At 42.0% G+C, this 71,554-nt stretch overlaps 2 protein-coding genes and 1 long non-coding RNA gene across 6 annotated transcripts in view; all 3 read left to right on the top strand.

Annotated features, from left to right (window-relative positions):
• HBS1L (HBS1 like translational GTPase) overlaps window positions 1–25,936 on the top strand; it is an 86,266-nt gene extending 60,330 nt beyond the window's left edge. For all 4 annotated transcript variants that reach the window (XM_081829050.1, XM_081829049.1, XM_081829048.1 and 1 more), the window contains 10 exons: window positions 3,036–3,182; window positions 5,029–5,103; window positions 5,661–5,778; window positions 6,414–6,482; window positions 9,282–9,386; window positions 13,660–13,750; window positions 14,173–14,281; window positions 21,326–21,426; window positions 24,041–24,185; window positions 25,275–25,936. In XM_081829050.1, the coding sequence (XP_081685176.1) occupies window positions 3,036–3,182; window positions 5,029–5,103; window positions 5,661–5,778; window positions 6,414–6,482; window positions 9,282–9,386; window positions 13,660–13,750; window positions 14,173–14,281; window positions 21,326–21,426; window positions 24,041–24,185; window positions 25,275–25,286 (972 nt within the window). In that variant the 3' untranslated portion in view covers window positions 25,287–25,936. The remainder of the gene's footprint in view (window positions 1–3,035; window positions 3,183–5,028; window positions 5,104–5,660; window positions 5,779–6,413; window positions 6,483–9,281; window positions 9,387–13,659; window positions 13,751–14,172; window positions 14,282–21,325; window positions 21,427–24,040; window positions 24,186–25,274) is intronic.
• A 7,663-nt stretch (window positions 25,937–33,599) lies between these two features.
• On the top strand, window positions 33,600–57,672 carry ALDH8A1 (aldehyde dehydrogenase 8 family member A1). Its single transcript, XM_081829052.1, has 7 exons — window positions 33,600–35,883; window positions 39,967–40,114; window positions 41,636–41,791; window positions 43,375–43,524; window positions 47,643–47,899; window positions 51,570–51,731; window positions 56,614–57,672. The coding sequence occupies exons 1-7, from the start codon at window positions 35,650–35,652 to the stop codon at window positions 57,064–57,066; spliced, it is 1,560 nt and encodes a 519-aa protein (XP_081685178.1). The 5' UTR covers window positions 33,600–35,649; the 3' UTR covers window positions 57,067–57,672.
• Window positions 57,673–59,491: 1,819 nt separating this feature from the next.
• LOC115942617 (uncharacterized) lies at window positions 59,492–60,135 on the top strand. The gene is made up of 2 exons (XR_004077254.2): window positions 59,492–59,692; window positions 59,907–60,135. It is a non-coding gene; the product is annotated as an uncharacterized LOC115942617 (long non-coding RNA).
• The last annotated feature ends 11,419 nt before the right edge of the window (window positions 60,136–71,554 follow it).

The raw sequence follows: 71,554 nt of genomic DNA, 5'->3' as shown, positions 1-71,554 counted from the left end.
TGCAAAATACTGGGGTAGGCTTTTAGGGATACAAAGAAAAATGTGGGGTATGCTGCTTCTCCTCAAGGAAATCATGTAGGAAGGTAAAACATGTAAAGACGAAAGGCTAACACAAATGTACTACAAGAAGAATATACACAGTATATGTGATAAGGAATATACACAGTATATGTGATAAGGAAAGATCTCTTTGTAGTGCCGAAGAGGCTTCCTTAAAAATGTGTAGGCATTTGAGCTCCCAAAGACAAGCTGCTGCATGAAAAAATAGAGAAATTGCCCCGGAATTTTTTAGAGATGATAATAGGAAAAGAGAATTAGGAAGAATACTTACTGCCTTCGATATCTTAATGTCAATTCAGTGAATTTCAAAAAGATTTTTTTTTTATTTTAGATTTTGTTTATATGACAGAGAGAGAGAGCACAAACGGGGGTGCAGCAGAGGGAGAACAAGAAGCAGGCTCTCTGCTGAGCAGGGAGCCCGATGCGGAACTCGACCCCAGGACCCTGGAATCATGACCTGAGCCGAAGGCAGATGCTTAACCGATTGAGCCACCCAGGCATCCCAATGAATTTCAAATTTTTACCTAAGAAAATAAATATAATTTGACAGTTATCAGCAAAACCTGATTAGAAGGAGATTTACAGTTATTGAGTCTAGGATTTGGAAGGTCAGGGCTAGGTGCTTTATATAAACTACATTTACTCTTCGTTGTTTCTGTGAAGTGAGCAAATTTTTTTTCTTCTTCTTTTAAGTTTTCATTTAAATTCCAGTTAGTTAAGATACAGTGTAATATTATTTTCAGGTCTACAATATTGTCATTCCACACTTCCATAAAACACCTGGCGCTCCTCACAACCAAGTGCTCTCTTTTTCTTTTTAAAGTTTTTATTTAAATTCTAGTTCGTTAACATACAGTGTAATATTAGTTTCAGGTGTACAATTTAGTGATTCAGCACTTACATACAAGTAAAATGATACCCAGCAAGATTAAGCAGTTTGCCTGAAGTGAGGTGTAAGGCCTGTTAGTGAGTACTCGTGAGTGAAACAGAGTCAGTTTTCAAATGGATTGCTCCAATTTGTGCTCTTAACCAAAAATTCTTGTTCAAAGAACTGGATCTCATTGAAGAAGTTAGGGTTCAACGTTTCAAGTCATGAAGGATTGGAAATGAATGCTGAGCTCTTAAGACGAGAAGAAAGGCAGGGATATTTGGGTAAGAATAAAAGGAAAAAAGAACAGAAATCATAGTGTAAATTGCCCCACCAAAGTATGTGGTTGATACTTCTAATGTAAAGTTCTGTTCAGAGCAAAGTATCTAATAAATTCTTTACTTACTTTATGACCGTTTTATTTCTCATTATGGTAAACATTATATGGCAAAGTCTGTGCAATTCTTTAAAGACTGGATAGCACAAACTTAAAATGTCATTGAGGAAACAAGGAAGAGGAAAGCTATTATGGACTCTGTTCAGACCACAAGGCCAGAGCGCTTCCTGTGGATGGAATGTAAGAGGACCCTCCAGAGAGCGATTATCCAGTACCAGTCTGAACTAGCTCAGGAGGGGACTGCTGGAGTTCATTATTACATCCTGGATTAGAGAAAACAAATTTCTGTAAAAACAGGTAGGCCTGCGAGGCAAAAACTGCAAAAGGGGAAAATGCAAGAGTGCTCCTTTCAAGAATGTCCTGACAGTGCATCAACAGAAATAGTTGATGAGGATGAAAGTGCACAAACCATTCTCTGCAAATTTTCAAAGACTGCATCCACATGATGCAAGTGGAGTCACATAAAGAAGTATCAACACGGGCGCATGGGTGGTTCAGTCAGTTAAGCGGTTAAGTGTCTGCCTTTCGGCTCAGGTCATGATCTCGTGGTCCTGGGATCGAGTCCCGTATCGGGCTCCCTGCTCAGTGGGAAGCCTGCTTCTCCCTCTGCCTGCTGCTACCCCCTGCTTCTGCTCTCTCTCTCTCTCTTTCAAACAAATAAATAAATAAAATTTAAAAAAAAAAAAGCATCAACACAAAAGAATAGTGGGAACCCGTAAAACTAGTGTCAATAAGGCTAAAGAGGAAAAGGACCCAAGGCTAAGGTTAGCTTTTTTCCTTCCCTTTTTTGTGTGTAAATGGAGTGTGAGAGGAAAAATGTCTTTCACCTGATTCTCAAAATGCTCCAGAAAGATTAGGAGCCCTTGTTAAGTCAAGATTCTTTTTCTCTGCCATAAGGGGTGAATGTGCTCTTTTTGCATAACTCATTTATTCACAGTTTTTCTTCCTTATTAATAGTACTCTGGAAAACATCTTTGTTGATTTATAATTCTCTAGGATAAATTCCAGGAAGTCGAAGTGATGGGAAGCAAAATATAAGTATAATTTTAAGGCTCTTGATACTTACTGTGAAAATGCCCTCCAGAAAGCTTCCTCCCTTAAACAGGCGGTGCAGAAGAATGCTGGTCTCACTACACTCTTGCCTGTAGTAAATCATTCTGTCTTTTAAGTCTGGCTTATGTGATTTCTAAAAGTGGGAGAAGGAAAGAGTATGTTCATGTGCTTTTAATGCCTTTTTTTTTTTTTTTTTGGTTTCTGGTGAATTTGAATTTTTTCATGGTTCTCGGCCATTTGTATTTCTTTAGCAAATTGTTTGCTTGTACCCCTTAACTATTTTTCCACAGAGCTGTGTCTTTTTTCCCTGTTTTAGTAAAATTCATATTAAGATTATAACTTTTACAAATATCTGTCCCTGTTTACTTATGTTTTAACTGTGTTTATGTATTTCCTCCTTTGCCTAGATATTTTGTTATGTAATCAAATATGGGAATTTTTTTATTCTTTATGTCATTATTTTTGGCCACATGCTAGTATTTTTTTTATATTTAAATTTAATTCATCTGTGTAAGTCTTTTGTTTGATTTGCTTTGGGGTTTGGTGTTCAGGTTAGAGTCTGCCTTTAAAATCTGACCACAATTAATCGACTAATCTGTTCTTTGAATTAAAATGTTGTGATGTTATTCCTAGTTTTGATTATTTCTTCTTTCTTAGGCGGATGTAGCCGTTTTAGTTGTAGACGCCAGCAGGGGAGAGTTTGAAGCTGGATTTGAGACTGGGGGACAAACACGGGAACATGGCCTTTTGGTTCGTTCTCTTGGAGTCACACAGCTTGCGGTTGCGGTCAATAAGATGGATCAGGTATTTGAAGGCGAATGAGCATTCATTTCATTTCAGATGTTAAGATGTTATCCTGCCATATCGATGACCTCAGAGGTGACTAGTGTACATCTTATTAGTCTGGTGGCCATATTTAAAAGAATTAATTCATGATCCTCATATTAAATGAGATACAAGTAATTTTTAAGCAAAAAAGATGTCTTCTCTCACTTTCAACATTAATTTTAAAAATCTTACCCAAAAACTAATGATGTACTATATGTTGGCTGATTGGATTTAAATAAAAAAAAAGAAAAAATCTTTTAGTTATAAAATAATACACAATTTGATTTAGTATAAAGAAATCTGAAATAACTTATATTTCCAACTCCCCTTTTTCCCCCGAAATCTTAACTTTTCGTTTTGTGCATCCATCCTGTTTATTTTTTTTATAGGTGAAAATATTTTTCTTCATAACGATGTGTTATAATTTGTTATCTCCTTTTTAAAAAAATGATAATGTTCTTGTGCATGTTTCCAAGTAATTAACTTTTGTATGAACAGGTTGTTTTTACAGCTTTTTTCTAGTCTGTTTTAAAGATATATGTAACTTACTCAAATAATCCCCTATTTGTGAATATTTCCAGGTGTGTGTGTGTGTGTATGTGTGTGTGTGTGTGTATTTAGAAATAGCTTATTCTTTGGAAATTTCTGGGCCTAAGGGCATATGCATTTTTAAGACTTGCTATATATATGGTCAAAATGCCTTCAAGAAAAGTTCTAGTTATTTACTCTGAGCACATAGAGTATATGCATTTTCCCAAACACTTATCAACACTGCTGTTATTAAATGATTATTTTCTAATTTGATATGCAGAACATGTTTCTTTTTTTGTTAACTTTTCAACAAATCTTAAATATTTAAATACACTTTGTATATTTATTAATCATTTATGTTTTTAATTTTGGAATTATTTATATAATTTGCTCATTTTCAAAACTTTTCTTACCAATTTTTAAGTATAATTTATTTATTAAAGATATTAATCCTTTATCTTGTCTTATATATTTTTCCCAATTTGTTATTTTGCTTTTCATTTTGTTTACTTTTCATTTTGTGTGTTTTTGACATATATTCAAATTTATAAATATTTCCTTTTGATTGTTTTTTTATGCTTAGGTATTTGCTTACCCTGAGATCAGATACTTATTCACCTACATTTTTCTACATAGTTCTTTTACAGTATCATTATTACACCTACCTTTTATTTTTCCCTAGTATTTTAGTATGAAAAAATTAAAATACAGAGAATAGAAAAAAGAAAAGAATAGTAGAAAGAATTTTACAAAAAATACCATATTATACCCACTACTTAAGATTCTCCTACGTACTTGATTGCATCTTTTTCTATCTACCCTGTGTCCATCCATTAATTCATCTTATTTTGACAAGAATTTCCAAGTAAGTTACACGTTGTTACACTTACCCCTGAATACTACAGCATGCAGAGTTCATATCACATACACATTTTTAATCTATTTGGCTTGGGGGGGTGTATCAATAATTTTATTTTACTTACAGTAGTTGGTCTGAGCGCAGTTTAATAAATTATTTACTCTGCTTACATTTGAAATCACTTATAGCATATACAAAAAGTTCTATCTATATTGGAGTTTGTTTCTAGGCTTTCTATTGTAGGAAAAGTTATTTTTAGATCATATTAAAGTAAGGTTTCATATTCTGAGTTTAAATTTTAATAGATATCATATTGAATAGATTTTATATTTATATTTTATAGTCTTGATTTTTTTATATTTTATTGCAGAAATTTAAATTTTACATATAGCATGGTCTGAAGCATAGTTTTAAAAATTGAATCTTTATCAGGTTAATTGGCAACAAGAAAGGTTTCAAGAGATTACTGGAAAGCTTGGGCACTTTCTTAAGCAAGCAGGTTTTAAGGTAAGATAATTTTAAATTTATTTAGTTATCTTAAGTCTCATCTTACTGATATGGGAGAAAAACCTAATACTTTGGTGTTCTTGTCTTAAGTATGTTTATTTTCGTTTGTTTTTATTTCTACCTGGTATCATGTATATCTTAGGTTCTTTGGGTTACTTCACCATAAGAAAATTGCATATTTTATAAATCGGCTTGGATTTAACAAAAATAAAAGACTTTTCTGCAGCTATTAAATTAGGTGGATAAGTTTAGGGAGGTTATAGAGGAATGGAAACTACACTTCCACTGCAGTGGAAACTAGTGGAGAGGAATTTCTCTAGCAAAATGTAAATGAAATATGCCTATGTTACCAGGTAAAAATGCTTGAGTGTTTTGGAACAAATTTGTAAGTTTCCCACAAAATCAAAACAGTTGAAAACTGTTGGTTCTATGATTTCTACTGCTTTTAAAAAAGTACATTGTCGCATTTGCACACTTGGTGCAGCATGGTAGTGAGCCTTTTAACTTTTTGAAAGCAGCGTTGTATTAAGTTTCATATATTCAATCCTTTTTAATAGGAAAGTGATGTAGCTTTTATCCCTACAAGTGGTCTCAGTGGTGAAAATCTAATCACAAGATCTCAATCGAGTGAACTCACAAAATGGTATAAAGGACTATGTTTATTAGAACAAATTGGTAAGTATACTGCCATACTGATTTTGATGCATTGTAAGCTTGATGTTATTTAGAGTTCTTTTTTTTTTTTTAATTTTATTTATTTATTTTCACAGAGAGAGACACAGCGAGAGAGGGAACACAGGCAGGGGGAGTGGGAGAGGGAGAAGCAGGCTTCCCGCGGAGCAGGGAGCCCGATGCGGGGCTCGATCCCAGGACCCAGGGATCATGACCTGAGCCGAAGGCAGACGCTTAACGACTGAGCCACCCAGGCGCCCCCTTATTTAGAGTTCTTGATGGGAGACAGTGATGTGTGTGAAAAAGCATAGGATTTATAATCAGAAGAGGTAGTGTAGTAGTTTTGAAATCACCTACAGTATTTAAAATAATACTCAATTTTCTTTATTTAATTAATGAGGCTTGTGCCTATCCTACCTAACCCACAGACTGTTGTTGATCTTAAATGAGATAACATGTATGAAAACATTTTATAAACTACCAAGTGTTATATGAATGAGAGTCAATTTGCTATTAGTAATTATAAAAGAAAATTATTTTCTAGGAGAGTTGGGACTATAATGGGCCGATTGGACCTGAGTCAAAAATTACTTTTAAATTAAACCTTGTTTTTTTTTTTTTTTTGCCATTTTTTCCAGATTCCTTCAAGCCTCCTCAGAGATCTATTGATAAACCTTTTAGATTATGTGTGGCTGATGTTTTCAAAGGTAAGTCCTCCTTCTACGGTGCTGTTCATTCTGGCCCTGGTTTTTCATTTTCTCCTTAGACGAAATTATTACACTGTCTTCATGTGCCAGTGTAAGGATCGTTGCCAAATTAATCTTGAAGTGCATAGTTCTAGTTCTTTAGCTCCCCTGCCCAGGAAACTCTTCAGTTTGCTTCAGTTTATGTCATTTCCCCAGCTCATGCTCCTCCTCCAGGTGTGGAGCCCCTTATCCTTTCTCTTCCTAGCCTCCTGTGTTTTTCCTCTCATCGGATCTCTTTAGTTTCTGTATCCTTCAGCCAAACTGGATTGTTAACTATTTCTTAACCACATGGAGTCTTTGTTGCCACTCTGGCTACCCAGTATTCTGCTCTTCTTTTTCTTCACTTGTCCATCTCCTACCCATCTGTAGTGGTCTGGGTCCAGTCAAGAGGTAGATACCATACATTGGTAAAAAGAGAAGTTTAATATAAAGAAATATGAATATGATAAAAGAGTGACTGTAAGATGAAAGGAAACTCTGTCTGGTACCGGAGGGCAAACTGTATGCAAAGAAAGAAAAACTTAGGAGGCCGTGCTGGAGAAGGTGTTGTATTAAATCCCTAAGGGTACATCCAATTTAATGTGTACAGGACCCTCTTTAGAAAACTATAAAATAGAAATGGAATAAAGATCTTAATAAATAAAAGGGTATAGCATATATGTTGGAATAATCAGTACAGTATAGATGTCTGTGGTCTCCCAAATCTCCATTATCACTGAGCAATCAGTGCAGAGTGGGTTCAGAACGGAGCAGCAATAAATTGGTACCTGATGGGCTCACCCATGCACGTACCCTATGGTGCCCCGCTGTGTTCTCTGTATCCTCTGTCATTGCATTGTTTGTGTGGCATTATAATTGTTTCTGTACCTTTTATTTAACTTAGATTGTGAAGTCCTTAAGAGCGAGTACTGTCTCTTCTGTCTTTATCTGCGGGACCTAGCTCAGTGCCTGGCACGTAGTACATGCTTAATAAATGTTTAATAAATGGATGAATGAAGATGCTTCCCAAAAAATCATTCAATGAAATTGAAATGAATCATCACTATTATTAGCTTCCCAATTCTAGTAGTAGAAGAAATATGGTAATGCTTTTTAAAATGCCTGTTACCTATTTAAAATACAAAATACAAAAATAATGCTTTGATTAACAATATTTGCTGACTCTGCTTTTTCACCTTCTGTTCTCTCTCTCGTTGGCTGCTTCCTGGCTTCTGCTTACACTCCTCCCTGTCAGCATTGACTTTGGCTACCAAAGTTGGTAACTCAGGTTACCAAATGACCCTTTGGTTGCCAAAGTCAATACACATTTTTCAGTTCTGTCTTACTTGCACCTTACTTGAATTTGGCATTGCTTCTGAGACTGATAGCCATATCCACCTTGAAACTTTTCTCCCTTGGTTTCTGTGACCCACCATCTCCTGCTATCCTATTTCTCTGACTTCTCTGTGTCTTCTTTGTGGGCTCCTCTTTTTCTGTCTCCTAACTGGTGTTCTGTTGCTTCAGTCTTTTTCTCAATCTACATGCTGTTTTCAGACAGACATCCATGGCTCATCTACCTCCTGCATCCTGATGCTTCCCAAATCTGTATCTCCAGCTCAGGCCTGTTCTCACTCTCTGGATACACGTGCTAACTACTGCTGGACATCTCCACAGGGAGTGTGCTCCCGGGGTCCCATTCTCATGGAATTTGATGTGATTGGTGTCCCCTGGGATGCATCTTCTCCCACCTGTATGTCTTGTAGACACTTCACATTCACCAAGCCTACACGGCTCTTGTTCCTTAATTTCCTGTCTCACATTTAATGCACCATCATCTTAGACTTCTCCCTTTTTGCCATCTCCCTTTTTGCCGTTATCTGTCATCTGCCTTATCACCCAAATATCTACTTTATTCCCAAATTCTTGAGTTTACTTCCTGTCTGCAGTGTGTGCATTTCAGTCCACCTCCCCTCCTCTCTGACACAGAGATACCATCATGTCACTTCTCTGTTCACTATTCTTTACTGGCTTCCTTTTCTTTAACTGAGGATGAAATTCCAGCTCTGACCATGATTTATGAGGCCCCTTTATCATTTGTCCCTTCCTGTTCCTGTTGCCTCATGTCTTGCCTTTTCCTCCTTACTCCATGTGGTCCCATAAACATGTCATATAAATGACACATTGGTCTTAGCACATCTCAGATGCAGTTACGACTCTGTGCCTTTGCACAAACAGTATCCTGGGTCAGCAGTGTTTTCCTTCTTCCCACTACCCATATACACAAGTACCTGGTAAACCCCTGTTCTTTCTCCTTCTGAGTGCCCAGCTAAAGTGTAGTCATTCCCCCTCATCATGGATTCTTTGGTGTACCTTTTTCTATTTTCATTGTACACTCTAAATAATATTTGTCTCTGGACAGTATAATTGTTTTTGTCTCTCTCTTCACTGGGGTAAACCCCTTTACGGGTAGGGGCTTATATTTCATCTTTTTATCCCTAGAGGTTAGCACATGACTTGGTACTTAGTAAGCACTCAGTAAATATTTGAAAAAGGAATGAATTTCACTTTTTATAACATGAATATTTTTATTTATAAGAAAGTCTAGAGTGGAATGTGGTACGCTATATTTAGTAGGTGTGTTAAAAATTATGAAATGATCACTGCTTAATGTGCTTTGCACTACCAGTTTTATGTAACTCCTAGGGAACTAACTGTAGCTGACAGCAGCGATCCTCAGATAACATTGCTATATGAATTGTAAGATTTGGGCATGTTTTGCAGATCAAGGATCTGGATTTTGTGTAACTGGTAAAATTGAAGCTGGTTATATCCAGACCGGTGACCGACTACTAGCAATGCCTCCTAATGAAACTTGTACTGCAAAAGGTATTCCTCTGCAAGATTCTTTTGCTAAAAACCTTTAAGTTGAGACAGCAGATTTTTAAAAGTAGTTTGGTTATTAACTCCTGAGTAAATAACCTCTTAGTGAAATTGTAACTGACTGTCAAAGTGATACTAACTGTTGAAGATAAAAATGTGAAAACATTAAACGATTTTTTCTGTTGTGACTGTGTGTATATAAATGTACATAGAACATTCTAACTGTGGTAGCATTTCTTCTTTTTATTTTTTCTGACACTGATTCTAAAAGCTTGGTTAGGATTTAACCAGATGTATAGACACCTGACAGATACATTTAAAATAGTATGCAGTAGCAGAAATTAAATCTGGCCCCATCCTGGCACTAAACAGGCAATAACAAAGCAGACTGCTTGCTGCACCGTGTTGTTTTGAAATGTGTATTTCAAAATTACTATAAGTTAACAGCTTTGATCGTGTTTATACCAAAAAAGTTTTTTTGCACAAAGACCTAAGAAAATAAGATGCAAATGCAGAGAATCCTAATGTTGAAAAGAGAAATTGAGCTAATGTGCCACAATTACTGCTTTCCCACCTGTAATATATGGCCTTTCATAATGACCAGTAACTATTTCTCTCTTCGAATCCTTTGACCTTGCAAGTGTATGCATTCTTTCCTAATTCTGCTTAAAAGTTTATAATTCTGTACTTATCTTTTTTGTTTTTATTTTTTTTAATTTTTTTTAATTCTGTACTTATCTTAATCTAGCTTCCAACTTCAACATAAAATTGATGATCTATTTTATACTATAGAGTAATAATTTATAACAATTTTAAGCTAAAGTATACTGAGAATGTTAAAAAGTTTAAGATGTCAGTACTTTTCCTCTGTAACTCTTTTTTTTAAAATATTTATTTATTTTGAGAGAGAGAGAGAGAATGAGTGGGAGTGGCAGACGGAAAGGGAAAGAGAATACCAAGCTGACTCCCTGCTGAGCATGGAGCCCAGTGCAGGTCTCGATCTCACAACCCTGAGATCACAACCTGAGCTGAAACCAAGAGTCAGGTGCTTAACCGACTGAGCCACCCAGGCACCCCTCCTCTGTTACTCTTATTTATAGTTTATATCCAGAGTTGGTACCTGACTGGTTTATAAGTTTGAATGTACATTTTGTTTGAATTAATTTGCTTACTTTATAAGCTGATTTCTTAAAGATTATAAGAAATTAATGAGTATCTGTTTAGGTAACAGAGTTTAAACTAAATTTAAAGATGAATAAGGGAATGAAAGCCAAAGTTACTTCCACTTTAACTTTTTTCTTTCTTGCCAGCCTAGGGATCATGAAAATTCTGTTTAGATAAAAAGCAATGCACATGTTTTTTTTGTTTTTTTTTTTAAGATTTATTTATTTTAGAGAGAGCACGAGAGCATGAGCAGGGGGAGTGGCAGAGGGAGAGATAATCTCAAGCAGACTCCTCACTGAATGCGTAGCCCCACAGGAGGCTTGATCTCACAACCGTGAGATCATGACCTGAGTCGAAACCAAGAGTCGGACGCTCAGCTGACTGAGGCACCCGGGCGCCCCAGTAATGTGTGCTTTTTATAAAAGAATCATTTTCCATTGACCTATTGTTTGCAAGTTCAGATCTCTGTTTTTGTTTTTTAAAGTGATCAAGAGCTACAACACTTTTGAAGTACTAATTTATTTGTACATTAATGAGCTTTCTTGAGAATAGGAATTTTTATTTTTTTTTATTTTTATTTTTTTTAAAGATTTTATTTATTTATTTGACAGAGAGAGGCACAGCGAGAGAGGGAACACAAGCAGGGGGAGTGGGAGAGGGAGAAGCAGGCTTCCCGCCGAGCAGGGAGCCCGATGTGGGGCTTGATCCCAGGACCCTGAGATCATGACCTGAGCCGAAGTCAGACGCTTAACGACTGAGCCACCCAGGCACCCCAAGAATAGGAATTTTTTTTTTTTTTTAAGATTTTATTTATTTATTTGACAGAGAGAGAGAGACAGCGAGAGAGGGAACACAAGCAGGGGGAGTGGGAGAGGGAGAAGCAGGCTTCCCACTGAGCAGGGAGCCCGATGCGGGGCTCGATCCCAGGACCCTGGGATCGTGACCTGAGCCGAAGGCAGACGCTTAACGACTGAGCCACCCAGGCGCCCCAAGAATAGGAATTTTTAAAATAATCAATAGACATGAATTAAAACCATGATCCTAAAATTATCATGGACCTTACAGATTGGCTCTTTTGTAACCTCCAAAATCATAATTTACCTCTGGAAGTACTACATTGTTTTCCTCTCTCCATCCTGTCCCTTCCTCACCAGAAAAACTCTAACCATTTGTCTTTAATCTTAAGGGGAAGCTGTATCAGAAGCACCTGAGATCATACCCAACTCCTTGACAGCCGCTCTTATAACCCAACTTGGAGGTTCTCAGTCCTCAATTTCTAACTCTTGCTTTTGCTTGATTTACTTGATTTTTCAGTGCACCTTTCTATTTCAACAATTCTGTCACTAACCAGTAGTATCCTCAAAGAGAGAAGTAACTAAATCTACCAACAAATGGAAATTCTAAATTAAGTTTTCATTTTATTAACATATCAGGTTCATGGATTGTTATAAAAGAACTTCTTTGTGTGATGTCTGTCCAATGAAGAAGGTCCTTAAGAAGATGAATATCATATATAGAACATTGTAACATCTTTGGAGGGAGAAAATCAGGTGATAGATTGCCTCTAAAAAATTTTATATTGCTAATTGAACTCCTAGTATGAAAGCTCTTGAGAATCTTAAGCTAAAGGCAGTCTCTGTTGTATATAAGTAGCTAGCCCCTGGCTTCAGACAATGTTCCACATTTCAGAGCAAAAATCAGATATGGTCACTTTAAGTTTACATTTTAAAACTAAATTTAATTAGTTGAAAATTTAACAAACATTTCTTAATATCATAATTGTTACATTTTTTGGAGTCAGGAACCTCTCTGATGCCTTGGTGAAAGTTATGGCCCCTTTTAGATTAATGCAGATGTGTACATACATAAAATTTTAAATAAAACTGTAGGTTGTCTCAGAGCTCTTAAAGTTTTCCTTGAACTCATAAAAAGTCTAAAAGAAACTTGCTTAAGAGTTTCCTAAAAGTGGGGCGCCTGGGTGGCTCAGTCGTTAGGCGTCTGCCTTCAGCTCAGGTCATGGTCTCAGGGTCTTGGGATCAAGCCCCGCATCAGGCTCCCTGCTCAGCTGGAAGCCTGCTTCTCCCTCTCCCACTCCCCCTGCTTGTGTTTCCTCTCTCACTGTGTCTCTCTCTGTCAAATAAATAAAATCTTCAAAAAAAAAAAAAAGTTTGTTAAGAGTATGCTACATGGGAAAAGTATTTTGAGAAAGATATGGATGAGTTATAATTTACTAAAAACATCTCAATCCAGAACTATTTGACAGTGGTGAAATGAATAGAAAATTCATTTTCTGGCCTGTGTACTGTATTGGCCTGTGTACTGTCTTCATCAAAGTTCTAGTGGAAAGGAACTTGCCCCATTAATTGCCCCTTAGAATCAGAAAATATCAGAAAATATGAGATACCTTTTAAAAGCTTTTGAATAAGGGAGCTGCGTAATGTCCTTTGTAATTGTTCTTCAGGATTATCCCTAGGTAATAAAGGTATATAGCAACACCTGGGACCATTTTTAAATTAAATTTCCTACACTTTTCATGTAATTAGTTATCATTGTTCATCTCTCTGGGAAGCATTTCTTTTGAGCCAGGAGTAGTGAAGGGGCCTGTGAAGAGCCCATCTGACTGAGCACTGATGCCCTGAGGGTTACTCAGAGAACTCAGGTGACTGTTCAGGTGGTTGTCTAATTAAAAGCAAAGTTCAAGAGAATAAAATACTACTGGACACCTTCCTTAGTCCCGTATTTTATGTTATCAAGTCATTTGAACTGCATTGTTATACATGCAGCTATTAATATAAGTGAACTATTTGAATGGGGTGCGTTTAATGAATATACTGGTTGTATAAATGAGTTTTAAAATTTTGATTAATTAAGCTGAAATCGGCCTTTTTTGGAATAATAGGAATTACTTTATTTTTAGGGTGGTGTTCTAGAAGAGTCAAGTTTAGAGGAAGTGTGTTTTCCTCAACGCTCACAGTTACACTTCTCATTCTCAATCCATTCATATTGAAAATGATGAGTAGTGACTGATGAGGCATAAATAAGCCAAACTCTCTTGGTTGTTATGGTTTGATATTGAGGTGTTTCACTGTATGCTTTGGTTCTTACTCATTTCCAGGAATCACTCTGCACGATGAACCCGTCGACTGGGCGGCAGCAGGTGATCATGTTAGTCTTACGTTGGTTGGGATGGATATCATCAAGATCAAGTGAGTGAGAAAATGAGTTTAAGCGACCATTGTTTTAGATATAGGACCTCAAAACATAGATTTTGCTGTTCACGCGCTAAACTGAAAGAATGAATATAATTTCGAATTTCATTTCGCCAGAAATAGGCACTTGTAGAAGCATAAGAATGATGAGCAAAACCTATTTAAAACTGAAATTAATACATATCAGCACGTGTACTTGACACCAAGTCCTTTGAATGAAAGCTATAATGTTAAAAGTGGTGTAAGGTTAATAGTGGTATAAAGCTATGCTTTAACCCAAAAGGAAGTATTTAGAAAAACTCCCCAATTTACTTGATTGTTTCTTTGTAAACGGTTTTGGAGGTACTGCTATTGAATGTATGTTTATCTTTCCTCCAACTACCTTCTCTCTCTCTCTCTTTTGTTTTGTTTTGTTGCAGTGTTGGCTGCATATTTTGTGGCCCCAAAGAACCCATTAAAGCTTGCACTCGTTTCAGAGCTCGAATCCTCATCTTTAATATTGAAATTCCTATCACTAAAGGATTTCCTGTAAGTTTTGAAATGTTTGTTATTGTCACTTCAAAGTAACTTCATCCTAAAAAGTAGTAACTTACTTTACAAGTGAGAATGCTGTAGTTATTTTCAACTAACATCTTAATATTCTGATCTCACTGATATGAGGAATTCTTAATCTCAGGGAACAAACTGAGGGTTGCTGGAGTGGTGGGGGTGGGAGGGATGGGGTGGCTGGGTGACAGACACTGGGGACGGTATGTGCTATGGTGAGCGCTGTGAACTGTGTAAGACTGTTGAATCACAGACCTGTACCTCTGAAACAAATAATACATTATATGTTAAAAAAATAAAAAGAAGATAGTAGGAAGGGAAAAATGAAGAGGGTGAAATCAGAGGGGGAGACGAACCATGAGACTGTGGACTCTGAGAAACAAACTGAGGGTTCTAGAGGGGAGGGAGGTGGGGGGATGGGTTAGCCTGGTGATGGGTATTAAAGAGGGCACGTACTGCATGGAGCCCTGGGTGTTATACGCAAACACTGAATCATGGAACACTACATCAAAAACTAATGATGTATGGTGATTAACATAACATAATAAAAAAAAAACAAAAAAAATCCTTAATATTCTAATCCAGAAAAACATGAGATTAGACTTTGAAAGTCATTTTTATTTTTTTATTTTGGTCATTGAGCCTAGGGATTTTTCTCAAAGAGGCATTAAGAAGAAATAATCAATAGGATACAAACTAATGGTAATAGTCAAACTCATCTAGGGAAAATGGTAGATACTTTATTGTGTTCTAGAGGGTATCTGACTAATCGCAGATTGTGTCTTTCTGTTCTTGCTTTAATACGCTTATTTATAGTGCTTTCCTATCATAAAAGTAATAAATTATTATATAAAACTTTCGAAACACACAAATAAAAGATAAGAATATAATTACATAATACATAACTGTCTCTACACTTTACATTTTAGTGATTTTTTACGTGTGCATGTTTGGTATTTATGAGTATATTCTAGGGATGCTTGCCATAGAATTAACTTTAATTGGGCTGAAGCAATACATTCAAACCCTGCAAGCTGTGAGGTTAGTTTGGTAGATTATTATTTCCCAGCATCATTTGAACATACACATTTATGGGAAGGAGGGGGATTTTATACTGTAATGTTACTTAGCCAGAAGACATACTACTTGTGAATTGCATGAATTCCTTCTCTTAGGTGTAATTTTTTTCCAGATGTTTGGGGGCCATACTCTGCTTATAGTTTAATACTTTGTTTTTGCCGCTTAACAGATGACGTTTTCCCCATTAGGCTTTTCTTTTCTTGATCAGCCTATATAGTACAGATTTGCACGACAAAAAATGTTTCTCAGTGGAATTAAATAGCTTGCCTTTGAAAATACAAACAGGTTGTTTTCATCATTTGATGCATTATTGCAATAAAAAATAAGACAATAATAGTAATTGACCTTTAAACTTAATTTAGTTAGTGATAATGTTTTAGAGGTTGGGAATAAATTTATTTAGCTCATTTAAATTCATTTTATACTTATACACCTTTATTTGAGATAACCATGTGCTTTGATTATAATCCTTTATAATTATTTCTATGTAAATTTGATCAGATAAAAATTATAAGATACTGTTGAAGTATTATAGTTTTATAATCCATTTCCATTTCCCCCACATGCTAAAAAAGGAGTATAAGTTTCTCTCCCAAAAAAATGGTTATAGTTGAAAATATTTAATTTTTTTTTTTAATGTTTTATTTATTTATTCATGAGAATCAGAGAGAGAGAGAGAGAGGCAGAGGCAGAGGGAGAAGCAGGCTCCCCACCTAGCAGGGAGCCCGATGCGGGACTCGATCCAGGACCCTGGGATCATGACCTGAGCTGAAGGCAGACACTTAACCATCTGAGCCACCCAGGCGCCCCAAAAATATTTAATTTTTAAATATCTAGAATTCATGTTTGATAAGCAAGAAACTACAGCTAATTTGCTATGAATGAATGGCCCTCGTTCTTAGAAAGCAGTATGTCCAATGGGGAGAAGCCAGAGAGGTTGGTTACTGCATGTTTTTACTCATGCAGCGATAATTTTTTTGCCATTGGAGAGGCAGAGAGGTCAAGAGGTCGTTACTTTCAATAGTAATATTGTCTTCCTGTGTACTGTAGTTTCTTAAAAATATGTATGAATTGAAAGTTTGTCAGTGCTGCTTTTATGCAATTCCACCTGCGTATATTGATTCACGAATACCCGGATGAAATTTGTTTCAGAAAAAACAGTTGTGTTTTGTCATTTAATCTACCTCTTGTGGGAAGAAACCTTCAGTTTTTGTTTGTTTTGTTTTTAAACCAAGAAAAGGCTCCCTAAGCAATTAAAATTTACTATTTAGGGACTGTTTTTTTTTTTTTAAGATTTTATTTATTTATTTGACAGAGAGAGAGACAGTGAGACAGGGAACACAGGCAGGGGGAGCGGGAGAGGGAGAAGCAGGCTTCCCACTGAGCAGGGAGCTCCATCCCAGGACCCTGGGATCATGACCGGAGCCAAAGGCAGACGCTTAATAACCGAGCCACCCAGGCGCTCCAAGGGACTAATTTCTTAACACTACAGAAATATGTGTCTCTTGGTTTATATGGTAAACTCGATTTAAGAAGAAAAAAATAGAAGAATGGGTTAGACTTTAAATTCATGTGTTTTTTATTGTGGTAAAATATTTTGTAACATAAAATTTACTATTTTAATGATTTTTAAGTGTCCAGGTCAGTGGCATTAAGTACACTCACATTGTGGGGCCATCAACACCATCCATCTTCAGAGCTTTTTCCTCATCCCCTACTGAGGCTCTGTACCCTATTATCCCTTCTCCTTTTCCCCTGGTAACCACTATTTTGTTTTCTCTATGAGTTTGCGTATTCCAGGTGCCTCCTTTAAGTGGAATCATACAATTTTGCCCTTTTGGGTCTGACTTACTTCACTTAGCATAGCATAATGTTGTCAGAGTTCATCAGTGTTGTAGCATGTATCAGAATTTCATTTCTTTTTAAGGTTGAATGCTATTCCTTTGTATGTATACGCCACCTGTTTATCCATTCATCTGTTGATGGACATTTGGCTTGTTTACATCTTAGGGCAGTTGAACATTGGCATACAAGTATCTGTTTGAGCCCCCAGGTTCCATTCTTTCGGGTGTATACCTAGGAGTGGAATTGTTGGATCATATGGTCATTCCGTGTTGAACTTTTTGTGGAACCACCAAACTGTTTTCTGCAGTAGCTGCGCCAGTTTATGTTCCTGCCAGCACTGCACAGCTGTTCTGATTTCTCCACTTCCTCATCAACACTTGTTAGTGTTGGGTGGGGGGTGATTTTTGTTGTTTGTTTGTTTATAATAGGCAAACTCAGCGTGAAATGGTATCTCGTTGTGCTTTTGATTTGCACTTCCCTAATAGCTAGTGATGTTGAGCATCTTTTCACTTCTTTATGTATTTTGGGTATTAATCCCTTGTCGGATACATGATTTGCAGATATTTTCTTCATTCTATGGGTTGTCTTCTTGATCGCTTAATAGTGCTGTTTGATGTACAGAAGTTTTTAATTTTGATGAGGTCCTGTCATCATTGCCAGATTCAACATCAAGGACACTTCCCCCTCTATTTTCTTCTATGAGTTTCATAGTTTTAGTTCTTTTGTTTGGGTCTTTGATCCATTTTGAGTCAATTTTTTGTACATGGGTAAAGTAAGGCTTCATCTTCATTCTTTTGCATGTGGATATCCAGCTTTCCCAGCACCATTTGTTGTAAAGACTGTCCTTTCTCTATTGAGTGGTCTTGGCATCCTTGTTGTAAACTAATTGACTGTATATGCATTAATAATTTTATAATAAGGGTTACCTGGAGGTGTAAGGAAAATAATAATTTGGCTTATTTTGCCACCTAACAGATTATGTAGCTCATTACAGTTTATAATTTTATTTTCACAACTGCACATGAAGTAGAGTCCCAACCCTTATCTGCAACTCTTCAAGCTGGTGTGTTTCAGAATGCAGAAATATTCAGATAATAGAAAGGTGATGTGGTGCATGTATGTTATGTAAAATCCCTGACAGAGAGTGGGGCAACACCCTGTAATCAAACATACTAATCATTCTGTACCACAGCTTATGAATACTAATGCTAAGTGAAAAAAATAAGGACTGTAAATTGCCTTACTTCAAGTGCTGTTTTACTACTTAAATAGGTTTAGAGCAGAATTAGGAAAAACTTGGGTTTTCAGTCCTTAGGATTTTGGAATTGCAGATAAGATTGTGCACTTGTGTTAGTGTTGTCTGCACTTAAGGATGAGGAATAGGAGACTTGGGGGTGGTGGCTATCTGGACAAGAAGTGATTAAGCCACGACTCGTACTCACTACTTTCCACTTTGAAATTGAGTACTTTCTTTTCCTTTTACGTTATGCTGTAGACTGCTTTGAATTATAGGTGACTTTGGTTATATATAATATGAATTAAATGTTAAGATAATATATAATTACTTTCCACTTATTTGTATGTAGATTTTTTTCACTCGTGTGTTCCACAGGGGTTTTTTGTTTTTGAGCTACTACCTGTAAGATGGTGTAGAGATAAAAAACAAAACTTACTCCATACTGGCACAACCCATTCTTCATCCACTTCATTGGATGGAACCTACACAAAGCTCACAAATAGGGTAGGAAACTTAACTAGGTTCATGTGCCTCTATTCTTTCAAATTTGGCAAGCCATGGATGGAGACCAGTACCTACTTCTTAGTTACACTCGAGCCAAGTAAGGGACTTCTGCTTACTTACCTATTCGTTGCAAAAGAAATGTTTCTTAGATATGTAGACCTACATTTATGTTATACATTGGTGCTATTTGACCCCTGAATCCTTTGGACACACAAATGTGACTTTACCATGCATTATGGAAGGTTTTTTTCCCCCTAGGAGTTGGTTGTTAAATTTTTCTGGAATGTTTCCAGTTTATAATGGTTAAATGCCATTGATAAAAACAACAAAAACAATATAAAACAAAAACAAAAAACAAAACCCAAAAACCAAAAACCCAAAACTAATTTGCCTTTGCAGAGTAATGGAGGTTCGGTTGTGCCTTAAAAAAACAAAGGAACACCACCTGACTGATTTCCTCCATATGTTTTAGGTGTTCTTATTTCTTTATTCTTTTATTTATTTCACAAGTATTTACTGAGCGCTGATTAAATATCTGGCACCGGTCTTACAAAGTTTATATTTACATGGGATGACAGACACTTAAAACAGCAGTTACAATAAAGGTGAGATGTTATGGTGTGGGATTACAGAACACAAAGGAAGGGATCTAGCTCAGACTAGGGGTTCAAGCTTCTTGTAAGAAGTGATGCTTTACTCTAAGAGAGGTAGAGTAGGATGAGTAAGAATTAGCCAAATGCAGCTGGTGTGTTCTGGCCAGAAGCATAAGATGTGTAAAAGCCTAAAGGTTAGAAAGGACTTGGTTCATGTAGGGAGTGGAAGCTCTGTGTGTCTGGAGCAGAGAATGCGAGAGGGATGGAGAGAGATGAGGCTGGAGAAGTAAGTGACAGTCAGGTTGAGAAGAGTCTTGGTGCCTTGTAGTGGAATTAAAGTTTCTGTGGTTTTAAAAAGCAAGGATATACCATTAAATCTGTCTTTTAGAAAATCAGTCGGGTAGACATAGGAAGAATGGGTGGGAGGGGACAAGAGTGGTGGCAGAGAGATCAGGAAGGAGCCTGCATTTTAACTCGGATAAGAGAGGATGGTCCTGGACTGGGGGCAGCATTGTTCTGGAGAGAGAAGTAGACAGAATTAACCAAGTGCTGATTGAAAGACTTGGTTTTTAGAAAGTTACAGAGTCCAGGATTGTGCATCCACAAGTCCCCCTGGTATTTCTATTTTCTGAACGTGCAAATTGTTTCAGCCAGGAAATTTCATAGTAGAAGTGTCAGTGTTTTTCTTCAAGCAAAGAGCATAAAATGGTATTTCAAACGAGTTATACTTTAGCTTTGCCACTTCCTTAGTATTTGGTCTTCCCACTATACCCTCCTGTAGACATGTTGCACACTTGGTGCTTATTTGCATGAGAATAGCCAGTCTGACTCAGACTCCAGTTGACCTCAGCATAAAATTCACCTCTGAAATATGTCACCATGGCCACATTAAGTTACTTAGACTTTTTTTTTTTAAAGATTTTATTTATTTATTTGACAGAGAGAGTATACAAGCAGGGGGAGTGGGAGAGGGAGAAGTAGGCCCCTCGCCGAGCAGGGAATCCAATGCAGGCCTCGATCCCAGGACCCTGGGATCATGACCTGAGCCGAAGGCAGACGCTTAACAACTGAGCCACCCAGGCACCCCTTACTTAGTCTTTTTGATATTAAACTTCCTTACACATAAAACATGAACAGTAATAGCAAATATCCAAGGTCATCAATTAACTGAATATTTACCTTGTGCTAGGCACCACTTCGACATAACATCATCTGATTTTCCTCAGTGGTAAGGAACCTGAGGCTGGAGGTGTTGGGGGTAAAGGGCTTTTCAAGGACTTGCCCCAAATCATACACCTGGAAAGGGTAGAGTCAGGCCTGGCTTCAAAGCCTGTCTACACTGTCACATAATCTCTTATTCTCATTATCCAACAATGAATACATTAAGTACTGCTGAATATGACATGATCCACCTTCCCTCATTTTTATGATGGAGTAATTTGCATCTGTTGAGCATCTCGTCTCCCGGGCAGTGTCTCTGATCCTGTTCAGTTCTCTTCACAGTCCTGTAAGGAACGTTGTATGATCTACTAAGGTTCACACAGTAAGGTGGTGGAGGAGAAACTTGAACTGGCTCCATGACCTTTTTCCCTTAGTAAATTAGAGAATACCCTGATCAGAGTGTGGGACTTAGAGGAAGCAGCTGGAGACCCTGGAAGGTCCAGGCGGGAGTGCTGGCTGTCAAAATGTGATGAGATGTGACTGTCAGAATAAAAGGCCACAGATGTACGGTAAAGTATTTTTTGACATGACAATTTTTTGTTTTAGGTGCTGTTACACTACCAGACTGTCAGTGAACCTGCCGTTATTAAACGACTGATTAGTGTCTTAAACAAAAGCACAGGTGAAGTCACAAAGAAGAAGCCAAAGTGAGTGTTTTAATGCACAAATAGTGAATACAAGCAATTTAGCAGATTTTTTTACTGATTAATTCATTTTTGTAATATTTCTGTTTGTGATAAGTAAAGTCTATTTTTACTTGGGCCAGAAATCTTTTTTTTCAAAAACTAGATTAAAAGAAACACAAAACACATGTTTAAGCTCCCGTCTAGGTATGAATGCTAGATATAATTTCTGTTGTGGGTGGGGGCAGTAGGGTGTGAACTGTATATAAAAATTAAGTATATAGATATAGATATAGATATAGATATCAAGCCCTAGATGCTGATGATGTAAAAATAAAGGGCACTTAAAAAAAATCAGTTCTACATTTTAAAGAATGAGTTTGAATTATGCCTAGCCACTAGTTCCAAATTCCAGCTGAGTGGTCCTCTTAACTATCTTGTCACCCCCTTAATGAGAATCATTCTTTATGCTAAGAACACTCCAGGAAGAAAGTGAATTACATAGTACTGTGTAGCTTCTAGAAATTATTTTCTTTCTGCTCAGAATCCACTTGGAGCTTTAAGCTGAGGTGATCACCACCATGTTGTTTCCCTCTGATTACCATTAATATCCAGGCTTAAATGTGGACAGTTTCCTTTGGTTGGGACAAGGTTGGGATTTTTCAGAAGGAAGTGCTTCCTGAGAAACTTAAGTTTCTTACCCTACTTCAATAAAGGCTGACCACAGTTTGGCTTGGCTGCTTCAGCTTTGGGGTTTTCCTCACTTCAACCCTATGGGGAATCCCACCCAAAATCCCCTTTTTTCAGTCTTTGGGTGTTCCTCTTCATTTGCACCTGTGTAAGAGGCCAGAGTTGGTTAGTGGATTAATAGGTCGGCTGCGAGTAGGAGAGAGGGTCTTCACACTTCTCTGAACCCATGCCTGTTTCTCCATTAGTTAGGAAGAAAGGGCTACTTAATCTCTCTCTGAAAGATAGTTCTTTTTTTTATTTTTTAAGATAAGTTTTAAGAACTGACTGAACTATGGTTGACATACAGTGTTCTATTAATTTCAGGTGTGCAGCATAGTGACTCAACAGTTCTGTGCATTTTTCAGTGTAGTCACTGATAGTTCTTCATTTTTAACCTGAGTCTTTAGCTTCTGGCATGAGTGTGGCATCATGTTCTGAGAACTGTAACTAATGGCTAACACTTCTTGAGGAGCACTATTTCCTAGACTGCTTTCGCATGATTTATATTCTCAGCAACCCTATGAAGCATGTACTCTTGTCCCCATTTTTCAGATAAGGAAACTGAGGTGTAGAGAGGTTATATAACATGTTCAGGTTCACGGAGCTAGCAAGGGGCAGTCAGGATTTTAACCTAGTCCGTTGGTTCACATACATTATTATTTTTGGCAGGAGCCAGGTTATTGGACCCACACAAGTGATTCGGAGAATTCTCAATCTAGAATTGACTCATCATGTCTAATCCTGAATTGTCCCCTCCCTGCTTCTGCTACAAAGTCCTTGCTCAGTGATGCTAGGTTTTAATATATTCTCATGTTAATTTTCCCTGGCCCCTTATTTGTAGCTTTTCTCTTATTTTGCACCAACACCATTTGGTCTCTCTGCTTCATTTCCACTTCAGGTATATTGTAGATTCAGTTGTTTTATGTGGAATGGAATCGAGCTTTCTAAAAACAAAATTAAGTGCAAATAATGAATATATTAGATGCTCTCCTTTCTTAGGAATGGGGCTTTGGACTGAAATTGTCCAAAACCAGTATTTGGAAATTTTGGAATACTCTTTTAGAAACTTGTTTGGCTTATTCTTACCTGTCTGTCCCTGAACTAATTTTTCAGGAGAGTCTATAATTGCTATCTTCTATCCTTCTAGAGCACATCAAAATTAAGTTAGAGAACCTTTTCAGAGTGCCCCCTTTTGGGTTCTAGTCTTTCAGTAAGTTTAGATGAGCCCACACACAAGGATTTTTATGTATTTGTATGAAACTGCTTACAGTCAGGCTCATGTCCCCAGTCCCCCCACCTTCATTTCCTACAAACATCATATTGTGGAAAACTCTTACGTGATTTTATTCTGAACCCCTGTTCGAAAATCACTATTCCTGTGTGTGAGAGAGAGGAGGGAGGGAAAGAGAGAAATTTAGAGTAGTCTTTTGGCACTAGGAGATTGTCCTAGATAACTTCTAACACATAATCCACCAGTTAGCATTTTACATTGTATCCCTCTTTTAAAATGAAAATTCTTTACTTTCCTTATTAATTGAACCTCTCAACTGCATGAGGAAAAAAGGGAAGGCTTTGGTGGAGGGTCCTTGAACATTTTAGGTTATAAGGTCCTTCAAGAGTTGTATTTGGAAGATTGGTTTAAAAAATACATATATACATACATATATATATAAAATGAACCAGTTAATATTTCTTCTATCCAGAATCATTCCTCTCATTTCTTTCAGCTAACCCAGAAAAATACAAAGGCATATATTTTCATTTTTAAAAACTTTTTTTTTTTTCTTTTTAAAAAGTTTTTGAAGGTTGATTTGTTGATCGAATGTGAAGTATTTATTTTTCAGTCTGTTACTGCCTTTATTCACCTGTATGGTCCATCCCTGTTCCCCACCCACCTTTTGTGTGCTAGGCTGTTGACTAAAGGCCAGAGTGCCTTGGTGGAGCTGCAGACACAGCGCCCGGTGGCTCTGGAGCTGTACAGAGACTTTAAAGAGCTGGGGAGGTTCATGCTGCGCTACGGGGGCTCCACGATCGCGGGGGGCGTGGTCACGGAGGTACTGTGGAGGGCGTTGCCTTGTGTGCACGTGTCTTGTCTTTACTGCTCTGTAGGAAGAATTCCTGAGGGCTCATGCCTGAAGGGGAGCACAGATTTTAAAATTTATATTAACATTTCTTTTAAATGATGGCAAGAAAATATTTGGTTTTAGAACTTTTCATGGTGAGACTTCTGAACTGTCCTCTCCATGAAAAATGTTTCTCAGAATTAAAGTAAGCTCGTTGAAAAATAGATGTGTAAGTAAGCAATCCACATTATGCGAACACAGTCTTTAGGAGTCAAACAGTTGGGGGAGCTGATTCCATTTACTAGAAGAGCCCGCCTTACTTTTTTTTTTTTTTTTTTAAATAACTGGTTCTCCGTGCATTTGAAATGATCCACTCAGAAAGTTCAATTAATTTTTCTGAAAGGGACCTGTTGTATAATGTAAGGTGCAGTTGAGTTTGGCGAAAATAGCCAGAGGCAAACCAGCAAACTTCAGTAATTTAAATGTTCTTCCACATAATCACTATTAATATAAATCTTAGAAATATTATATTTTTAACGAATACTTCATATGATTGTTTTCTGCATACAAATTATTCAGTTCATTTAATGGGATGTCTACTTTGAATGTAGAGCTTTATGTTGCATCAAAATTCAGTTATGCGTGCATCCTGCCAAAAGGCTGTGGCGCTCAGCTACCCACTGATTCCTAGCAGCACAAGTACATTCAGTTCATTCGCCTGTAAAAACAGGGTAATAGAACCTCCCTCCCATAGCTGTGAAGTGAAAGGCTCTCACAAAGCACTTGGCACAGTAATTGGCATTCAGTGACTGTTACCTAATGCACTGTCATCAACATCACAGTCTGCCAAGGCATTCTTTCTGAAAGAGCATTCTAGAAATAAGATGAGTTTCTTGTGGAAAATAATGGAGAGATTGTAGTAAATCTCAGAAATAGCATGACTGGGGAAGGGGAAAAGTAACAGGAAAAAAGAAAAGTTTCATCTTGACATAATGATTATATCGCTGCCATTTTCCTTTTTGTTTTTCTTAAAATGTGACAGATTAAGTTATAGCACCTTTTCTTTTTTTTCTTTTACAGATAAAAGAATGATGAGTCAGAATTTCTACCATGTTTCCAAATGCAATGAAATAGCTAACCTCTGTTTTTAAAGAATCCAGTTGTTCAGTTAAAGGAACAATGTGCAATTGGTTATTTTTTTAAATGAGAGAGAAACTTAAAACGATATAATCAGCTGCAAAGAAGTATTAATCATCACTCCTGCAAAAATTTCAAGTTGCCAAATGGCAAAGAAAGGCTAATATTACACTTTCATTTAAAAAACCGGCTTTCCCTTTGAAATGTTAGTGAATGGATTTACTTTGCTGAGGTTTATGGAAACTATCAGAAATATGTATTAGAAGACATTCAGTCATCATGAAATGAACTCTACTTCCAGCCAAACCACAAAATGTTTACAGTGTTCAACTCTACTGCACACATTTTAAGGAAAAGTAACTAAATTGGGTTGTTGAGGCAGTTAATATTTAACCTGAGCAATTTTTTTTTTTTTAGTTAACTAAGAAAAGATTTCCTGAAGGTTATAGGAAAAGTATTTTGTGTTGAGCATAAGAATATTCTTCCTCCAACAAATGAACTTTTGAAAGCTTAATTTGGAATTAGTGGAAACTGTCCTTTTGGTAACCAAGATATTATTTAAGGTGTGTAAAGCCAGCTAATAAAATACCTTAGTTTGAGCATAACAGCAGACTGTGTTTTGTTTCTTAGATTCTGTTTATGAGATTCTCTACCACCATTGCTAAGAATGACTTGGGGATTTTATGGGATCTGTTTCACCTAAGTTTCTCGGCTCTTTCACATGAATTCTTGTTTTTTTTTTTCCCCTTAGTAGCAGATCAAATTTCACCTCCTCCATTTCTTTTTTTTTTTTTTTAAAGATTTTTTATTTATTTATTTGACAGAGAGAGACAGCGAGAGCAGGAACACAAGCAGGGGTGTGGGAGAGGGAGAAGCAGACTCCCTGCTGAGCAGGGAGCCCAATGCAGGGCTCGATCCCAGGACCCTGGCATCATGACCTGAGCCGAGGGCAGACACTTAACAACTGAGCCACCCAGGCGACCCCATCTCCTCCATTTCTAATCATAATTTTATTTCTCTTATTCTCTTATTTATTTATTTAGAGGAGGGGAAGGGCAGAGGGAGAGAGAATCTTAAGCAGACTCCATGGCCAGCATGGAGCCCAGCACAGGGCTCGATCTCATCAGCCTGAGGTGATGACCTGAGTCGAAGTCAAGAGTCGGACGCTTAACCGACTGAGCCAGTCAGGCACCCCTCCTGTTACATATGGGATGACTTCATCTTGCATACCTTATAGACTGCAAGTCCCCTGTGAGTAAAAGTCATGTTTTTCTTTGAAGTTTCAACAGCAAACTCCAAGGTGTGCTTAGTTAACAGGTACTCGTTGAGCTGCCTCCTGAGTACAAGTTGCTTTAGAGTAGAATTCGTGCTGAGCTGAGCCTGGGACTCTGATCTGATAGACTGTATGATAAGCTTTTTTTGTTGGGAAATGGTGTGATTTGTATGTTGATATACAACAGCATTTCTTTTATTATTCTGTGGAACAATATACATCCATATTCTAAAACACACAGAGCGTAAATGTGCTGCTTGGTGAATGATCACAAAGGGAACACACCCCTATAATACATTTCTTTACTGAGAAGTATTTGAGTAGTTGTTACTTCAGAGTAAACTTGCTAAGGTAAGAAAGTGTTTTATTTATGTATTATGTTAATCAGGAATTTAACTGGTAAGTCTGACAAAACTTGAAGTGACTTAAGCAAAAAAGAAAGACTAGCAGTAGACTTGCTTTGACTCTGCCTAGATTGAGCAGCTCACAGTGTGAGCAAAGACTCATCTCTACTTTGCCTTCCCCGGTGTTGGTTTCGCCCCTCAGACTCCGTACAAAACCCCCTGCAGTTCCACACCTAGATCTTCAGAGCCTTCATCAAGGGTCAAGGGCAGGTTTAAAGAACATGTGTTTTCGAGAAGTTTTAGAAACATCTTATCATTGATTATAATTGAGTTTAATTTCTTTGCTTGGGGCATCCTTGTAGTTGAGTGTGAAGTGAATCACCCACAGCACATAGCTGAGATTCCTGGGAAGGAAATTCAGGGTGTTTTTAGGAAGGGGAAGTGGATTGAGACCTGGTAGGGCTGGGGGCAAGAACAAGAAACCTCCACCGTGTGTACAAGGTCATGATAGAATTAACTTTAAATAAGGATATAGCATAAGACAAATGGTAGTAGCAGTAGTAGAAATGAGTTTATTTCTTCCTTCTTAAATTGTGATAAAGTGCGGTCTTTTTATTTACGTTATGTTTACAACTGGTTGTTGCTGAAGGGGGTGGTGACATTAAGGGGACCACCTGTGAGACAGGTGTGCTGGCAGTGGGAGATTGGGGTTAAGGGACAAGACATACAGCAAGCATGCCCAGGGTTGGCTTTGGTGGAAATCCTCCCCTTGAAACTTCCACCCATACTAATAATAGTACGTCCATTTGGGGTTACTTTGCTGCCCATACTGTGTTTCTTCTTCCTATGTGTGGTTTTACTGTTTGTTCACACGAGTGGCTCTGTTCTCTGATTTCAAGTCTTTGTAAGTCTCTACTGCTCAGTTGCCTCTAGAGTAACTGGGCTTAAAAAACATAGATCCATGTTTTTTCTTGTTAGTGTTTTTTTCCACATGTTCATTATTTATGACAGTATTTGGGCCCCTCTGTGATCTTTTTATTTTATAATGTAACAAGATTTTTCAAAAAAATATTAGTAGCTTTTAAAAAATGATGTTAAAATGCAAAATTATTTGAATGTCCCTAGCACATTCCTGATCTATAGGAGTTCATCAAGATTATACAGCTGAAACACACGCATACACACACACACACACACACACACACACAAAACCCCTTCCAGAAGAAGACCCAATAAAAATTACTGGGTCGTCACTTTCTAGTTTTCCTCTAAAATATCCACAGAGATATATTAATGGAAAAACATTTCTTCCTTCCTCAACATGAGCTTGCCATGTTCTTAGGCACAGAAGGGAGCTTCATTGGGCTGACATCCCAGCCGGGAGCAGGGGTGGGGTTCTCAGTACCATAAACTACGAAGGACAATTAATGATGTGAAAGCATCCAGCAAGAATGTACCCTAAGGACAACGCAGAAGAGTCTAGATGAGGAGGGAGAGCCATTAGTGCTCAAGTAAAATTTTACTTCCATAAAAAATTCTCTTGAGTCAAAGTAATTGAGCCTGTAAATCACAGTCTCCCTCCTCCCCATTTAGAAATTAGTGGGGGAAGAGGGGAGGCAGGTTTTGCTTTGGCAAAATCATCCAAGAGGGCAGCTTATAAGGCCTCCAAACTAGCAACATTTAAAATCCCACCAACAGTGAGAACCATTCTTAAGAAGCCACCCGCCTCCAGGAAGAAGAGGCACACGAATGAGAAGCTTCGCAGTAGGACCAGAGTTGACACAAGCCAGCAGCGTCCCGCTGACATGAGGGATGGGTCCAAGTGGCAAGGTGAGCCCAACGGTAACCCTTGTTTGAGCTGTCAAAAGCCCTTCTATATCAGAGGTCTTAGAAGAAGGGGAATGGCTGAATAATTTACAGTCTGGTTCTTTGAAAATGCCAAAGCTATTCAAGGTTTTAGAAAACCCTGGGGATGAGATGAAGCATATAACTGCATATAAGGATTAATTGGAATACCAGGTGAAGCGTGAGGCTCAGCTCTTGTGTACCAGTTCTTCCTCACTTTCCCAGGGAGCCCCTGGGCTCTGCTCGCAGTCACAGAGGATGGGTTACTGTGTGCTTTCAGAGGACCCCTTTCCTCTCCCTGGAACACTTTCAGGCCTGCAATTTCACATTTATTTGTACAATTCACTATTTTCTCCTACTGAAATATAGGCCCCGTGAGGAAAGAGACCTTTTGTGTTTATTATTTCATTATCAGTATTAGTCCCTAGCACATATGATTGTTCAGTGAGTGAAAAAATTAATGCTGGTGGTAGCAACACGAATGATTTTAATTTCCTGATGGCCTGCATTGTCCGAAAATTACAAGTTTTTATTTGTATTCTAATGCTGAATGTGCAGGGGCTGTTTATATAGTGAAGGAAAAAGAAAACTTAGGGAAGCAAACTTTAGCACTGCTTCTGTCTGTCCTCTTGTCTGTGAAACTACAGCCCCACTTTGGAGTCTTTCCTGAGCTGGGGCAAGCCTTGTGAGCCTCGTGATTCAGATGTGCTTACATTTCAGAATCGGGGCAAGAAATCAACTGGCTGCCAGGGATTCTAGCAGCACCCATGTGGACTGTGAGATGGCCGAGGGAACTTGATGCATTCTTGCTCGCTGACACTGGGCTTACATAGAATTCTTTTAAAGATGACTATGAAACATGGTAACAGGCCTGTGGAAAAATCGGAAGTACACGTAGGGTTCTGAGCAGGTGGAGGCAAAAACCTTTCTTTCCTGTGCGTTGTAGGTCACAGAAGTTTTCTTTAACTGCACATGGTATCTGTGACATAGGAGATTGGCTGGGTTGAGAAGAGAACCAGGATAGGTTAGACGAGATGGCACGGGAACCCAAATCATAATAGCAACATCCAAATGCTCACCGAAGCCTGTAAAAATAGATACTAATTGCAGACAGTGAATTGATGATCTGGAAGTTGTCCTTGGACTCCACTCCTAGAGTACAGATAGATGAAAATGATAAACAGACCCCAAGATTGCACATGAAGAGAGTATAACGTTTTTATGCAAAACATTACAAAGGGATTACAACGACATTTTTTCTGTTAAAGCTTTTACATTCTAAGATTAAAACAAATCTTGGGAACAAAACAAAGTTCCCCAAAAAGTCATCTTCAAACAAAAAATGAACCCCAGTCTTTTCTGCAGAACTAAATTTTATTTTCTTTATTATTTATAGATTTTATTTACTTGTTTATTGGGGTGGGGGGAGTGGCAGGCAGAGGGAGAAGCAGACTTCCCACTGAGAAAGGAGTCCAATGCGGGACTCGATTCCAGGACCCTGGGATCATGACCTGAGCTGAAGGCAGACACTCACTGACTGAGCCACCCAGGCTTCCCTGCAGCACTGAATTTTAAAAGGCACAGGGACACAGGAGCTAAATATATAAAACTTTAAGTAAGAGGGATTGCAACCCATGAACTCATTATTCAGCTGTGTGTTGTTCACAGGTGAGGGTAAGATGGCCTCGTGGGAGAGGGCTAAGGAAGTGGGGAGGCAGGATACAAAATGCTCAGATCATGGAAGTAGTTCAAACCTTTAAGATTAGGGAAGTCATGGTAGAATATTCTGCAGCAAGCATATGTTGGTGCCCATCATTTGTGGATGTCATCAAAGACCACCAGGGCACATATTTCTATTGATGCTTGCTGCAGCAAGAGAGACCACACGCCATAGAGGACTCGGTGCTCAGTAAGAAGGTATAAGGAGAGCTTGTTAAAGGATTTGGCATGTGGAGGGGGAGGTAATTTTGAGGAGGGCTCAAGTGAGCAAGGGTTTCTTCCGGATTGGGTGCTGTCAGAAAGGGAGTAATTCTGCAGCTGGGGGACCCACGTTTATCTAAGAGGTAGGGGGCAATGGAACAAGGCAGAGTGGTGGCAGTCACCCAAGTTAGCCACAAGAGGGGGTAGTTTCATCATTTTTAAGGTTTACACAGTACTTGGGTTTTCATTCAGGTGTGATTATAGGATCCCACTTCATCGGGATCACAGAGTGCGACCTGGTCTGATGTCAGAGACTTAGGAATTGTTAATGTTTGATAGAAGAACACCGTGGCCTGCCTATGAGGGCCAGGCCAGCTTCTAGCTCTCAGAAGCAACTTTTTCGCACACAGAAATCACTTAAATAGATAGAAATAATAGTGTAAAACAACATAAATAGGTCATTTAAATCATACCTATATATGGGGACGCAAAATAGCTTGTGGCCTTTCTAATATCAATTCGGCACCCCATTAACTGGGTTTAATTTTGTGATTGTCGGAGCAATGTTCTCCTGTTGGAGAAGGTACACGCCTTCACTGCCAGGCTTCTGCTTTCCTCCACACTGGTCACATGATCCGATATTATAGTGGACAGACTGGCTCATTGAAAGGCTGCAGAACCAGGAGAGTGGAGGACAAAGGGTCAGATAGGAGATAGTCTGCTGGTCAAGGTTCTTGTGGAGACAGAAGGGAGGTGGGGTCCTGAATAGGTATTCTCTCTGCCTGGAATTACCCACTTCTTGTCTGCCTGGTAACTTCCTTCCCATCCTTCCTTATCCATCTCCCAAGTTCCATCCTCTGATTCCTTCAGTGAACTCGGGCGGAGCTCTCCATTCCCTCTCTGGAGTTTCTGCTGAGCATAGTGCACACCCCTGGGGTGCCCACAGGCTACTACACTGTGGCTTGTTTAGCGCGCTGTCTCCCTGAGTTGAAGGTGACTTCTCCTGGCATCAAGTGCCTCTATGTTTGGCTGTGGCTTCTGGCATATGGCAGGTGCTCACGTGACAAACACCCTGTGCTTCCCGGTACTGCAGCCGCCCTGGGTAGTTCAGAGCTCCAAAAACACGTGAGAGCTCTCTAAATCAGCGAATGCCTACCCCTTCCAAAAGGAGTAATTTTTGTCAATGAGGTGAAAACACCCTATCCTCTTCCGACATATTCCAGAACTATTAGTTCTTCAGAATATGAGTATGCTCCGTTTATCATGTTTATAATTTTTGTCAGTTGAGCTTACAGTCTTGAGTCCTCTATTCTCACTGTGCAGGACTGGCACTAATCCATCCACTGGGGTGTATGTGTGGTGGGGGCAGATGTGGTTGCTGCTAATGGAAACACACTTGAATGCTACTCCAGGGGCATGACAAGAATAGATCAGCGCTCGGCGGAACACGCCCTGGAGAGCAGGTGAACCAGTCCAGAGAATTCATCCAAAGGTACAGTGAGGCAGGTGGAACCACAAGGGAGTAGGGTCTCTATTCTGAGGCCTGGATATAGGATTTTATGTCTCCTTAAGGGAAACAAGGCAAGAGATGACTGGTCCCACGTTTTGAGGGAAGGGCGTGAAGGCAGGTTAGGGCTCAGGTCAAAGTGAGGCTGGATGCTATGTCCTCAGGAAGTGTCTCCCACTTCAACTGAGTTCTGGTTCCAGAGTCAGATCTGTGGTTGGCCTGCATGCGGGGGTCAGTGGTTGCAATATGGACAGAAAAGGCCTGGGAGGACAGAGGGAGAAGGAAGGTGAAGGGCCATTGAATTACGCCAAAATGGACCAGGTCAAGCTTGAACGGCAAGTGGCACAAAGATGCAACTATGACTAATACCCATGTCAGCTCAGAGGCTGGGCCTATTCCTGTGTGGGGAAGTTTTGAGAAGCATGAAGCACTTTTTAGAAGTACTAGGTCCAGGGGCGCCTGGGTGGCTCAGTCGTTAAGCGTCTGCCTTGGGCTCAGGTCATGATCCCAGGGTCCTGGGATTGAGCCCCGCATCGGGCTCCCTGCTCAGCGGGAAGCCTGCTTCTCCCTCTCCCACTCCCCCTGCTTGTGTTCTCTAGCTGTCTTTCTCTCTTTCAAATAAATAAAACCTTTAAAAAAAAAAAGTACTGGGTCCAGTTTCTCACACTATTCTGCTATTATGTGGCAGAGAACTCCACCGCCATGGTGTCCTTAGAAAGTCCCTTTCTTTAAAAAACTCTCCCTTAGGGACTCCTCTGCTTGGAATCTTTTGGATTATTATGAACTATACAAAAAGACAAAGAAATCTGATTAATCAACCCGCATTAGTCTCAGTTGCTTCTGTCACATAATCAGATTTTCTTTCTCAATAGCTTGGGTGAGAGAAATTTCAGTGAAGTGGGTGAGGGAAAGAGAGGGTGATGCTTATCTCTGAGCATGGGTGCTTGGGATAAGAGTGGGCTTCTGGGAGATTCAGAAGGAGCAAAGAAGACACTAGAAGCTGAGAGTGAGAGAACCAGGGACACAAGCTGGGGAAAGTCTGTCTGTCTGGGCTGGGTATTTCCCCGAGGTCTCTCTGCTCTAGGCTGCCCGCTACTTTGTTCTGTGCGGCCAGGGCTGGGGTCTGCAAACCGTATTGCTCACATCTCTTGTCAGCGGGCTTTCTGCCAATGGGAGGCACTAGGAAGAGCCTGGGGTGGGGGGTGGAGATGCTACCTTCTGTCTCCAGTCCCTGTCAGCGTCTCTGCAGCCACAGCGGATAGCTCCTGCAGCAGCCCCCCACCCCTTCCCCGCCCTGCCAGTAACAGCATCCCCACAGGCCCGCCAGAGCTGCTGTTACCCACCGCTCCTCTGTGCGCCCGCCCCGTCTCAGACATGGCGGCCTCTCTTCCCTGGTACTAGGTGTTACTGTTGCCTGGGTCCCTCAGCTGGACCCGCCCCTCTCTCAGCCTTCTAACCCAATGTAACCATTTCCTTGTATGAGACTTTGAAACACCCACATAGTTTCTGTGTTCTGGAACAGACCCTTGGCTGTGTGCAGTGTTGTATTTGTCCATGTATGTATCTTTTTATTTATGTGTAACCAGGTATTTAACAGAGGCACATCCAAATGACCCCAAATCACTAACACGAGGGAAAGGAAAAAGAAAAGTCACCTGGAAAAGGAAAGGTTAAGAATTTTAGGCTGAGAAAAAAAAATTTTCGTCTTTAAACTTCTTCCCTGCTTCTTACTGGGTAGGGAGAAGGAGCCTCAAGAATTTGGCCCTGTTAAATAAAATGAGTTCTAATGCCAAAGTTTCTGCAGAGGCTTTGAGTTGCAAAGGAGAAAAGACCAGGGGGGTTGGTCCTTTGTTCAGCAGGCCATCATAGGTCAGTTTTAGATTTGCAGAGAGGCCTGAAGCTTCATTGCTCAGGGAACAGAGAGTCTCTTGCTTTGCATCGGCGATCTGCAAGAATTTTGGAGATTCTTAGATACCAATGAAGGCGGGAGTGGGGAGGGCCTGAGGACGTGCACAACCAGCAAATGTCCCAAATGACCAATGAATTTAGAATATCGATATCTCACATTTGACTAAATTTTAACTACAAAAGTTACATATTGATATAGGGTCACCATATCGTATTCAAGAAATTTAAAACCACATGGAGTAAAAAAAGGAAGAAACCCTCATTTCCCCACTTTCATCCCCCTCAAGCAGGCGTCCAAGGAGATCCTGTTGTGTATATTATCCACTAACTTTCTTTTTTCACTTAACAGTACATCTTCCAATGGCTAAATAACATTCCTTATCTGGGTATCACGACTCATTATAATAATTGTCAGTTGGTATGCGTTTCTCTTGTTTCCGATTTTGAAATTACCATAAAAAGCGATGCCTTGTGACTTACCTACTTGCACTGGAGCAAGAAATTCAGTGGGAGAGATTCTGAGAAGAAGAATTACTAGCCTCAACGTGGGCACATTTAAAATGCTGACATGGCCAGACTGCCCTAAGCCGGGTTCTGTGAAGCCTCCCGTCAGCGGAGTAGGAGAGCACCTGCTTTTCCACATCTGCACACAGAGCAGAGAGTAGAGATCTTTTAAAATGTTTTCTACTTTGGGGAATCAGGGCACCTCTTTGTATTTCACGTTCCCTTGATTAACAATGAGGCGGAGTACCTCTCATGCCTTCATTAGCCAATTGCATCTCTTTTGCTATGAATTGCTTTTTTTATAGCCTTTGCTTATTTTTTTTCAATTGGATTGTCCATTTCCCTTACCAGTTTATAGAAATTCTCACATGCATCGTGGCTATGCATCCCCGTGTGTTTCCTATATCCATGCATAGACTGGCTTGTGTCCTTACTGGAGTGGCACAGCTGGGAGAATGTGAGCTGCTGGTTTCGGGATGGAGGGACTGTTCATGGAGAAGGCAGCCACGGTCAAGAGAAACAGACGAGAGATGGAAAGAGGGAGTCTGTCTTCAATCACCTCTGTGGGGTGAGGGCTGTGATGTGTTGAGGGAAATCACATGATTTGGAGATAAACGGATTAAAGTTCATTCCTTACTAACTGCGATTTTGGACAAATTAACTTCTTGAGGCTCAGTTCCTTGTACTGTACAGGAGATTTAATGACATTCACTTTATATAGGATTGTTGTGTGGAATAAATGAGCAAATTCATGTCAAGGACTTGCTTCAGGGTCTGGCCCTCCATGTTTGAGCAGTAAACAGCTTATAGTGTGAACCCAATAAAAGGAGACACAGGTGCCTTCTGACATTTCAAAGGGCCATGGACACAAGCTGATGTTAGCTTACCATATTATTATCCCTTTCTCATAATGTACTGGAAGTCTGTGAAATACTCCCGAATACTCTTTGCTCAGAGTTTGGAGACTGGAACATAGTCCTGAGTGTCAGGCCACCTCCCACTTCCACTGATTGGCAAATGAGGACTTTGGGGCTGGAGGTGAGGACGGGGCTCACTCAGGGTAGGGAACTGTGCGGGGGAACCGAAGGGAGAAAGGCAGAAGTTGTCTCCACCATGGCTGGAACAAAGGCACTTTTGACACTGGAAAACTTCATTAATGGAATGTTTGTACCTTGTAACTCCTATATCGATTCTTATGATCCGTCTACGGGGGATGTATACTGCAGAGTGCCAAACAGTGGAAAAGAAGAGGTGAGTGGTGCACCTGGCTGGGGCAATGCATTGAGCATCCCTTGGTTTCGCTCAGGTCCTGCTGATCTCAGGGGCATGGAATTGAGCCCCGCACTGGGCTTGTGCTCGGTGCGGAGTCTGCTCAAAGGCTCTTTCTCCCTTCCCCTCGGCGCCTCCCCCTCCCTTTCTTTCTCTCAAATAAATAAATAAATCTTAAAAAAAAAAAAAAGAGAGAAGAGGTGAGTATATTCACCTAGGGAAGATGGAAATGTACTTCCTGTGTTGATGGATTTCATGTCACTTACTTTTCTAGGAGCAAAGGGAGTTGGGGAAAAGGTGTAGAATTGTTAAACGCTGGCAGGAGGAAGATTTGAGTTCTGGGAAGGTTTGCTTTGTAATGGGACTTTTAGGATGCAGGATTCCCTCGCTATCCAAAAGGAGAGTGTTCTTAGGACATCTTTTGAAATGGCATAAAGTGAAGAGTATCCCCCATTTTCAGAAAGTTCACATTATGCCACTTTGCATTTGGGAAAGAAATACTAAGTCTGGAAATGGCTTTTTTTCACAGAAGTGAAAATCCTCTTCGTATTTCTTGCGGTTAGCGAAAACAGGTGCTAATAGAAAAGCGAAGTGACCTCCTGTGAACTTTCAAAAGGGGATACCTATGCCTGGAACAAAGCCCATGACTTTGTGCAGAAGCAAGCAATTAATCAGGCAACTTAACACACAGCTGCATTTCTCAGCCATTCCTTATTAGGGGTCTAGTAAAAAGTATTATTTGTTAAGAATGATCAGTGTTTCTGTTTCTTTTTCTTTACCAAGTGCTGCCTAACTTTGCCAGTATATTCATGGATTTCTAAAAAAAAAAAAAAAACAAACAACTTGTTACTCCACTGAAACGAGCAGAAGTGAAAAACCCAGGGATTTATTTTATATTATCCTCTAAAAATGCCTTATGTCTTTAAAATATCTAGTGAAGTAAAACAGATCACTTGAATGATGAAATGCAAAATCAAATTCCCATATATTTTTGCAGTGAAATTTAAGACCATCCTTTTTCTTACTCAAAGTGCTTAATGGCACAAACATTAGAATTTTATTTGAGAAGTTCTATAAGATGTTGGAGATATATTTAATTAGTTATCAGTTTATTGCATTGACAATGTAAATGTGTCTGGTGATGAATGTGGCTGATGTATATATGCTCATCTAAAGCCTAATGGATTTTATTTTTTAAGGCACAAAGAACTAGATTATTTAAAAGATAACTGTAGCCTTCATATACAAATAAGTATACGTAAATAAGCCTTCATATATACTAAGCTATTATTTCTCTTTTGTTAACTATATTTTAAACCTGTCTTGCATTAAAAAAACCTTTAGACTTGTGCACAAAAATTTGCAAATATTGGCTAATCTGTTGGTTAAACTGTAACCCACAATTTTGTTTGTTTCAAATGACCTGGGACAGATGTGGGAAATCCAGCTTTGTGTTATCCAATCCTCCTGGTCTCGAAGTGTTTTCCCAAAGTGCAGTAAAAAATGACAAATAGGACAAATTTAGTTCTGTGGCTAATGGCTCATGCCTTTTCAGAAGATAGAATTTGGTATGGCTACATCTGCTAGTAGAGAAATAAATATTTTGGATTTCCCAGCAATTTAAATTGCAAATATGCTCTCTGATCCCGCAAGTCCCAGTTTTTGCTGGCTTGAAAAATACCATCAACATACAAGCTGCATGCCCAATTTTGCAGAAAGTCTCTTACAGAAAGTGTTGCTGGTGCTGCTAACAGGTTTTGCTCTGTGCTCTGCGTTCACTAAGCCGTCTAACACAAATTACCCCCAATGTGAGTCATAACAACCTACAAATAAGACTCTCCCATCATCCTTATTCCACAGACAGTGAGCTAACATTCTCATCTCTGAAGCCTAGATCAGTGGCCACACACACACACACACACACACACTTGTGGTGGCATTTACATGGTAGCTTTGCAGTCCATAAGCACAGACCAGAGTCAGATCGCCTGTCTTCAAAGACCAGCTGCATCCCTTAGTATCTACTGTCTTGACTTAGAGCTGAACTTCCTTGTGCCTCAGTCTCCTTACCTATCAAATGGGAATAACAGTAATACCTGTCTTCTAGTGTGGTTCTGAGGATGAAACAGACTGATAGATGTGAAGCCTTTAGTGTTTGGCATATAGTAAAAGCTTTCTAGGTATTAGCTTTTGCTCATATACGTTAATACGTATTCTATATTACACAGACATAAGCCAACTTAGGATGACTGGACTTGAGTTTTCTGCATAGCAAAAAGCTTAGATTTCACATCGACAACCTCAGGAAGATGAGATTTTACTCCGAGCACGGGAGGAAGGAACCCTTCTCTTGTTGGCTGGCCGCCAGGCCTCGGGGAGGCTGCAACTTCTGGTGGAGAACACCACAGCCCACGCTCTTCCTTCATCCTGTCTGTGGGTCCACAGTGGAGATTCGGCTTTCCAACCGAAAACACCACTTTTCCAGAAATTTATAATTAAGATGAGAATCATTTCATCCTTTATTCAGCTCAGCTGGAAGTGACTCTGGTTATAAAGAAAACAGAGGAGGAGTGTGGATCAGATTTTGGGGGAGAGGCGGCTGAATTATCAGGTCCTGTGATGGTGAGAAAGATGCTCGTGGTTGCCTAAAGCCTGTGGAAAAGGATTCTGAGGCAGGGCCTGGGCCTGGGGTGAGTGAAAGCTGTGAGTGATTATAAAGTCTTGTCATGCGTGTGAGAGGGGAGAGGGCTGAGACACAGGCTAGGGATTTGTTATCTCTGGGAAAGACGTTGCTTTGACTTTGCTGAAGATCCGAAGACTCGTTTTGTCTTGCAGGAATTGGCCTTGCCTGAACCTTTCCATATATTGTTTCCTTTTGGATTTGCTCCAAAACCAGGTCTGCAAGCTATCTGTTCCGACACAGATGCCCTCCATCCCCACAGAGGCCTCTGTCACTGGGCAGAGCCAGGCGGGGCACGGGGACCGTGGCTCTGCCGTAGCAGGCCAGCTGTGGTCTTGGAGCCACAGAGAGCCTGGCTTGAATCCTGATGCTGCCACTTACTAGCTGTGTGACCTCTGCCAGGTTACTTGAGTTCTCCATGCCTCAGTTTCCTCATCCGCAAAATGGGCATAGCAAAGTCATGGTACAGAATTTTAAAACAGGTTCAATGACATAATTTGCGGTTTAGCATATTCCTTTATATACAAAAATTAGTCAATGACTATTATGATTAGTCATTCTGAGTGGAAATGACAATCTAAGGATACGATTTCAAACAAAATTTTAGACTTGGGGCACCTGGGTGGCTCAGTCATTAAGCGTCTGCCTTCAGCTCGGGTCATGATCCCAGGGTCCTGGGATCCAGCCCTGAGTCGGGCTCCCTACTCCGCGGGAAGCCTGCTTCTCCCTCTCCCACTCCCCCTGCTTGTGTTCCTGCTCTCGCTGTGTCTCTCTGTCAAATAAATACAATCTTAAAAAAAAAAATTTAGACTTTATCAGATATGTTGGATCTGGATTAAAAGCTGAGAGATTCTACACATCTACATGAAGTGAGCTCTCCTAGGCTATTCAAAAAAATTTTTGTATTTTGACATGATTGAAAATGTGCGTCTATTAAAATTCAAATAGCTTCTTTCTGATGGCCGCATCTGAATACCCTGGTCAAAATGGAGCATTCTTCTTTGTTTTTGTGGGGCCCCTGATTCACTGATTTTGCAGGTAACTTGGCAGGAGGAAGTATTGAATATTTGAAACCAGTCAGAAAAAAATTAAGTGTGGGTGGACCTGTGGATTCTGGATTCATCCAACCTCAGGAGCAATAGTCTTTTTTTAAGATTTTATTTATTTATTTGACAGAGAGAGACACAGCGAGAGAGGGAACACAAGCAGGGGGAGTGGGAGAGGGAGAAGCAGGCTTCCCGCTGAGCAGGGAGCCCGATGCGGGGCTTGATCCCAGGATGCTGGGATCATGACCTGAGCTGAAAGCAGACGCTCAATGACTGAGCCACCCAGGCGCCCCAGGAGCAATAGTCTTAAGGTGACCCTCTTCCTCTTGGTCCTCAAAGATTGACGCCGCGGTGGAGGCGGCCAGAGCAGCCTTCCCCGGCTGGGCGGCCCGGAGCCCGCAGGAGCGCTCGCAGGTGCTGCACCGGCTGGCCGATCTGCTGGAGCAGTCCCTGGAGGAATTGGCGCAGGCGGAATCCAGGGACCAAGGTGAGTGCGGGGCTCAATGCAAAGTGCAGCGCCAGGGAGACGTACCCTCCTTCCAGCTGGTCAGGTGACCTCTTGCAGACCTCTTGCCTCCTAACCACAAGGGCTGGGACTCGGGTACTTCCTCCATATTAGCGCCCCCCGGCCCCATCAGGCTAGCCCGCACCTGAGATTCTCATGGCAGAGGTGGAGTTGGAAAGAAAAACCACCCAGGAGGCTTGCATCTGGCCGACTCCCCCACTCTGATGGTCCAAGCAGGTCACAGTTGAGTCCAAGTTCCAGGGTCAAGGACATAAATACACTTTGTCCATTTGGTGGAAGGCAATGCCAAGGTTTTTGGCAAAGGGCGTGGATGTGCGGAGAGAGGAAGAGGGCCGATCGTGCAATTCTCCACCATTTCTAGGCAGATCGTTTCAAAGCAAAAGTAACTGAAGAGCCATTGCAGTTACGTTATTTAGAAAGAATCGGATATGTCAGTACTGCACTCCTCACACAGCTTCCCAATTTTTATCTCCTTCCCAGAGGCATGGGTAATGTAGTAAATGTCCATAAATCCTTGCAGTTATATCTGTTAGGAAAACCCGAGATCTTTTAAAGTCATATACATGCTATAAATCAGCTTAAAGTTAGGAAGCAGCCTGAGTCCAAACCCTTAACGAGAAGATGTTTCCTGTTGGTGCTGCTGACACTGGGAGTCCCCCTGAGTCACCCAAGACAACTAAGGAACAATCCAGAAAAGCTACGTTTCTCCTTTTGTTCAATCCAGGAGCTAGGGCGTGCATGGGGCACATGGTGAGTAAGCGAGTGCCACACAGCATCCTCGGGGTCCCCTCAGCCGTTCTGCCACGTGCCCATCTTAAGGACTCCACCATGTGTTGGGAAGACATTTAGTATACATCACTGTTTGTGATGTTTGTCAAAGTGGTTTTATTGTATACGTTCGTCAAAGTGGTTTTATTGTGTCATGCAGATACAGCTGTCTTTTTTTTTTTTTTTTTTTTAGAGAGAATGAGAGACAGAGAGCATGAGAGGGAGGAGGGTCAGAGGGAGAAGCAGACTCCCCGCCGAGCAGGGAGCCCGATGTGGGACTCAATCCTGGGACTCCAGGATCATGACCTGAGCCGAAGGCAGTCGCTTAACCAACTGAGCCACCCAGGCGCCCTGATACAGCTGTCTTAACACCCGTTACTCCAACCCCTTTGTAGCATGTACAAAGCTTGGTGATTTTGAATTGAAAGAGCTGATGTGAGCAGAGTGGTAGCATCTGGCGGATTCATGATAGCCCTGAACTGTTCAGCCCATAAAGCATAGATTATTTCACTCGATTTTATCTGATAACGTCACACCTAATTATTTCATGGTTCTGTGAAACCACAATCAGCTGTCTGTGTCGTCAGGGGATGAAGTCTCAGGCTGGAAAGAACCAAGGCTCCGTGAGCGTGAACTGGGAAACATGCGTGATCGTGTCTCCACTGTCCCTGGTGAAGTATGCCGACCGTGCTTTCTGTTGTTGACTTCTTACAGGGAAAACCATAACACTGGCAAGAACCATGGACATTCCCCGGTCTGTGCAGAACTTCCGGTTCTTCGCCTCCTCCATCCTGCACCACACATCAGAGTGCACGCAGATGGACCACGTGGGCTGTCTGCACTACACGGTGCGGGCCCCTGTGGGGATCGGTAGGTGCTGCTCAGGGAAAGCCTGGTCTGCGGGGGTGCATAGGGATGCTCCCTCAGTTCTATAGAGCTCATCCAAAGGAACAGACCAAGAGAAAGGGAAGAGCGGACTTACACTTTGACCGAAAATTAATGGGCCTCAAAAATCTATTTCTGGTTTATTTTCCTTTTGTCACATTACCTGCATATTCCTAGAACATTGTTCTCAGGAAATTACCAGGAAAAGAATAATGCTGGGAGGAGATTCACACACGAAGATTCCCCCGCCCCCCACAATTAAAAAAAAAAAAAAAAGTTTATTTCCAGAGAGTCTTGAAGTTAATAGCATGGATTTTGGATATGTGCAGGGCCAGTTTCATAATATTTGTATACTTCAGGATTCTTATCTGAAAAACTGGAAGCATAGTTTAATTTTATATTTATATATTTTAGTGAGAATTAAATAAATTAGTAAGTGTAGGGCACTCTGAATTAGCTGCTTCCTGCTTTCTTTTGGAGGACATGTAAACATGAGCAATGACTCAAAATATCCACTAGAGGTCACTGTTCCTCCAACCACCAAATACCCGTATTTATTAGTTACATTTTATGACAGGATAAATAAATTAAAAGGAACGAAAATGGGACATATTACCACCTTGGTTATTTGAACCCTTTGGAAATCATATTTTGAAGGAATTGTAAAAGCTCAAACCTCCCTCTTGAATGAATAATGCTGAAAAAATATTCTGTTATCCTCTAAAGAAAAGATTTTCTAACGAGAAATATAATCATATAGAATATATGTTTACTTTCACAGCATAGATTTTAAGGGAGGGGTATAAAATAAGATGAATCCATTTACAAATTCATAAGGTAGATTTTTTTTTTTTTTGGTCATGCTTTATGGTTGGAAACCTGGTTGGTTTCAGAATATCGCATGGGGACACGTTCTAGATGCTGGTTCTGTTACTTATTTAGCAATCCTATCTGGTCATGAAAGAGGTGAGAATCTAGAGAGAATTTTTTATTAAAAAGTCCTCTGGCTAACCAAAATGGATCTCATAGTCTATGAATCAAAATTCATTGGCTTTACTAAAAGGAAGGCTTCCACAGGACAGACTCAGAACCCATTTGCTCTTATTTTACCAATAATTCTAAAAAGCTTGAGATTTTATGTCTTAATCCACAACAGGTTAGAAACAGTGATGGAAAAACTTAAAAGAAATAGTAGCTAGACAATTTGATGATGAAGAAGGAGAGAGAAGTTTAAAAAAAAATGTGAAGGTCAGTCTATAAATCTCAAAACTCATCACATTCAGAAACTGTTTGGTAACAGGTGACAGCCTCTTGGCCCTGGAGCTTACATTGCCCTTGTTCATAAATACAATTGGTACATCGTCAAGAAAAGAGTAAATTGTATTGATTTATAGTTTTCAAAGGCACAGTTGCTTGTAATACATTTTAGAGTTATTTCCCCGAGGTTGGCTACAAGTAAGCCAAAGCTTTATGCAGGGTGAAGGAGTTCCATGTTAATAAACCCAATTTGGCCAGTCTAGTTTGAGGGGCCTGCCATTGGTGGCAGTGTTTCTGTTCTCCTCTTGTAGCCGGTCTGATCAGCCCCTGGAATTTGCCACTCTACTTGCTGACCTGGAAGGTGGCACCAGCCATTGCTGCTGGCAATACGGTGATAGCCAAGCCCAGCGAGCTGACTTCGGTGACTGCGTGGATGATGTGCAAACTCCTGGAGAGAGCAGGTAATGAGCGTTGGGTCTGGAGAGGCACAGGATTGGCTTTGGGGTTGCACATTTTATGCGCTTCAGCCACCTCAGCATCCTGACACTTGAGAAGTTGTTTTGGATAGAAATCTGCTCAGAGCAAAATTGATTCCATCGACATCTTTGGTTTTCCTCTCTCTGATCCTTTTCTGAGAAATCCCCTTCATGCACAGGGTTGGATCACACTGCTTCCTCTCTTCACCCCTGTCCGTGCCACTGCAGGAATGGTTCCCCCGGCAGGGGGGTTGGCAGGCAGTGATGTGATTGCACAACTGTGAAGTGACAGCAGGCTTAAAGAACTCAGTCAACTCAGATACCAGTCTGCTCCTGGGATTGTCTTCAGTGGTCAATTTAAATCTTATATTTGAACCACATGTTAACCTTGATGCAAATAAGACTACTGTTAGGGACTTCTCTGGTTTGTATGGTTATACGATACCTGCTAGAAATAGCCATTTTCAAGAGATTTGAATACACCTCCCTCAGTTTTCCCTGCATTTGGAGCCAATGTGTGGAAGCTGATACAATATGGCTCCATGTCTTCTTTATGTCAACAGTGTCATGGCCACATTCAAGGTATGTTCCTGGGTACGTTCTGGGGTATAACTCAGCATGGGCACAGACACCGCACCAAGGTTGGAGGGTGTCAGGGGACCCTAACTTGCAACCCACAAGAAAGCCCCTTGCTATTAGGTCCCTGAGCTCAGGTCTTCATACACACCCTGGGTTGGGATGATGGGTGGCTGTCTTTCTGTCTGTCAGTCTCTGCTGTTTGTACTTCCTTAAAGCCCACAGAAAAGGTAGCACTGGGCTCACCCAATCCATAAGGTAGGTGGTTGGAAAGAACCCATATCTCCCTCTTCTGGATACCTTATCTCTCCAAGCAAAAACATACATATTGGCTTCCAAAAAAGTTGGGCCAGTTCTTTACTCTAGGATTTAGATGGCAGGTTGAACTGTGTGGCCTTATGACCCTAGTCTAGCTTCCCATTTCCCTTGTATTGTACAGAGGAATGAGGCCTCCCAGCTTCAGCCTTTGGGTGACATTTATGGATGCCCTAGGCTTCTGGAGAGTTATGATAGAAATGTGCCTACCTCTCCCATGTCCCACAGGTGTCATTCCTTCTTTACATGAGGGATCACATTCTAATGCCATTCTTTGCAAAACTAAGTGGCTAGTGTCTACAGAGGTGCAGGGCCTTTCCTCCCTGTCTGTTGACTATAGATTCCCTGGAGTGGACAGAAGTGGGGCCGATGCTCTGCTGTGATCTATGTTGGGGAGGGCAGCCATGCAGGTGGGGTGGTGCCACAGAGCTGTGTTCCCAGAACCACTCTCTTTTGAAGTCAACCACATCTTGATCTATGATGATTTCTCTTCCCTAAGCACTCTCCCCTTCCATACACCCAGCACCTGGTGTACACAAGAGTTTTACATTTCCATGTATTTACACAGCATTGATCTTATTTCTTGTGAATGAATAAGCTTGTTATACCAAGACAGTTCTTCCCTCCTTCCCTGCCTCTGCTGGCTTTGCTAAACTTTCTTCCTCTGGCCACCACGGAGAGTGTAAGGCTCAAATTGCACCTGTCTTAAGCCCTCAGTTTCTCCATTTGGATTGAGAATCTGTACGACAAACGTTTAATAGTGTAAGAAAAAGAAAGCTAACATGACCTGCTGGTGCATTCTGGATATTTAAAGAGCCAATCCTTGAGTCCTGAGCATTCAAACAGACTTGACAGATGACCTTCCTGTGCAGTAAAATCATTTAAAAAAGTATACAGTGAGTACCTCTTTTATAATTCTAGAGTATTCATTTCTTCTTGGGGGTACCATATGTATGCCTCATTCCTGGAGTGTCCACTGAAAGCAGATTTCTGGCCCTTCCTAGTTTTGTTTTGCCCAATGGAAGCTTGCTGCCACTCTGCCACATCTTTGTCCCTGGTGGAGGGACTTTATGCCCTGTGATGTCTCTTAGCCATTTACTCTGAGTTTTACCAAATTGTTATTTGCCAGTGTAGTGCCTTCTTTCTCTGATAACTGGCATATCTTAAGGGCAGAGGGCAGATGTCTCTAGAAAAATTTCATTACTGTCTCCATCAAATGGCAAAGTGGTGCTGAGAAATAATGGCCAGTAGGTAGCTCTTAACATATTAACACCGAAGTTCAAGGAAATGTAAAGCGTTAATGTCATTGTGTAGAAGGCAATTGGCCTGCTGAAATGAACTCATTTTCCCGGGGTGATACCTATGTGGTGTTTCTAAGTTTTCTTCACTCTTCGTTAAAATGCTGTTGTATACATTAGAAGTGATTTGATCCATTTTTGCCTTCAGGATTTATAAAGCCCCATAGTCCACCTTCTCTTGCCTCCAAACCCCAATCAGAAAATATCGGGCAAATATTCACATGCCCACTGTCTGATGGAGATGCAGGACCCCACCCTGCAAATGGTGGGAAACTTGTCCTTGTTTCTCCCCCACTGACCACTGTGAGGGCCCCTCTCCTGAGCCTCCTCTTTGCCCCAATGCGGGGCTCAGCTGCTCTCACATGGTGCCTGGCCTTGGACCTCCCCTCCGTGGCAGTGACCTGTGATACAGGACCGACCCAAGCTAGATTTTAAGAAGTCTGCACATGTGTGTAAAGGCGGGGCCATTGGAGGTGAAGCTCTGCCAGATACCACCATGAGTCACTGATCTCCACACCTGTCTCCAAGGCTCAGCTGAAGAGGGCCTCGTTTGTCCCCTCAAGTGATCAGGCTAAGGTTCTGGCTCAATGGGAAGGTGTTCTGGATGATAGTGGATCATCAATGAGAACTTGTTATTTATACTTTAAAAGCATATTCTGGAAGAGATGGTTTTAATCCAACAGAGTGTGTTTCTATTCAGGACAGAATGTCCAACCTGGACAGGGAAAGATAGCGGGAGCAGGGAAGGTAGTTCAAAAACCTTACACGTTGGAGGTTTTCTGCATTTGCTGTACTTCGAGGCTGAAGAAATATGGGGAATAAACTCAGCTAACCTCCAGACAAACCCTAAGAGCTTCCTGGACACAACACAATGGCACACAATGGCACACAGATTTTCTTTCTGGACACATAAAGCTTTCCAGAGTCAAGGACCATTTCTGATTTGGATAATGTACACAAAGACTTTATTCATTCATTCACTTAATTATTTGTTAACCATCTACACTGGGTTTTGCCTCCTAGTGGCTGCTATTTGACTTCACTTTGCCTCAGTTTGGATAAGGTGAGGATATTAATCCTCCCTACCTCATCCAGTTGCTGGGAGATCTAAATCGCTTCCAGGAATGATTGGCCTACAGTGAATGTGAACATTTACTGGTATTAATCTATCTGGCAAACTAGGGCCAAGGCACAGTGGGGACTGTGAGGAGCAGAACACAGACACCATTTTTGCCCTTGGATCGCACACCTGCCAGTGTTGGCTAGGTAATAAACAAGTAAAGCCATAAACACATAAAAAAAATACATGCAAATGTAAGGCAGTAGGGTCTCATGCTAGAAAGATGGGGGCACCTGTTTTAGGGTGTACTTGGCACTTTAAGTCAGTCCTAGAGTGTATGACCATATCATGGGACACAGGGACCTTTAACTCAATGCTCACCTTCAATCTCACCTTCAATGCTCACAGTCAATCTCTTCTTCCCTCCACTTCACATTTTCACACTGAATTGTGACTCCTGAATGCCAACTTGGAGCAGGGCTCTCCTACCTTACAGGGCTTGGCCTGCCTGAGGATATATCTATGCTCTCAGCCTCTGATGCCTAGTTAATATTATGGAATGAATTAATTAGAATGTTCCACTCTTCATTTTTCTAAGGCAAAGCACCTGGAGAAATCCCACCTAGGGGGCACTGGAAGTGGAGGTGGCGTCATAGTCTTTGCTTTGCTTTTAAACTAGAGGCAGCCATAAAAGTCTACTCCCCCCCCCCATTCAAGCTACTGCACTTTCAAGGAAAACCTCAATGTCACCCGAAATTCTCAACATACTGAGAAGAATTACTGTTGTAATTTCTGTTACTGTTTCTGTATCCTATCCGGATACAGACCTGGAGACTGTTCTGTTTCCTGTCCAGGTGTCCCACCAGGTGTGGTAAATATTGTGTTTGGGACGGGGCCCAGGGTCGGCGAGGCCCTGGTGTCCCATCCGGAGGTACCCCTCATTTCCTTCACGGGGAGCCAGCCCACAGCCGAGCGGATCACACAGCTGAGTGCTCCCCACTGCAAGAAGCTCTCCCTGGAGCTGGGGGGCAAGAATCCCGCTATCATCTTTGAGGACGCCAACCTGAAAGAGTGCATTCCAACGACTGTCCAGTCCAGCTTCGCCAACCAGGTGTGTCCTCTGTATTGGTTTGTTTTGTTTTGAGTTTGTTTGTTTGTTTTTAAACTCTGTGACCCAGTTAGGCTGGATCTGTTTCATCACAGTGCCAAGCCAGGAGTGAGTGGGTTAATCTGGTGCTATTTCAGGGAAAGGAGATTGTGACATTGTGTTATTCCACTGACTCTGTTTTGTCTCAGTGTCCACCTGTGGTTCTAGTAGAATCATAGCTTCTGTTGGGCAAACTCCAGTTCTTGAGCTTTATCAGGTACCAGCCATGGGCAAAATTATTGATTGTTTGCTTCTCCAAGCTTTTTCATCCCTTTATTCATAGAGTCACCCCCATTCTCTTCTTGCTGTCTAAATGTCCTATCTCCAGTAAACCTTGTGCTCCCCCAAAAGCATCCCAAATGCAGCACACATTTAGAAATAAATGCCTAAGCCAGTCTAGAGAACGTTTCTGATGTTGGAGTCATGGATGTCACGGAGTCACGGGCAACTTTGCATCTCCTGAAATTATGTGACAGGTGTTTTTCTGGAGGCCTCAGTTCTCAGCAGATTCTTCGAGGCCATGGTATCCCAAAGGGTTAGGAACACTGATCCAGACAGACCAAACTGTAAGCCTCACAAAAAGGGCACCTGTGTCTGCCTTGGGGCCGCATTTGATCTTTAATGCCCAGGATCAGGCTTAGGGTAGAGCAGGTGTGCACAAATACTGAATGATTTTCTCCAAAGGGCCTGCTTTTTAAAAATTTTAGCAGCGAAAAAAGAATTAACTAAAGAGTTAGAACCACCATAGAAAGAAAGATGAGTGAAATGAGATATATCTTTAACTTGCCCAAGTTGCCATAACCTTTTGAACCTTCATTTCTTTGCCTGTGAAATCATGAAAGTAATAATGATGCTTTCCATTAGCGATTTTGTGAGTTGTAGAATGAAAACCATTCCTGACAGTGGTTATTTTCATGATCATTATATTGTAATTATTTCTCTCGCAGTAATTCTTAGAGAAAGCGGCTTTGCTCTGTACCTCTCTCTATATCTCTATATACAAGTACGTCTGTATCTATAAAGAGAGTTTTTCTGGATCAATAGACTTAAATTTTAGATTTTAGAAAATAGATTTGTAATTTTATGATACAGCTATTTTAATCATTAAAATAAACAAGGATCAAGTATCAAAATGAACAGTTAAATCAAGCATTTGGGCGGCTTATGGTGACAGCATGGGGAGTGGGGACAAGCTGTGGACTGAGAATCAGCTGAGAGGACATTGGGTGAACTCTGCATGAGAGAAAATGCACTCTGAGCGTGGAGATGGACTGTAGCTTCTTGGCTACCAGGACTGTGCCAGAACTTGAAATTGCTGAAAGAACCTTCCTCTTGGGGGTATTTTAAATGTCAGTGGGGAAGAGGACAGGAACCCAACTAGCTAATTCAAGACAACAAACAGACTTTAGGCAAACTAGAGGGGCTCGTTTCTTTTTCCTTAACCGAGAGATGAGTCCCATGTAGTGAACACTTCTTCCTCAGTTGAACATAATGGGCCACTTTGAAACATCTCTGTCACGCATAGTCTCCTTTGACTGGGGGCACACTCACACTTCGACACGCTGTGGGACACAGAAGAAATGAATGTGGACTTCCACATCACTCAGACTGAAGTTGAAACTTCTTGTGCCTGGTGGCCTTGGGCTTGTGTTTGTTCAAAGCTCCATTTCCTAATTGTAAGCTGGGAAAACTATTGGACCACAGAATTATTATGAGAAGAGCACCCTGCACAGTGCCTGGCACGCAATAAATAATTTCCCTTTTCTCATTTCCTTGAAAGTCATGCCACTAGAGACCCTAGCATTACCTATGCTTTCCTGGCACCAAGTAATCCGGAAAACCCTGACTGGGTAACCCCTCAACTCTCTTTACCACACCCTCCCTTCCCACACGGCAGAGGGCACTTATGTCTAGAGATTTCCCAAGCCAGATATGCAGATGGTTCTTACAGTGATCTTGGGTTGCAGAGAGAATTTTTTGTTTCAAAACAATGATGATTTAATTTGGACAATACACCTTTGCCCAACTGTCAAAATAATTAGAAATATTCCATCCTTAGGATGGTTGTGAAGATCAAATATAAATGTGGTGAAAATTGTTATTTACGTAGATATATACTTACCATACATACATAATGCTTTGAGATGTCTAGACTGTGGTTTGTAAATGATCGCATGTTATATTCAAACGATAGTAAGGATCATTTTTCACTCAGGTTCCTGTTAGCACCTCTGCCCAGAACCTACAGTATCTCTATTCGGATGTCTATTAGGCATCGGAACCTTAACCTGTGCAAAGCAGAACTGTTGATTTCCCTCCCTCTCCTTTCCCTGCAATACCACTCCTCTCCCTTGGGCTTGCTTTTCTGGGGCAGAGCACTACCATCTGCTCTGCGGCTCCATCAAAAACCTGGGACTCAACCTTGTTCTTACCCCAACCTTCTGTCTCACTAATCCATCAACCCATCTTGTTGGCTCAATTATTCTAATATATCCTGGAACCCCTCACTTCCGAGAGCATTGATACCAGTCTTCTTGCACCTTGGGCTCCTGAATCCCTTTACGAATCTGGTGACGTCGGTGGACACCTATCACTTTGCTCATCTCCGCTGGTCCCGCCCTGGTCCAAGCTACCTCCACTTACCTGGACTTCTGGAATACTCTCTGAACTCTACTCTTGTAGATCCCACTCTCGTTCCCTTCCATTCTATTCTCCACACAGCTGCCGGAACGATCATTTAACAATGGAAATCTGGTCATATCATGCTGCAGCTTAAAGCCTTCCATGGACTTTTCATGATAACGGGAGCAAGATGCAAACTCCTTGTGAGCCTGTGGGACTCGGCGTGGTGTGGCCTTGCTCCTCACCTCCTGCCCTCCTTTCCTACCCTCCCTACCTGCATTCCTGCCTCCACTCCCGGCCTCAGCCCTGCTCGCCTTCTTGCCTCGCCTCACACACCGCACCACAGCAAGCACGCTCCTGCGGCAAGAAGCCGCTCTACCCCGCCTGCTGAGCATTGCCTTCCTCCGAGTCGCCTGGAGCTCAGCTAGCCCCTCCCCATCAATCGAGTGTCAATTCAAATACCCCCTCTTCACAAGGGCCTTCTGGAACTCCCTCTACTAAAAGGGACTAAAAGTGGCACTTTTCCATTGATTTCTATTCCCATCCTCTGCTTAATTTTCTTGTATCACTTTGCTCATGACCTGAAATTATATTATTGATTGAGCACATTTACTTGTGCTGTTGTCTGACTTCCCCACAAGACTGTGTGTTCCCCGGGCGCCTGGGTGGCTCAGTTGGTTAAGCGACTGCCTTCGGCTCAGGTCATGATCCTAGAGGCCCTGGATCGAGTCCTGCATCGGGCTCCCTGCTCGGCGGGGAGTCTGCTTCTCCCTCTGACCCTCCCCCCTCTCATGTGCTTGCTCTCTCTCATTCTCTCTCTCTCAAATAAATAAATAAAATCTTTAAAAAAAAAAAAAGACTGTGTGTTCCCCGTGGTGGGACTTTGTTTTGTTGATCAGTGTCTCCCATGGCTGAGACCCGTGCTACGGGCAGGTAGGTGCTCAGAAATGCAGGGTGACCTGCCCATGAAGGACTGTGTCTTGTTGTTGTCCTCACGCGTCATTCTTGACAGGGTGAAATCTGCCTCTGTACCAGCAGAATCTTTGTCCAGAAGAGCATCTATAGTGAATTTCTGGAGAAGTTCGTAGAAGCTACCAGAATGTGGAAAGTTGGCATTCCCTCTGATCCGTCGGCCAGCATGGGAGCTCTAATAAGTAAAGCTCATTTGGAGAAAGTAAGTAAATCTCCGCGATGGAAGTTTGGGGAGAAGCTCAGTGTAGAGCATAGCACACAGTCATGCTTTGAAATGTTGTTAATTACTACCCTATTCTTAAAAAAATTCCGACCTGTAGGAAATGGCCTCTGGATACAGAGTCTACAAATGTTAGATATGAATACACAAATGTAACCCAGGTTAAAGCAGCATCTACATGGAATGAATGAATGTGAGAAGTCAGCATGGAGATCCCATCGAGAGCGAGGAAGACAAATTTCAAAACATAAGGGTCAGCTGATAAGAATGATGTGGACCAAGGGCAGCAGGAATTTCCATTGATAAAAGTTCCCAGTGGAAAGGGTTCTGCCTGTGGCTTACAGCAGATGGAATTCCGGACGTGCCAAGAGGCACGATCCAATTACATGGTCCTTAGTGGGTAGGGTTAGTGGTGGTCTACGTGGGAGAAGCCATTGATGGCCTCTGGCTGGTTTATGGAATTTAGGCCTTTAAGGTCGTCTTAATGGATTACCTGATGTGACTCCTAAGATAAGTCATAGAATGTTGGAGCTGGAGGACCTTGTTTTTAGCCATGGTAACTGAGACCCACCATGGAAAATATGCCCCCATCAGTTGGCCAGTGAGGGACAGAGCCTTTACTTAAGTCTGTAGAAATCTTTGACACTGCACAGATTTGGGAGATTTACTACATTTTAACTTTAACACTTTTTGGGGGCTCTATTTCTTCTGTTTTCTCAGTGAACTAGGAAGCAGGGTGAGGAGGGGAGAAGGTTCGGAGGGTTCAGTAGGGAGGAAAGGGTGTGAAACACTCCTGCAGGTTGTGGACAAAAGCCAAGAATCCTGGGTGCCTGGTGGCTCAGTTGGTTAAGTCACTGCCTTCAGCTCAGGTCATGATCCTGGGGTCCTGGGATCGAGTCCCGTGTCTGGGCTCCCTGCTCAGCGGGGAGTCTGCTTCTCCTTTTGACCCTCCCCTCCTCATGCTCTCTCTCAAATAAATAAAATAGTAAAAAAAAAAAAAAGCCAAGAATCCTAATAGATCTAAACCACAAATTATATTTGATTTTTTTAAGACTTGAAACATTGACAAGGTTTTAGGCCTGGTGTCATCCTCTCCCTCACGTATCTTAGCCCAGAAATGCCATCTTTTGTGAAACCAAATTATGCTGGAAAGACAAGCGTTTATTTAACATGTTGGTTGGATTTTGTTTGCTTACTGTCATTTCAATGTAGTATACTTAGGTGCCATGAATAACTCTGAAAATGGTGACGCTTACAGTTAGCAGGTTTTTTTTCTGACCACATTCAAACATAAGCCCAGATTTATCTTTCAAACAGAAGTTTTTTTAAAACTCCCATGTATTTTTACCATCATATGTTTTCCATCTCAGTCAGATAACTAAGAAAAGAAATAAACTTTCTATTTTGGAATAACTTAAGATTTATAGAAAAATCTCAAAGATAAGGCAGAGAGTTTCTATATCCACTCATGCAACTTTCCCTTTTACTAACATTTTCTGTGTCCAGGATACAATTGTCTGCACTAAGAAACCAACGGTAGCACGTGACTGTGAGCCAAACTGCAGACTTTTCAATCAACTTCTCTTGACTTTCTTCTTGATCCTTATAGAAAATAATTTTTCAGCCACTTGCTTATTAAAATAAAGTACAATTAATTACTCTGTACTCATCTCAGAAAGCTCCATGGCTCTACTGCTTTTAAGGAGAAAGATTTTGTACACACAGTTAAAATTTTCAAAATAATTTATCATTGGCCAATGTATTTTCTTTTTCTTTTTCTAGGGAAGAACACTAAAGATGTATTCCTATTACTCCACCACGTATAAACTTGCTGCGATCAATGCAGCTCTCTTGTTTTGTGGTCCTACAGACTGGATCTCTCCCCGCTAGAGTAGAGCGCCCCTCAGGTGGGCTTACATTGCCTCCCCCATGTGAAGCCCCAGGGCTGTCCTGCTGAGGCTCCGAGGGTTCCTCGACATCTGCCATCCTCACTGTTCCACCCTGAGCATGAGTGCCCAGATGCAGGGAGTCACGGCTTCCCCCTCTGAGTCTCCCACCAAGTGGACCCACGATGGGTGGCTTGCAGATCCATTCTTGTGGGGAGGCCCTGGGTATCTCGGCCCTTGAGAGAGAGAGAGCTAATGGAAGCAGCTAGGGCCCTATAAGTGTGGCCTTTGCAGTGGGACTCTTTTCAGTTTGGTGTGATGCTTCGGAGATCAAGGAGGGAGTGGACACGTTCCACTGGTAGTCATCTTTCCTCGCCTCTCACCAGAAAGCTTTCTGGCCTTTCTCCTGCGTCCAAGGAGGAGATTTAACATGTTGGTTGGATTTTGTATTCCACTTCTCCTCTGCAGTTTGTCTGTGTCTTCTTTGAAGCAAACTAGCCCTGCAGAGTCTGGGGTCTTTGTGTCCATCTTACTACTGTGTGGTTGTCACGATAGATGGCGAGGCAGTGCCAAAAGAGTCCAGTTAGAATATGTAGAAGCTGTTCCGTCATGGCAAAGGGCGCAGAACCTCACAGAGATGCAGCTTGCTCCTATGTGGGTGAGAGAGACTCGCCCGCCTCCCAGTGATGCAGGTGACTCTGTCCTCAAGGAGTGAAGAAAAGGCTCTCTGCCTGTTTCACAGGTTGCTTTTTGTTTTTGCTTTAGTTCTTCTTTTTACCTCCTCGAATGCTTTTCCATGTGGCTGTCCAGAGCTCGGGCTAGATGCCAGCCTGTCCCAAGATGCAGGAAATCGGAGATGGAATTCTGAGTGTTTACAGTGAGGCTGGCAGAGCGCAGGGCACGTTCACAGGTGCATTCCCCAATGGGGCAGGCTGCAGGCCGTTAGCAAAGGTCCGCTTTTGCAGGTTGCTATCTTCTTTTGTCGGGTGGGCTCGTGTCTGAAGTCTCCCAGCTCGTAAGCGTCAGATGGTGTGTAATACCATCACCTTCTTCATCAACAGCACCAGTTGGTGACTGGCATTCAAAAGACTTACTGCAAGCCAGGCATTACGCTAAATATTTTACATACATTTTATCTAAGCTTACGAATAGGTGGGAATGTTAATCCCATTTTTCAGAGGGGAAACTGAGCATCGAAAATCCCTCAGTGAGCAAGTGGAGGCTCTGGGATTTGAACACTTGGGCTCCCCTGCCCGCCCATCTGACCTCTGTGCTCAGATTTTAGGGGCAAAGCTATGAAGTACTAACTGCTCTCTGCTCTCAGAGAAAGTTTTGTAGTAATAATTTATTACATTTTAGGGCATATTACCGGTCATAACATTTCCTTTTTTCCATATTTTCCTGAAAATCTCAGTTCCTGAGCTGCTAGTATAGATATCATTCTATCATCCAGAAAATAAATTTAGTTTAGTGTGAGTCATCTTATACGTTAAAAATTTTGAAAAGTTCACAATTTGAAAACTGACACTTTCCTTCATATTTTATTATCCAAGAGTCTCTAAGAGATAATCATGAGATTGCATATAGATGAGACCATCTAAAGCCACTCCATGTTTGAATCACGGAAAAAAGTTCTGGTCCTGTGTTCAGCAGGCGCCCCTGGAGATCTTTGCCTCGACTTCCCCTGTTCACGCGCTATGCTGCCTTTGGCATCTTTTAATTAATCTGAGTGCGTTGTTTCAAGAGGAGTAAGAGAATAGGGGAAAGAGAAGTCCAGACCTAATTTACTCTCTACCCACAAACTAGACTAGGGCTTTTCTGGGAGAGCTTTGAGATCATTGGGCATGTTGGGGGAAAATGTATAACAGAGCGGAATATGAAGCTGTTCCAAATAATATATTTTTTAGAAGTCTTTGACTTCACGGCTTATTAAGTGTTCTATAAATTAGAATAAAATCAATAATAAAACAACATTACTTTTTTATTTTTACATGGAAAACACATAGCTCTACATTGAATATAGTTCTACAATGGAGTACTTACCTAATCCTGGGGCAGAATGCTCAGATAAATATTTGATAAGCAGGGATCCAAAGTATGACTTCAAAATTTACCCTGCCTTTGATGTACTGCTTAACTGTTGTTCTATACTTCTAATTTTTGGGATGACTTTTCTACTTCTCCTATACTTATAATACCCCTCAGGGGTAGGATAAGGTATCACTGTGACTGCAACAAAATTTCCATATATAAACGTACGTATCATTTTATAATAGGTCATTTCTACAACCATTGTTTAATAAACATCTGTCACTGTCTCCGAGTTATTGGGTTTACTTTTTACATAATTTAATTCCCATTATAGTTAGCTATTCTGTATTAACTAGATGTATTTTCAGAACATAATCAGTAGTGAGACTAGAAGTTAGAAATGATTTGTTCTGGAAGCCTAGCTATTGAAGGGCCTCTAGGCCTTTCATGAAATCTTATGCACCATTCAACTTCCCATGTTCTGCAAGGGACAGAGCCCCCCCAAAAGTGAGGAACTATTCTTTTGTGTATTTAACTACTGAATATACCTGAGTGTGAATTCTAGCTTTCCTGTTTATTCATTGTATGAACCATCTACCCTTTATGAGGCTCAATTTTGTCATCAGCAAATAGGGGATAATAATATGTAGCTAATACAGTTTTGAGAGAATTAAATGAGAATGTATGAAAAGCATTTATCTATGTGGCTGGAACTTAGATAGTAAAGAAATTACTCTCCTCTTCTGTATGAGGGCTGGATGCCCAAATGATGGTCAGAGCACTTCTGCCCTCAGGCTTAGCAGTTGAGCAATAAGATAACCAACTTTAGATTTCTTAGCAAAGGCCTTCTACATATTTCCTAGATGATTCAAAAATATTGAATTTTCTGCTGCTTTGTGTCAAGTCAAATGGTAAGATGTTGCTAATCATGGTTTTCACCCACCCAGGTCAGAAGTTACATCAAAAAAGCCCGGATGGAAGGGGCCCAGATTCTGTGTGGTGAGGGGGTGGACACATTGAGCCTCCCCCGCAGGAATCAAGCAGGATACTTTATGCTTCCCACAGTGATAACAGACATTAAGGATGAATCTTGCTGCATGAAGGAAGAGATATTTGGGCCAGTGACATGTGTTGTCCCCTTTGATAGTGAAGAGGAAGTGATTCAAAGAGCCAACAGCGTTAAATACGGACTGGCAGCCACAGTGTGGTCCAGCAATGTGGGCCGTATCCACCGGGTGGCTAAGAAGTTGCAGTCAGGCTTGGTCTGGACCAACTGCTGGCTCATCAGAGAGCTCAACCTGCCTTTTGGGGGGATGAAGAGTTCTGGGGTAGGTCGAGAAGGAGCCAAGGACTCTTATGAATTTTTCACTGAAATCAAAACCATCACCATTAAACACTGACCTTGGCCGGTGGAGAAGCTGTTATGGTCCATTCCTGGCTGCAGAGAATCAGTCCAATGCAGTGAGCAGATGTGCCGGCATAAAATCCAGCCATATCTTGGCTCCGTGGGTTTTCTCTACCTTATTCTCAGTAGTTCGTACTTTTATTCATTGTCAGAGAGGATGTCTATTTTCACTGTGAAGTCAAAGAAGAGACTTCTGAGCAGGAAGGCACAAAAAGGAAGCCAAATAATTGTAAGGCTCCTTCTCTGTTGTTGTCTTCACTCTAGATTTTTTTCATCATTTTGATTGAATTCTTGGGAATTTACAGATAATCATTTTTTTTCATTTTTAAATATATATATATATGAATGTAAATGATAAATATACATGGAATTTGTCAGAGCAGGCCTATATGGTAGGTCCCACTAAATACATCTGTACAAGGACAAAGAAAATTAAAATAATGACTACTTTTGGAGGAAACCTGAAGCAAGAAGTGGGAATAGTTTGATCCATTTCTACTCTGGAGTCTAATCAATTCCAATTTTTCGTGTCTGTCTCTCATGAGGCTTACAACCCACTAATCCTAAAAGAATAAATGTTAAGCAATTTTAGTAGCCAGTATGACATAGGTCTTCTTCTTCAATTATCCTTTATTCCTCTTTATCCCTATCCTCTTAGGGGTATGGACTTTATGCAAAGTAATAAAGGTATTTCTCATGGCTTTTTTCTGGATCCCCTAATGATCAGAGGAGAAAAGCGAGGTTTACAGAGATTAAAGTAGCATGCTCAAGGTCACACGAATGGTATGGGGCAGAGGAAGGATTTGAACCCAGGGCTGGCTCTCAGTATCCAAAACCACGATCTCTGATTACCTCACACTTGCCTTGGGTTCTGCTCCAGAAGCAGCCACATACTTATGATTCATGGAATACATCGTGTTGGGTCTCCTCTCTATGTCTCCCTCCCTCTCCCCCTCCCCCCTGCCCCACTCATCCATGCAAGCCAGGAACTCCTCAGGCACAGCCCTTCCTACACCAACTGAAACCATCTGTTTGCATGGCTGACTGCCCAGCTGGACAGGAATTGCCTGAAGGCCCAGGCAGGTGCTAATCCCCCCAAAGTCTCCATTCCCAGCACAGTGCCTGGCACACAGAAGGTGCGCAAAACAATTTCCAGGAATGGAATGAAGTCTTCCCGGTGCTCTGGGGTATTTGTAGCATGGTGTATGGGGATAGGGGTTGGGTCGGAGGGGGGACAAAATAGTCTTCACTGTTTGTGTAGGTTTTCGGATATGTTGGCTTGTTCACAAATGCTGAAAAACATAAGCCCTTTTGAGGTCAAGCAATGGTATTGGATCATATCTGGTTCTTAGCTTCTCCCTCCCCTCGCCTCTCCTTTTCTCACCTGCCTGTTCTTCAGCTCAGGTCCCGGAGTCTTCATTAGTTAAATCTAGGATCAATTCCAAGAGACAGTAGGAGGAATTTGAGCAGCTCCTAGTCTCTAAGAACCCACATCTTTGTTCTTGTACGTGGTCTAGCCCAAGCTCATCCTTATTTCTGAGACCTAAGCCACGTCTTGATTCCACATTCTGGTGACTGAAGGTCTTTGCTCCCTGTGCCTCAATACCCCCCTCGAGCCCCCCCCAAGACTGTTCTCTAGGACATGGAGTTGGCCCTGCTCCTGTCCCTTCTTGTCTGGGCTCTGGATCCTGTCTTGTGGAGGGGACTGCTTCCTACTGACAGACAGACATTCTGGATGCCGTTTCCCTCCTCTGTGCCTCTTTGGATCTTCAGAAGCTTCTCCCGGGCACATGTGGCAGTCTCATTAACGTCTGTTTGACCAGATGCTGTTCTTCCTCACGCCAACACCGGCCCAGTTCTCAGTTGTGAACACCAGTGGCTTTGATGTCTTAGCACCCCACGGGGCCTTTTTTCGTTTGTTCTAGCTACCCGGCTTGGGGTGTGTGTGCGGGGCTTAGTTCCAAGACCTTCCCCTCCCAGGCCGTCCCACACGGTCTCAGGCCCCGCGTCAGCTTAGGGTGCCCTGTGGGTCTGTGCCGGCGCGACGACAGGGTCCGGCAGAGCAGGGCCTGGGTGGCTGCAAGGCCCCGGGTCCCCTGCCTGCCGGACTCAGGGCTGCTCAGGAAAGCACTCAGAGGGGATGCACGACGGCTTCAATCATATCTGTTGAGTTTTATTTCTGAGCTGGGTGATGGGTGCTCGGGTGTTTGCTATGGTCTTTCACGCGTAGGAACTACATACCCAAAAGGGAAAGTGGCTCCTAGTGACGGACAGCCTGGCGCCCGCGCGGAGGAAGCCGAGAGCGCGTAGAGCCCCTCCTCCTGGCCGCGCCGCGGCAGTGCCGGCTCCGAGGGGGCCCCCGAGCGCGAGCCGGCGCTGAGGGGGCGGGGACGGGGATTTCGGGGACTTCCGGGAGCCGAGCTTCGGAGCGTGCCTAGCGGTGCTGCGCAGTCCCCGAGGTCTCTGGTTCACATGCAGATGGAGATCCAGTAGGTCCGGGTGGGCCTGCTTGTACTTGGAGTGTCAAGGAATTAGAGGACCCTCACTTGCAGCTCGGAGGAGGTAGAAGGAAAGGCAGCTCCGCCCAGGAGAGACATCCCCTAAAGCATTTCGCCGCTCAGGTAAAGAAAGTCCTCCTTCCATTGCTCCTTGGGAGGGTGCACACTGAGCCGTGCACGCTGCCTCCAAAGAAGCCTGCCTCTGACCTGCCCACACGGAAATGTAGGGTTAGCCCCCCATCCAGGGAGGGGTGGTACAGGTAAACTGCTCTTCCAAACCACAGAAAATAACTTTGCCGACTACCTATAATAATCAACCAGTACGCTTTTTATTCAGCATTATTACTGGTCAGTCAAGGATCATGAACAATTTGGTGAAAGAGCAACTCACCCGGGGAGAAAAAGATCAAAGAAGATGTTGAACACTGAATTCGTCCCAGAGATTTGAGCGCCCAGCATGTTAGTCACCACAGCGCACGGCTATGCAGAAGGAGGGAGCCAGGGACATGAGAGAGGCCTTGAAAATTAAACATTGGCTCCCCAAATAAAATGAAAAATCAAAAGAATTGAATCATTGGTTTGGCTGACAGCTAACGTACTAATCTGGAAGGTCAAGTTGAGAGAGTAGCTCAGGATGCAGAGAATGACAGAAAGGGAAAATATAAGAAAGAAGTCGAGATGGAGGGTAGATCCAGAAAGCTGATAATAATGTAATTCATCTGAGGTGAGAGAACAGAGGTAGAGAAGCAAATAAATGATAAAAATGAGTATCTCTGAACTAAAAAACTTTCCGATGAAAAACATTCACCATGTGCCTGGAACTATTCTGCTGAAATTTAAAAATTCCTAACATAAAGCTTGCAGAGAGAATTACCAGGATACCTGCAAGCTCCGCCCCCCAACCCCCCCAAAACCACAAATACAAGCCTAAGGTTGTCATCATACATTTTCCATTAATAATACTGATTTTGGAAGACAGGAGAGCAAGATTTCAAAGTTCTCAGGAAACATTATTTTGAACCTAAATGTTATAGCCAGCTAGCCTGTTACTCAAAGATCCAGGCAAAATGAGCCAATGACTCAGGAAGTTTCTCCTGTTTACTTTTCCCTGGGTGACTTGGGATATACCTTAGGAGAAGGAAAAACAAATCTATCAAACAGCAGAACTGCTGAGGAACAAAATGAAAAGAAATTTCAAATGATCAGCAGCAAATGGACCTAGAAAGCAGTTGGCCCAAAGTAGAACACAGTAGACAGGGGGTGGTGATTGATGAACACTGATTAATAAAATGTGTAACAATCTGGAAGATGTTCAATCTGTCAAAAGGTCCACCTATGTTTATCCTCTCCATTTGAATAAAGGGAACTAAAACTATTCAGAAGTGTTGATAAGATGAAACGAACTGAAGTGTGACATGACTTGGAAAAAGAGAAAGAGTGTAAATAAAGGGAATGCATTTTTCCATTATTTTTTGGATGGATATTTTTGGTGACATAAAGTCACATTTCTATCTTTATGGGCCTTACATACCACTTGGTTCTTTAAAAAAAAAAAAAAATTCTTGATTGATTTGCCAGAGAGAGAGAGAGAGCACACAAGCTGGGGGAGTGGCAGGCAGAGGGAGAAGCAGGCTTCCCTCTGAGCAAGGAGGCCAATGTGGGACTCGATCCCAGGACCCTGGGATCATGACCTGAGCCTAAGGCAGATGCTTAACCCACTGAGCCACCCAGGCATCCCCAAGCTACTTGGTTCTGCAATTAGTATTTATATAATCTTAATATTATGAATGTCTCTCACTGGCTTTCAGTTTTTAAAGTTGAGCTACAAAGTACAGAAAACTAACTTAAAATGACAGAACAGTACAGAGGTTCAAGCCTGGGTGATGATGTTAATCAGCTGACAAGTCAGGAAGAGGAAAGGGTGAGCCAGAGGCTAGCCTGTGGGGATCTACTTTCCTCATCTTACAGCACGGGGAGTGGGCCCATGATGCCAGAAGGCAATGAATCAAGAGCAAGGATTGAGGCAGATTATTTAAAGTGATGCATGTACCCACTCAAGATCTCAAAATGTTAATGTCACTAACAAAAATTAGTGACATTAACAGGTGAAATGCAGGTGAGCTCAGAGTATAAAGTGTGTTAAATGCACACACCTTTCCTCATAGGAAGCGGATATGTATTATTTGATGTTGATAAGACCAGAAACACAGACACACACATACGGATTAGTTCTGTGGTATAGAAGACCTCAAACCAAAACTGTTTAAAAATGGTTGCTTCTGGAACAACTGGGTGGCTCAGTCGGTTAAGCGTCTGCCTTCAGCTCAGGTCATGACCCAGGGTGCTGGGATGGAGTCCCGCATTGGGCTCCCTGCTCAGCGGGGAGTCTGCTTCTCCCTCTGCCCCTCCCCCTGCTTGTGCTCTCTCTCTGACCTAAAAAAAAAGGTTGCTTCTGAGAAGTAGAACTATGGCCAGGCAAAGGGGTATTTAGCATAACGGAGAGAGTTTCATTTAAATCACGAGGGACCTTTAGAGTTTATTTTTTTTAACATGTTATGAGCAGCCTTTTGTAAATAATAGCATATATATTTAAAAGCTCATCCAGCGAGTGATGCTTTTTTATACATGTGGGAATTGGGAGAATGTGCTCTACACTGTCCAGGGTATTCTAAGCCCCTGGCCCTCTGAGCCCCCCTGAGCCCTGGTTGCCTTGAGAGATCTGAGATTCCCCTGGTGTCCTGGAGGCTCAGCCTGATTGTGGAGAACCTGGGAAACCTGCCCCAGGTCAGGTCAAGGGAGGAAGACTCCTCTGGTGCCCCTGGTGTGGCCAGTCTGCTCAGCAGGGCGTTCCAGAGAGGCAGACCCCAGGAGAACCTCCTTCCCATTGCTTGTGCATGGAGGGTGAGGGGCAGTCCAGGATAATTCACCTGCCTCAGGCCATCCATACTGTATTTCCCCTAAGCCTGAGCTGAGACTTTTAAAAGAAAATGTCAAAGGCTGTAGTCCTTTTTGGCTTTGGATTTGCTTATCTGCTGGGAATTGCCTGTGTCCTTTTCCCGGCGACGACTGCGGCTCCTGCGACCTACATTAAAGGTAGGGGGACCCACCCCTAGGATGTTGCACGGACAAGACCCTCACTTCAGGCTTTTCCAATGAGGGTTTCAGGGTGTAGCTTTAGGAAGACATTTTGTTCATGGGTGTCTAAAGCAAGCCTTCTGGAACGTGTCCTCGTGGTCATTAGCCTAACAGGTCTAAGCATTCACGTCGTCAATATCGGCTGCCATGCTTGTCAGGACCCCAATCAGTGCTGACTCACCCCAGGGCCTGTGCAAAGCATCAGACTCACTTATTCTGAGGCTTCTGCCAAAGATATGATAGGCAGCCTTTTCTGGGAAGAGTCCTATTTCTGATTGCACACGGCCATTCATCAAGCACTGGGAATTTGCCTAATGTTGCCCGTTAGCAAAGGATATGTCATGTCCTCACTCGGATTACACTTTCCCTTCCCACACCTCATTGCATTCTTCATCCACATTCCTCAGACCAATCTTTTTTCAGGAGGTATCATCATACTCCAACCTCATCTTGTAATTGCCATTCCAGTGTGACTCAATGATTTCCAATAATGCACTGAAAAATACTCCTCGGAATATGAAGGACCGGTGAGGTCATTGAATCATAGCAAGGTAGCATTGCCAGGGATCCTGAGATCATCCTGTGCAACTCCCTATTTCCCGATGGACCACTGAGGCACAAAGAGGTTAAATGGATTGCCAAAGATCTTACAGCAAACACTCCCTCCGAGGGGAACTGGAAGTACAGAAATAGACAAGCATCAGAGAGAGAGGGGTATTCTGAGGACAATGAAAGATAATTGCAAATTCTAGTAACTATTTTGGACTTCCCTCCCACAGATAGTAAGCAGCTGGCCTCTATATCCACTGAGGACAAGATACAGGGGAGAAAAGGGCCTTAATTACCATTTGAGTTTATACATAAATTTAGAAGTACTTTATTTTAATGTTTCAAGCTCAGAAGTAGTGGATGGTGGGAGAGGGTGGAAACCCCTTTTCCGGAGGACTCCAAGCACAGGTGGTGCCCCTGCGAGGCGGTGCGGGGTGAGGGGTGGGGGAGCAGTCACTGATTCTGTGTCACTTTTGTTGGGGGCTCTCCTGCACCACGTGCCACCTGTCTGAGTGGGAGCCGATCTCTAGGCCGGCATCTCATCAAGGTGTCCACATATCAGAGCACAGGCTCTGCCGCTGGGAAATAAGCTCCCAGAGTGCACAAAATCCTAAATAGGAGAGATCAGATTTTCATAGGTAAAAACTTGACGATCAGCCTATTTATCCCTTCTGGAGGTTTTGGAACTATTTCTCTGATGTGTGAAGTGCACCAAAATACACGCTTCTTGTGTCCTTTTTGCATTAATTTTCGGTCTTTGGGGAAAGGCACTCTCTCAGTTTGTAGTAATAAATCACCAGAAAGCAGTTCTGAGGGGTTATTTATAACTCTCTGGGATCCCGAGGCCACTGGCTGAGACTTGGGCTGTTTGTGGTCTGCAGTCAGACTGAGCTCCATCATCGGAATGGCTATCGTCCTGGTCCCCACGGCAGCGACATAGAAGTGCTTTTGGAAGCACCTACTCTGAGCTGAGCGGACTGAGCCTCCTCCCCTGTCCTGCTCCTTCCTCTGATATCCTAAATAAAGGGAGGGAGTTCACAGCGCCTGGACAGTATTTGCAGAAAATGTACTGCACCCTTTCCTCAGGATGTGTTTCGTGCCTTCTAATCTTGAGAAAGACTAAATCCCTGAACTTAAGGTTAGAAATAATTAGGCAAGAAAATCCCTTCTCTTGATTTCTTGTAACTATCCAAAATGATGAGTCGTGGAAAAATCGCCGCAGGTCAGATTTCTCACTCTTCCTGAACCTTTGCACCGTATTGTTTATAGAAAGAATATGACATCCCTTGGCATGATAAGGTGAGTGTTGCTATTTCTGCCTTTGGACTGTTCATTATGCTTCGCTATCATAAGAGAAGCAGATAGCTGCAGAGACCTAAAAAAAAAAAAAAAAAAAATACCGTGATTACTTGGGATTGTTCAGCACATTGCTGTAGAAAACACCTCCTTTTGTTTTGGCAAACCCATTTTGGAAAAGTGATTTAAATCTTGGCAGCAATAGATAGCTTTTTACATCCTATTTTGATTGAGGTCAATCACACAGTGAGCAACATCTAATTTTTAAGCTCTGCAGGGCTTTGGGTGGCCCAGTCTTCTTTTTCTTTTTTAGTGATTGACATATTTTGAAACCGATATAAACATCATCTCCATGTTTCACATAAAGTGCTCTGAAAATAAGTTCCAACCCTCTTCCATTCTCCAGAAAGTGCCAGCTCCTGGAAATCAGGGATTGGATTCTCATATTAGTCATGCCAAGATTTCTTTGATCCCTATGGCAGATCAGTGCCTTAGACAGAGTGGAGAGTGAATATGCGTTTGCTGTACCAATCTTAATTTGAACTGTCTTGCGTCCTAGGGAAATAACACACTTGTTTATGATGAGGCTGAAGCCAAGTGGTAATAATCATGCTAATCTTTACTGATTTCTGAGTAGCACATTCATCCCACAAACAAAAATACAATATGCACCTGAATTTAATATTACACTGTATGTTCACTGGAATTTAAATAAAAACTTAAAAATTAAAAAAAGGAAAAAGAGTACAAAAGCCAGGTGTCCTGGCTTATCCCACAGCACAGAATCTGATGCCAGGTTCTTGTTTCTTGGCTGAGGGCTGTGGCTCAGGCGGTGAGGAATTGAGGGATGGAACCGGGGTCCTCAGGTACCGCTCAGACAGGTGCGGCCTGGCCCAGTGCACTGTTCTAGTGTATTCAGAGTTCATTAAATGTGGCCCCTTGAGTGCCACTCCCCAGAAATCTAGGCTACAAGTATGACTGGAAGGCAGTGCTCGTGTCACTGCCTTATAGCTTCTGGAATAAATTCTAGACTTTTCTAAATGCTCTCCAAAGTGTGTGCCTGGGATCTGAAAGAGTAGAAAACACAGTTGAAAACTTGAGAGTGACAGTAGGTGCCAATAAATCAATCTAATAAGAAAAAGGTCAGGCGGGAACAAGAAGGAACATTTTTATAAGAATTTAAAATCAAATGTACTGACTTGAGTGTTTTGGATTAAACTCACTAAAGCAATGAGTTCGTATCTTATAAAATGAAGCCTTCTAGTAGGATGATTTGGCCATTTAACGAAGAGACGACATGAGAGGCCAGAAAAGTCTCTGGGGCCACTGCTTGGACATGTCAGCTACAACTTCTACCTTTAGTTCTTAAGAACCCTGAAGCCATCCCCCCCGCTTTTTTAATTTTATTCCTGCGGTAGTTCTGTTATTATGGCAGGTATAAAGTTTTGAATTTGATCCACTCCCAAGAAACAAAAATTAGGTGAACGTGTTTTTCATCTTAATTCTGTAAGGAAAATATTTCCTCTACCTTTTTATGTTCTGTCCCTGTGGCCTGTAAATTAAACTTACAAAGGACAGATTAACAAGAGAAAAAGCATACAGGTTTTATTTATTTATTTTTTAAAGATTTTGTTTATTTATTTGACAGAGAGACGTAGCGAGAGCGGGAACACAAGAAGGGGGAGTGGGAGAGGGAGAAGCAGACTCCCCGCCGAGCAGGGAGCCTGATGCGGGGCTCGATCCCAGGACCCTGGGACCATGACCTGAGCCGAAGGCAGTTGCTTAATGACTAAGCCACCCAGGCGCCCCTACAGATTTTATTTTTAATTTTACATGCATGGGGGCTCCCCTGCCCCCACAAATGAAAACCCAAAATAGCTGTTAGACTTGGGGTTGGGGAATTATATACCATTCAAATAAAGGGTAACACCTTGTGAAGAAGAGACTAAATGCAGGAAAGGGGGTTTGGGCTTCAAGGGGTGATAAATTGTGGGAAGGTAAACAAATGGGGAAAACTAATGTTAGATGAGGGGTATTTAGTAAAGTTCATTTATGGAGACTTGCCTAGGTCCTGTGTCCGTTTCCAGTGATAAGGATTGCTCTTGTCTTCCTGGGATGGGCAAGGGCAGGGGACACCTTCAAAAGGGGAATTTATGGTCAGCTTTTAGGTGGATGGGAGGAGGGCAGAGAACACTTCCTGTGTCTGCTTTTTCTCAAGTGCATTCAGTCCAAAATAATCATTATACCAAAGTGGTATTTTTTTTTTGAAGCTTAAAACAGCACCCCTTTATTAGCTCACAGCTCTGCACATGTGACTGGGGTCTCTAGGAAGTGTCTCGAAAGGCTGAGATCAAGGTGTCAGCCAGCTGACTTCTAATCTGGAGACTCTGGGGGGAATCTGTTCACATTTTTTTTTTCTTTGTTCTTGGAAAAACTCACTTCTTTGCAGCTGGAGGACAGAGGTCCCCTTTTTCTTGGTGGCTCTCGTCTCCTAGTGGCCACTGGCAGTCCTGGCCACATGCCCCTCATCTTCAAGCCGCAATGGCATGTCAAAATCTTCTTGTGCTTCAGATCTCTGACTTCCTCCTCTATGACCAGCCCGAAAAAACTGCTTTTAAAGAGCTTATGTGATTATGTCAGGTCCACCATAATCATAATCTCCCTCTCTTAAGGTCAACACATTAGAAACCTTAATTACTTCTCCAAAGTCCCTTCATGGCAGTACCTAGGTTCATGTTTGATTGACTAAGTGGGATCATCTCAGAATCCTGCCCACCTCAAAGTCTATGCTTCCTTCCTTGAATCTACGCACGCCCGTGACTATGGCCGGAGGGTGGCATATCCTGATCCCCTTTATTTCATATCTTTCCCACCTCTTAAAGAAAGAAAAAAATAACAATGACAGTCTAAGTGAGTATTTGGATGTTGTGCTTGAGTGAGAAAAAGTTTGGGAGAAAAACATGCCCAGCTGGAGGAAAAGTGATGAGATACTGTGGGTAACTGGGGTTTCTAAGCCCCAGGAGGATCCTCAAGACTCTATGTACTCACAGAGCAATGTATGAATGGGAATAAATGGAAGTGCTAGGATAAATTCCCCACTTTGGGGTTCCAGGCTTATTCTAGAGAAGAAATGAAAAAGGCGAGTTCCAGTGGGTGGTGTTATCATATTAAGAAGGTCTATAGAAAAGGATGGCACTAACCCACCAGGACTCTACCAACTCTTATTAGTCTGTCATGATAAAGTGGACAGGAAGTTCAGGTCATGAGTGTAGAATGGAAATGGACATTTTTTGTATTTTCCTCAAAGTATTGTATCTGAAAGGAATCTGCTCAATAATAACTCAGAGCAAAGATTTCCTAAAGCATTTCATTTTTAATGTGTGATACGTAGAATATCCAATGAGTATTTCAAATGTCCATAGTATTTGTAGGATAATACAATGGAGCACAAAAGAAAAGCAGATTCTTAGCGTGTCCCTTCCCAGAGCTTCCAAGTGAGGGAGCATGAGAGAAGAACAACTGAAGAATGGAACGAAAATTACATAACACAAACTCGGATAAATAAATAACATATAACGCAAGGTAGAAACTATCACGAGTTGGTATTTTCCTCGTGGGAAAATGTCGGTCCGGAAGAGCACAGAGTTCCATTGACTGGTGGGAAAGAGGCAGACTGGAATCTAGGAAAGGAAATGTATTTTTGAGCATGGAGGCACTTTTAATAAAACATTATTGTGATGATGTTGCCCTTTTCTGGAGGATGACTCCATTCTTCAGGCATAGGTGAGCTTTCTAGCACTTACAAAAGAGAATTGCTTCTAAACGGATACATCTTGTGTCTCTGTGGAGCATGAGGTTGTTGTGAGTGAGCCGCGTCCAGTGTGTTAAAGAAGCCAAGTGCATTAGGGAGGATAACAGAAGCAATGCATCCTGGTCCTGCTAATCTCTGTTTAATTTGGTATCACTCACTCTTTTCGGTGGAGCTATGGTTCACGATGAATTTCACAGCTTTACTTTCTTTCTTCCAGGAATTTCTGATCTCCTGTTAACCTTTGGTTGCCTTCTTAGATTTTTATTTTATAGCATGGAGTTTCCCCATTCAGGTATGTATTCTTGGCTTGATTTTAAAGGAGCATAGCTTTCCTGGATTAAAAATCACATCCCTGAAAGCAAATGTTTTGTAAGAAACACTTCCTTTCTTTTAACAATGTCTTCAATCCTTTTGAGCCTATGTTGGCAAACTGTTACATTTCTCCAGCAGGGTTTACCTTAAAAATGTCAGCCTGGAATTTCAAAGTGCAAATATTTCTAAAGCTACCGCCCACTGTTTGAGTGCTGAAACGCTGCACATATTTGAACCGGCCAGATCTGGGGGCACACCGTGCCTAAATCCTGTTTGATCCTATTCGGGCCTTTGCAGACACCCTGGGCTGTCAGTGCTGTGTGCCTTCTGGTGGATGGAAATGCTGCCTTGGACAGACTGATGGCACCCTCAGCGGCTCAGAGGGAGTCCTTCACCAAGGTCTGGGCACTGCTGAAGCAACAGGCAAGCAGCTTTAAGCTAAAGGGAAACCGGAATTTAGACTAGCTATCCCCAGCCCCCAATCCTCCCCAGTCAGAATGACATTCATGAGCTGCATTCGGTCTCCGTGGGGGGAACCAGGACCACAGCTCCCATCTTTATTTGTGTCTGAGCTTTGCCCATCCTGGTGACATCTGCTGGCCAAAGTGGAGCAGATGGGGGTTGATCATTTAAAAAGAAAACATTATTAAACTCTGTGGAACCAGGTTGAGGGCTTGCAATGACAACTGTCATGGTGAGTGTAAGGCCCACGTGAGCCCTTCACCCCAGAGGGTGCAGGAGGGGGCTCCTTGCTTGGTCTCATTGGCATTCCTTTCTCACCTCCTCTTCCCCCTTATCCTTCCCCCTCCTTCTTCTTTTTATTTTTGGGTATGTTTTATTAATGTGCTAACTCTGGAATTTTTTTTTTTTTTAATATATCTGCATCATCAAACATTCCCCACCTCACCTCCCTCCACCTCCCCCATCCTTAGGTGTTTCTCAGATACGGTCAGAACAGCCTGTCCTCAGAGCTCCTATCATGGGCTCCCTGGCGATCTGTGCAGGCATCTCTGTCACCGAGGATTGCTAAGCAAGATGAAGTGTTAAGATTATGGGGATGTGTATTAGGTTACAGATTCTGAGACATCATGCGAGGTGGGGTGACAGTTAATGTTCCCTGGCGCATTTTCGGAGCTTGGCCTCCCTGCAACCTGTGCAGTTTTCAAGGAAATGGTTGTTCTGGTCAGGTGGCAGGCAAGGGGGACATGTTAGGAAACACTCGTCTCCTCTTCAAGTTGTGCCAGGGAGCAGGGACAGGGGAAAAGTCCAGCTTGGCTAGTCATCCTTAGTGTCAACCCTGTGTATGAGCTAACACACACTGACGTGCTCTCTGGGAACAAGGATTGCTAAAATGGGAGGCAGGGTGGAAATAGGAGCTCCTTGTGAGCTAGGGGTTTCCTTCCACAGGGCTGCTCCGTGCTGGGAAGACTTGATGCTGTTTCCCTCCCTGCCGCCTTGAGTGTCCTGGGGTGGGAGAGCCCGGGGCAGGAGACCCATGCCCTGAGTGCTGAGCGAAGAACTACAGCAATCTATAATCTTCCCCACTGGAATCCTGGCCCCACCTCAGGGAGGGGACGTGTGTGCGTGCGATTTGGGATCTGTTTGTACACACTGATCTAATCATCATGGATCCTGGCCTCTTGGTTTATGGCTCATGGTCTCCGTCAGTCTGTAGACAGTGTGAATGACAAGCTAAAGATGGCGTCGTTACAAATGCTTCCTGACCAGCCAAGGAAATGCATAGTGACGATAACAGTGCTCCGCAAGTAATGAAAAGAAAATCCTTGTCTAATCACAAGTTAGTTTTTACATATGAGTCAGAGTTCACAAGTCCAAGTTAACATAGATAGTTTTATTTACTAGTTATAGGATGTGGATGGAGTATGAAGAGCTCTGGATTAGAGGGCAGGGTGGTGGCCGGCTGTGGTTCAGTCTGTGGTCTGGTATGACTGGGGCATGGCCTGGTTAACTGCAGGAGACTAGAGAGAGCCAGGACCCTGCACTGCGTGTCCCCAAAAGGAGTGGGGCTAGTGCTGAAGGGCCAGATTCCCAGGACCACTGGGCTAGGAAGTGAGAGCACGGTGTGGCAATGACCACTGGGGGAAGTCACTGCAAGCACCTGGAAGCCGAAAGGCACCTGTCCCACCTGGGCTCACCTGTTATCTTTGGAAATGCAGAGTAGAAGTTTCCGAACTCTGGCGAGCAGGGAGTGGCCTCAGGGCATGTTGTTATAGACAGAGAGGGCCTCCTGGAATTGCCAAGAAGGCCTCTGATTCCCAACAGGGAGATAGGAAAAAATAAGACAGAACCCTCATGCCAGACAGTGCTGGGGGCAGCAGGAAGGTTACCCAGAAGGGGAGCAGTCACCAGGCCTGCAGGCAAAACAGAGTCTTATCTCAGTGACCTGGTTATCAGAACTGAGACACAAGGTCAGGGTGAAACGACCCAACCCGTTGACTTGAGCCAGAAGCTCCTTTAATCCCTTATTTTTCAGCCTAGAAGATGCTCTTCCCAGAGGGGCTGGGCCTGTTTAGCTAAGGTTCCAGTGGATGGCGCATGCGTGGAAGATGGGAAGGAAGTGGATGGAGAAATGGGCTTCAGAAGCTGGGACCCAGCCAAAACCAGTCTAACACGGCTGTTGTGAACTCAACATTAGATAGGGTACATTAAAGCATTAAAAAAAATCCATATGAAAACTATTAGGTAAAATAAGAATGGAAGAACTGCCATTTTCTGAGACAGAGATGCCAGGATGTTTCCAAAGGTAGAACTTTTGCCTGTGCTGCCTATTCTTCTGCCCAAACCCTCAGCCCCCTGCTGTTCCACTTAGGCAGCCCCTATTTATTCTACACATCTTCTGAAACTCATTTCAATCACCACCG

This window comes from Leptonychotes weddellii, chromosome 8 (assembly GCF_054177405.1).
Source record: "Leptonychotes weddellii isolate Sample4059 chromosome 8, ASM5417740v2, whole genome shotgun sequence".
Lineage (NCBI taxonomy): Eukaryota > Metazoa > Chordata > Mammalia > Carnivora > Phocidae > Leptonychotes > Leptonychotes weddellii.
This window is presented reverse-complemented; position numbering and strand designations above follow the sequence as displayed.

Excerpts from the sequence above, each read along its gene's own strand:
- ALDH8A1 (XM_081829052.1), top strand. The coding sequence starts at position 35,650 with ATGAGGACTTTGGGGCTGGAGGTGAGGACGGGGCTCACTCAGGGTAGG. Across the intron at positions 40,115-41,635 it reads GGCGGAATCCAGGGACCAAG|GGAAAACCATAACACTGGCA; the intron begins GTGAGTGCGGGG and ends GACTTCTTACAG. Across the intron at positions 47,900-51,569 it reads AGTCCAGCTTCGCCAACCAG|GGTGAAATCTGCCTCTGTAC; the intron begins GTGTGTCCTCTG and ends CATTCTTGACAG.